General features: G+C 50.8%; 4 protein-coding genes and 1 long non-coding RNA gene across 8 annotated transcripts; all 5 read left to right on the forward strand.

The window, feature by feature from the left end:
* Positions 1-4204: 4204 nt before the first annotated feature.
* S100A3 (S100 calcium binding protein A3) lies at positions 4205-16533 on the forward strand (the record flags this gene model as incomplete). Of its 2 annotated transcripts, none has more annotated exons than XM_082661520.1 (4): positions 4205-4562; positions 15434-15576; positions 16057-16174; positions 16405-16533. In XM_082661520.1, the coding sequence occupies exons 2-4, from the start codon at positions 15439-15441 to the stop codon at positions 16464-16466; spliced, it is 318 nt and encodes a 105-aa protein (XP_082517646.1). In that variant the 5' UTR covers positions 4205-4562; positions 15434-15438. The 2 variants fall into 2 exon arrangements, with proteins under 2 accessions (XP_082517646.1, XP_082517647.1); XM_082661521.1 differs by lacking the exon at positions 16405-16533 and adding an exon at positions 6951-7112 and having other exon boundaries at positions 16057-16221.
* Positions 16534-18090: 1557 nt separating this feature from the next.
* LOC309836180 (protein S100-A4) lies at positions 18091-20624 on the forward strand. 2 transcript variants are annotated; one of them, XM_082676020.1, is made up of 3 exons: positions 18091-18154; positions 19094-19249; positions 20326-20624. In XM_082676020.1, the coding sequence occupies exons 2-3, from the start codon at positions 19109-19111 to the stop codon at positions 20488-20490; spliced, it is 306 nt and encodes a 101-aa protein (XP_082532146.1). In that variant the 5' UTR covers positions 18091-18154; positions 19094-19108; the 3' UTR covers positions 20491-20624. The 2 variants fall into 2 exon arrangements, with proteins under 2 accessions (XP_082532146.1, XP_082532147.1); XM_082676021.1 differs by having other exon boundaries at positions 18114-18154; positions 19069-19249.
* A 3300-nt stretch (positions 20625-23924) lies between these two features.
* S100A5 (S100 calcium binding protein A5) lies at positions 23925-26218 on the forward strand (the record flags this gene model as incomplete). The annotated part of the gene is made up of 3 exons (XM_082659375.1): positions 23925-24065; positions 25682-25759; positions 26153-26218. 3 exons carry the CDS (start codon positions 23925-23927, stop codon positions 26216-26218), a joined length of 285 nt encoding a protein of 94 aa, XP_082515501.1.
* Positions 26219-27377: 1159 nt separating this feature from the next.
* On the forward strand, positions 27378-28798 carry LOC309834862 (protein S100-A6). Its single transcript, XM_082674044.1, has 3 exons — positions 27378-27501; positions 28050-28208; positions 28574-28798. Exons 2-3 carry the CDS (start codon positions 28071-28073, stop codon positions 28706-28708), a joined length of 273 nt encoding a protein of 90 aa, XP_082530170.1. The 5' UTR covers positions 27378-27501; positions 28050-28070; the 3' UTR covers positions 28709-28798.
* Positions 28799-51878: 23080 nt separating this feature from the next.
* Positions 51879-57315, forward strand: LOC309831761. 2 transcript variants are annotated; one of them, XR_014297632.1, is made up of 3 exons: positions 51879-52125; positions 55332-55714; positions 57062-57315. It is a non-coding gene; the product is annotated as an uncharacterized lncRNA (long non-coding RNA). The 2 variants fall into 2 exon arrangements; XR_014297633.1 differs by lacking the exon at positions 51879-52125 and adding an exon at positions 53869-53968.
* Positions 57316-69189: the final 11874 nt, after the last annotated feature.

The following is a 69189-nucleotide window of genomic DNA, read 5'->3' on the forward strand; positions in this document are numbered from 1 at the left end:
TAGATTTAGTACTGCTCAGGATGGAGCCGCTTGTATCATGGCTATAGTCTGGTTACCATGTAGTTAGCTTTTTCCCTCTGGTGGTGGTTTTAGTAACTGCAAAACAACTCAGGAATGTGCATCAGACTCTGTTCTCTATGTCCTTCAGGGAGGAGTGAGCGATTCTGTGACTGCCGTGTGGCTGACCTGTTTAAATTGTTACCAGTTCTCCTGGTCAAACTGTTATCTTTTGTTACTATATGTTCCCATTCTTTCAGTCCTTGACTCTTGAGCCTGCATTTTGTGACTCATGGGAGGCCTTGGAGACCAAAGTTTTTCTACAAATAAGAGGCAGGAGGAGGACATGGTGGTGGGGGAGGTCTGTCCGGGGAAGTGTCCATAATGTCCTGCTCAGTAACATCACTTCTGTTTACTTCTCTAGGCCAGAGCTCAGTCATGTGGCTACTCCTAGATGCAAGGAAGGCTGGGGAGTGTGGCCTTTATTTGAACTTAAAAGTACAGGTTCTTTTGCTATGAGAGACAAGAGAATAGGTAATGGCGCAACCAGCAGTCTTTACTGCAAAGCTTATTTCGTATCTGCCACATAAAATAAGCTGGGCACTCTTTCCTTTTTTTCTAGAAATATAAGTTTGTATAAGATTTTTTTTCTTGGCTATTTGATAAACTTGCCTGCAAAAATCATTTGGATCGGTTTTATTTATTTATTTATTAATTGATTTTTTTGCGGTACGCGGGCCTCTCACTGTTGTGGCCTCTCCCATTGCGGAGCACAGGCTCCGGACGCGCAGGCTCAGCGGCCATGGCTCACGGGCCCAGCCACTCCGTGGCATGTGGGATCTTCCCGGACCGGGGCACGAACCCGTGTCCCCTGCATCGGCAGGCGGACTCTAAACCACTGCGCCACCAGGGAAGCCCGGATCTGTTTTATTTTTAATTTTTATCATTATTGTGTGGATTTATACTACGGATCAATTTCTTTAATAGTTATAGGTCTTCAGATTTCCTCTCTCTTAGTCAATTTTGGTGAATTATATATATATATATAATATATATATATAATATATATATTTTCCCCCTGCAAAGCTGCCTATTTTATGTAATTTTTCAAATTTCACTCTCAGTTTTTTTTTAAGACTGATTGATTGATTAGCTGTGTTGGGTCTTCTTTGCTGTGCGGGCTTCTCATTGCGGTGGCTTCTCTTGTTGCAGAGCACGGGCTCTAGGCGCACGGGCTCAGTAGTTGTGGCTCGCCGGCTCTAGAGTGCAGGCTCGGTAGTTGTGGCTCACAGGCTTAGTTGCTCCGTGGCATGTGGGATCCTCCCGGACCAGGGCTCGAACCCGTGTCCCCTGCATTGACAGGTGGATTCTTAACCACTGCGCCACCAGGGAAGCCCCTCTTGGAGATTCTTGGTGATTGGACATTATAGGGGAGGTTTACCATTGTGATCACCTATGTTTAAGTCATGCCTCATTCATTGTGTGAGCTTGGGGAAACTTCCCTGAACCTCATTTTTCTCCTTTATAAAGTGGGGTAAGACTGTACTAATTCCCTGGGATTGTTCTGTAAATTAAATGGGATGATATACGGACAGTTACCCAGCACACAGCAGGTGCCCCATAATGTCAGTCTGCACCCCTCCAGCAAAGGGAATGACAAATGCATTACACACGGCAGATCCAGAATGACCCACACCCAGTGTGATAATGCAGGTTCTCTCATGCTGAGCAGGCTGTCAGGGGACAGTAGATAAATTATTTCATAAAGTTTGTTAAGAGAAAATATTTAAAAGCATATTTGCGGGGGGCTGGGGGGAGAGAAGAAGAATAAAAGGGGTCCTTGTAGTGAAAAAGTTTAAGCTCAGAGGTTGGTGCAACTCCCCCAAAGTCACACGGTAAGTCAGGAGAAAGCCAGGGCTTAAATCTGGGGCCCCAATAGCAAGACCATTTCTCTTCCCGCCAAGTTGCCCCCCGGGATAGTGGGTGGGTTGGCAGAGCTTGGCAGTGTTCAGCCCCTCACTTCTGCCACCTAGTTCCCTCCTGACTCCTCCCTGTGGCTTTTAAACAGTTTACAGGCATACAGTTTCCATCTTAGAAGTCCACCTGGGCTGGAAAAACTTCATACATCAGGCAGGTGTGAGAAGTGTGGGTGTGGGAAGGCTCGCTGGAGATGAATCAGCACTGCCTACTCCTGCCTGAGTCAGGAGCAGGGCAGGGCAAGAACAGGCAGACCCCGATAGGAGGGAGGGAAAGGAGAGCCCAGAGACCAGCCTGCAATGCCACGTTGCAACCACCAGGAGGCATAAACAAGACAGGCAAAGCCCAGGAGCCACTGGTAGGAAACCTCTGGCACCTGGAGCTGGGGCGAGGGAATGGACGGAAAGCAGACACCCAGTTTCCCAGTCTGGGCATGGGCACAGTCACTGCCAGGATGTGCCCACTGCCTGCCTGTGTCCTGGCTTCTCTGCCTTCATGGAGAAGTGGAGAATGTAGAGCGGGATTGGAATCTAGGGGTCGGTCTATCTAACCCTCCTGTTCTGTCAAGAGGGGGAGGGAATTGCTCTAGATCACACAGCAAGTTAGTGGCAAATTATGTGATTTTCATCAGTCTCAGGAATATGGCCCCTTGATGGGCACTGTCCTGGCCTCAGTTCCTATTTAAGGACAGGTGTCCAGGTAGTGCCCCTAGCAATCAGTGGCACTCTTGCCCTCTCTCTCTCTCATCTTTATGGTCTTCTTCTCTTTTCCCTCACAGTCCCTTTGTTTCTGTGACTCTATTTTTCTCAGACCTTTTCTCCCAGTTTCCATCTGTCTGCCTCCCATCTCCATCCCTGCCCGTTGGGGAGTTTGCTCTGCTCCTTCCCTCACAGGGTCCACGGAGCGTGATGTTTCCTGCAGTCACTTCTCAGGGGTTCATAGCTCTCTGAAGCTCCATTTTCCAACCCAGTGTCTCAGTTCCACTCCTGGGATCCAGAGGAGAAGTTATGATTTGGTAGCATAATCAGTGATGTGATTTGGGGGGGTGGGAAGGCCCCCTGGCTCCTAAATACTGCCCCCAGCACGCCACCCCGCATTCGGTAACCATAAACTCCCGGTTAGCACCTGGTGTGGGCAAGACCCTTTGCTCATGCAGTCCCTGCCCTGTGGGGTCACCATGTGGGAGTGAGGGTGAGAGGAGACAAGCACACGAGTGATTCAGTGGAGAGCAGAATGCTCTGAGCACACAGGACAAAAGGAGTGCTTGGTGCGGGACAGAGCAGGTAGAGACAGAATTGGGGGCAGGCTCTGTGAGGTCGGGGGCGTTAAAACGACCTTTGAAGGATAGGTGGGATTTCAGCAGGAAGGGGTGTGGTGAGTGGGCACATTCTGAGCAGAAGGATGAACGTGAACAGAGTCTTGGCCACCCCAGGTGCACATACCCCCATGTGCTCAGGTACAGTGAGCAGGCAGTTAGCAGATATGCAGGGGAGGTTGGAATGCAGGTGGGGGTCAAAGCCTGAAGCACTTCACTGCCAGCAAGAGCCATGGGGACACCACTGCAGTTTCTGAGCAGAAGTGGCGTCTGTTGAAGTCCTCAGTTAAAATGGAAGAACTGCTGTCAAAAGCAATGCATTGCACCCCAGTGGTCTTTAACCTCAGGGTGAACAAATTTTATTCCGGGCTCGGCCTGAAGTAGGTTTTGATGGGGAAGAGCAGTAGCATGAGGGGTCCAAGTGCCTTGGGGAGGAGGGACACTGGGTGGTTTGCAAGGTGTAGGAGAGGATGCTGGGGGCCCCAAGGCCTGACTTCATGTGCGCCGCTCAGGTTGCCTCCTAGTCCCACAGTGGCCTGCAGGAAGACAGCAGCCTGGCTTGATGTCTGACCCTCTGTGGGTGCTCAGTCTGAGCTTCTCTGTGGTATCATGATCCAAAACTCCCCGGGTGGGCCTGATGCGGAGTGTCTGTGCCAGTGCTCTCTCCTCCCAAGCTGGGTTGGGATTTCTGCCTACTGCCCTGGGACTGCGGCTGCCCTGGCCCTGGGAGAGGAGGGCGGTGCCGCTGACTCATTGCCTGGGCATCTGGGCCTGGAACCACGGGTGAGTCACCTAGGACTAGCGGTGCTGGGGGAGGGGAAATAAGCTGGTGGACATCTGGAAGGGGGAGGGGAGCTGGTCCCACAGGAAGTGCGGTGCCGGGACTGGATTGGGGCAGTAGGCGACGGGGGCCTGGGAAGGGGCAGCGTGAAGCCAGCTCTCCTCTGAAAGCCCCTTCCCTGGGCTGGGTCCTGAAAGGCCTCAGTGTTTGCCTTTCTCTGGAGAGGGGCCTGGAGGAGTGGGGTGAGGGAGGCTGTGGCCTCACCCAGGCCTGGCCACCGGGCTTGGGGAGCTGTCCGGCCCCTCGTCACCTGCCCACGTCGCAATCTGCAGGAGGCCCGAGTTTTCTCCTCTCCCTTCAACCCTCCCGGGGCGTCCTTACACACCACAGACCGCTGCTCACCCCAGCTGACTATAACAGAGCCATCTCCACCTCTCACTGCCTTCCTGCCTCCTGCCAGACCCCCCTCCTACCCAAAGGGGGCCTTTCCAGGTATGTTCTGGTGCCGGCTATTAAAAGTAACTTTGGGGACTTCCCTGGTGGTCCAGTGGCTAAGACTCCGTGCTCCTAATGCAGGGGGCCCACGTTCGATCTCTGGTCAGGGAACTAGATCCCGTGTGCCGCAACTAAGACCCGGTGCAGCCAAATAAATAAATGAATGAATATTAAACCAAAACAGTGACTTTGTCTCCCTCATTCCCTGAGGTGACCCCTGCCCTCTTCTTCCTGATGACCCCCCAGCTGCCTCCTGGCTTCTCCAGCGCACATACACAGGCCTGTGCAGTCCCAGCGGGCACCTGCAGTCACTGACACACCAGTGAGCTGTGACTCGCAGGCGTGTGTTATGAGAGCAAGGCCTGGCCTGAGTCACCAGGCCCTGCAAACAGGGGCCCAGGCTACCCCTTCCCCATGACACCTCCCACTCCCCTCTGTGGCGTGGGTGGGGCTGGGGAAGGGGCTGCCCTTGGCCGGCCTAGAGCTCTCCCCGAGCTAAGCTGGCCAGCTGGCGGTGCCCCTGGCAGTCTCTGGGATGGACGGGGCTGGGAGTGGCAGGAGGCCAGGCTTTGGCAGGATCAGGTTAGGGCAGGTTTGGTCTTCTTAAAATACAGTGTTGGGGGCCAGTGGGGCTGACGTATAAATCCCCACTCTGGGCACCTGGCCCTTTGCTTTCCTTCCCAGGTGTCTCTCTGCTGTCAGGTCTGGTGAGTACCTCTGTCCTGCTGAGGGCTGGGTGGGGTCGACCCCCATGGGTCTCTACCTTTGTCCCTTGGTCTTTTTATTTTTTTAATTTTTATTTATTTATTTATTTATTTATTTATTTATTTTTTTGTGGTACGCGGGCCTCTCACTGTTGTGGCCTCTCCCGTTGCGGAGCACAGGCTCCGGACGCGCAAGCTCAGCGGCCATGGCTCACGGGCCCAGCCGCTCCGCGGCATGTGGGATCTTCCTGGACTGCGGCACGAACCTGCGTCCCCTGCATCAGCAGGCGGACTCTCAGCCACTGCGCCACCAGGGAAGCCCTGTCTTTTTTTAAAATTAATTTTTATTGGAGCGTAGTTGATTTACAATGTTGTGCTACTTTGTGCCGTCTGTCCCTTTGTCTTGATCTCTGTCTGCTGCTGGCTCCCTTGGTGGAAGAGGCCTGGGGCCTCTGTGGGTCTCTGCATCTGGGGGCGTCCTCCTGTGAAGTGTCAGACCGAGGCCTTTTCCGCGTTCCTCTGTGGTGTTTAGGGGTTACTCTGAGGCTCTCTTTTGGGTCTCGCAGTCCGGCTGTCAGTCTAGAGGCACTTCTTGGGGCTTTAGGCCCAGGAGTACGAAGCGTGCGTGGGGCGGGTGAGGGTGGGATGGGCGCTTTAAGGAGGATCCTGGGTTTGTTTGGGTTTTGTTTTTGTTGTTTTGCAAAGTCCTGGATTCCAGCAGGACTGAGGAACAAAAGCCAGGGATCTGGAGCATGCAGGCTGGGTTCCTGCCCACTGCTTCTTCCTGTCTTCTCCTACCTCCCGAAGGCAGGGCTGGCAGGATGGGCCCCGGGGCTCTTCTCGCTTCTGGTGCCAGCTCCTCTGGCCTCACCCTGGGACCCGCTTAACCCTCCTGGGGTGGTGTGACCATTCTCAGAGGCAGAGCCTTGGAAAAGATGACCTCTGAGGTCTGTCCTTGGTCTTAGACTCTGCCCTGATCCCAGGGTGCTGGGCTTTTAATTTCTTTAATTCCAGTCCCAATAGGACTCTTCCTGGTGGGGAGGGTGTTCGGTTGCCTCCACCCTACCCATGCCCAGTCTGCATAGAGCCAGCACCCCTGCTCAGGGGCCTCCAGTATGAGGGGACACACATTCCCTACCTGGTGAGAGCCCCTAGTCTGAGGGAGGATATGAGCCCACCCAAGGGAGCTTCCAGTTAGATGGGAGAGCGACACCCTCTGGCAGAGGAAGGAATTGACTCCTCAGGGAACCTCGTACCCCTGGGCCGTAGCCATGGCCACTGCCAGAGCCCAGCGAGCCCCGCTGACTACCCCATGGAGATGCCCGTCTCCGCAGTGCTGGCACAGAGCCCACTGGCCTGTGGAAGGAGCTGCACAGAGAGGATCCCAAATGGGACTCTGGCTACCCTGCCATTTCCTTTCCACAGATGCTCAAAGAGGGGAGCCCTGCACTCAGGGGTGGGCCCCAAGTGTGATGGGAGGAGACATGAGGCCCTTCCAAATACAGAGGAAGGTCTAGCATCTGCCCGCAGTGTGAGTTGGAGGTATGGCCCCTGCCCAGGGAGCCATAGGCCGAGCGGGAGATGCAGCCCTGTTTGCCCATTCAGAGAGGGGCTTGGAGAGGCAGTTTGGGGCAGAAGTGGGTCCTGCAGGCTGGGCTGAGGCGTCTCCATTACTTGCCAGCCCTGCAGCCCCAGATCTAAGATGTCCAGTCCTCTGGAGTAGGCGCTGGCTGTGATGGTCACCACCTTCCACAAGTACTCTGGCCAAGAGGGTGACAAGTTCAAGCTGAGTAAGGGGGAGATGAAGAAACTTCTGCACAAGGAGCTGCCCAGCTTTGTGGGGGTGAGTGGGACTGGCCTGGGACGGGGAGGGTCCTGGTGTGTGCGTGCAGGGGCACAGGTTGAATCTCTTCTCCCTTCCTCGAGGGTGCCTGCTGACACAGACACCAGGGTGGGATCGAGCCCTCCACGGCCTCACTGGAGTGAGAGTTGAGGCCCGTGTGTGAATGTGTGTGTGAGTGCTCTATTGCTGGCTCTTCCCCGCAGCTTTCCAGAGAATGGGTGTGCTGTCAGAGCCCAGAGAGGGGGAGAGACTGGCTCAAGATTACACAGCTCTCACGTGTGATCTTTCTCTCTCTCTCTCTCTCTTTCATTTTCCATATTTATATGCCAAACTAAGAAGGTGTGTAGGGAGAGAAAAGCCCAGCTAAGACACGCACCCTGAGATATTTTGCAGAGAAATGCCGTCAACTCTCAACTTGCCCCTCGCCCTTCCCTTGCCGACTCCTGGATAATCCCAAGGTCAGGTCTCAGGCTTTGAACGTATGAGGCATGTCCTTCTTTCTTTAAAAAAATTGTTTTGGTCACACTTTTCTAATTTGGTTTCATTTTTTCTGGTATAAAAAAGAGTCCGTCATTTTTGAATTCACTTTTCTGGTGATGGGGAGTGGTGGTGGCTTCAGAAAGCTTTAGTTTCCTCCTCAGCAAACTGGGGGTAATGCCCACCTTGCTGGGCTCCTGGGGGGAGTAGAGCTGATCCTGCACCTAGGGAATGCCTGGCCTGCTCCCCACTCCCAGCAGGGAGCGCCGGAGACTCCCACCGATGCACTTCTCTCTGTCCTCACTCACCGGGCCTCCTAGTGGCTCCCAGGGGCTCCCTGCCCACCACATACCTGGCTGCCCAGTGTGGAGGGAGAGCTGGGCTCTGACCCGTGAGAGCAGCCTGGTGATAACCCCCTTGTCTCTCACTTTTAGAAGAAGGTGGTTGAGGAGGGCCTGAAGAGGATGATGGGTGATCTGGATAAGAACAGAGACCAGGAGGTGGACTTCCAGGGGTATGCTCTCTCCCTCGCCCTCGACACTATCATGTGCAACGACTTCTTCCAGGGCTCCCCAGCACAGTCCTGATGTAGAGCTCGTGGTTCCCTCCATGGGTTTCTTGGGGCCAGGAGGACTCTCTATCTTTTTTAGTTTTATACTCAGTAAACTCTTTTGCTTGTTGACAATATTTTAATTACTCAGTGATGCCCTGTCACCTGGCTGGCTCAAAGACTCAAAGCTTCTTTCTTTTTTCTTTCTTTTTTTTTTTTTTTTTTTTTGCGGTACGCGGGCCTTTCACTGTTGTGGCCTCTCCCGTTGCGGAGCACAGGCTCCGGATGCACAGGCTCATGGGCCCAGCCGCTCCGCGGCATGTGGGATCTTCCCGGACCGGGGCACGAACCTGTGTCCCCTGCATCAGCAGGCAGACTCTCAACCACTGCGCCACCAGGGAAGCCCCCAATTCCACATTTTAGATTCTTTTGTTTGAGGACTCCGCTTTATGAATTTATTAAGCTTTGAGTTGCAGATCACCTGACTAACAGTGGCTTTAATTGTCTTACATAACAAGACATCTGAGACAGGCAGTTCAGGGTTAATTCAAGGTTGGTTCAGGGGCCCAGAGATGTCATATGACACCTAGTTTTTTGCTCTGTAATCTACAGCATGTATGCCTTTTCCCTCATGCATGTTGCTTCATGATCACAAGATGGCTGCTCTACCTCCAGGTCTCACTGTCCATGTTCCAGGCTAAGAGACAGAGGAAGTATAGGGTGCAGAAAGCTTTTCCTCAAGAGACTTTGCCTTTTTATTATACAAGAAATACTCTCTCCAAAGATTTCTACTTACGTCTCTTTGGCCTTAACTATGTAATATGGCTGTGACCAAGTATTTTTAGCTGGGCATGTTGACACTTTGAAAGAAAAGAAAAAAGGTTTTAATAATAAGGAAAGGGGGGGATGGATAGCAGACAAGCAATAGACAATATTTTTCTGAATTGTTTTTTTACTTTTCTTTCTTCCCTGGGAAGCTCTGATGCTTGGGAACTGCTTACAGAGTAGCTCAGAAAAGAGCTCCCCAAAGACAGAAAGGAGTGAGAAGGTTCTGGGACACACTGCTTATTCTCACTGTTCCAACTGCATGTCTGGGGCTGATGAGGCAAGGCTGGGCAGGCCCTAGCAATGAAAAGAGAGAGGCCCACTTTCCTAATATCCTATAGGAAAAGGAGCCGGTGAATACAGGTCAGGGACTCATCATAATGGTAATTAACGTTTCCACAGCAGTTCCCAAAGCTTCTTTCACGCTCACTGTCACTTCAGCCTCATGGTAACCCTCAGTAGAGCTATCATTAGGCCCTTTTTACGGATAAGGAAACCCAGAGGAAGCAGCATCTGCCATTCGTGGAGCATTCCCTCCGGCCAGGCTCTCTGCTAGGCCTGTTCTAGCATCATCTCATTGAATCCTCACAGCACTTGGATGAGGGATGTGTTATTAGTTTCTGCGTTTCACAGAGGAGGAAATAGGGGCTGGGAGAGGTTAAATGAGTAGTGTTGGGACTTGACCCAGGTTGTAAGAAAGGGCCTCACCCCTCTGGGACACGGGGGTGGCAGCTTGGGCCTTCCTCCCCTTCCTCCAAAGCCTTGGAGATGAAGGGGACCTGGCTGGGCAGAGTCCAGACGCTCTTGGTGTCTCAATCCTGAATCCGCGGGGAAGTGGGTCCACTTGCTGGTGATAGTGCGACTGTAGTCTGTTTGCTCACAGTGGATCCCGGCTTCCGCAGGGGCTCAGTTCCAGGTTCTGGGGCTGTTCTGGCTGGTAGATACTGGCATGGGCTGGCTGCCTCTGGAGTTTTCCCCGGCTGGCTAAGCACCCAATGGGACTAATTTCGTTCTGTATATTTGACAGACTAACAAACACGTGACTTTCTTAGCTGGTCTCAATAATCTTCCCTCATCCTGCCCCTTCCTGCAAATCTTCCTGCTGAGGCAGAGACGAGGAGGGTCCAGAAAATGGTGCTGTTCAAAGGCCCGCTGGCCGGATTCTCTCTCACTTCCCCCTGGAACTGCGGCAGGGAGGAGAGCCTCAGGGATCCATATGTCACCTCCCATAGTGTCCTACTGTCACTTTGCTCTTTGTTCTTTTGGGTCTATCCCTGCAATCTGTTGACCCTCCAAGAAAAGAGAGACTGAAGGCAAAGGTGGATTCTGAGGCAGGGGAGTGACTGAAATAGGGCTCCCCATGCTCCCATCTTTGCTCCCCTCTAACTCAGTGCTCCCATCCAGGAAATGGGCAGTCAGGCATTGACTTGGTCCTCAAAAGACCAAGGAGAGCCTGTAGGTCTAAGCCCCACAGGCTCTCCTTGATCCCAGTTCAGATCCTCTCCCCACCCCCATCCCCTAATTCTGTAGCAAAGGCCTCCCTGGCTCCAGCCTCAGTAATCAAATACCCCCTCCCACCCTCTCCCTACCTTGGGCTCAGATGATGAGAAAGGAGATGAATCAGTGTGACGAGGTTCATTGACCCCCATGGGGCTATGAGACTGGGGTGGTGTCACCCTGTCCCTCGAGTCCAGGTCCTTTTGGCACAAGCACATGAACGTCCAGACGCTCTAAGACACTTCATCTTATTTCTCCCTGAGGTGCAGAACCAGACACTGACTTTCATGGCGCAAGGTGGTTTCCCAGAGGCTCTTGTAAGGTGATGGCGGTGATAGTGGGGGACAGAGGCAGGGAGAGAGGACGGGAGAGAGAGGGACAGTCCTGCCGGGTCAGAGAGCATCTGCTCCCACCCTCCCTCCCTCATGCTGCTCCTGTTGGGGAGAGACCCTTACCTTCCACTTGGGGCACACTTCTCTGTAGTCAGCTCTCCATCTGCAGTGGAGCAGCACGAGTAAAAGGCCAAGGGTGTTGAGCTCCACTCCCAGGTAGAGAATCAAGTGGACAGTGTGGACAGCAGAGGGTGGGAAAGGAAGAGGATGCTCCCTGTCTGGGCCTCGGAGGGGCGGCTAGTGTCGTGTGCATTGGGGGGATTCAGGGTAGATGCTGGCGAAGAACTCCCAGCAGGGCAGGAAGATTCCAATCCCTGTAAGAACAACTTGGGAAAGCAAGATAAGAAAGGCTGCAGCTCTGCCTCTAGCCTGTGGGGATGCAGAAGGCTGGACAAAATGACCTGGGGGTTAGGCGGGGGAGGAGACTTGGTTCTCTCCCTGCTGCCCCCATCGAGGGGACTTAGCGTGTGGCTGTTGAGTTAGACTCCGAGACCTCTGCCCTGACACCGTCCACAGGACCAGCAAGTGATACAAAGCACTTTCACATCAGAGTCTCAGGGTAGGAATCTTCCAAATCCATTTTGGAGGCAAAAAATTAAGGCCCAAACAAGGTAAAGGACATGCTCGGGGTGGAGGCAAGAGGGTGGTGGATCTTGGAGTGAGGGTCCAGTAAGGGTTCTTCCCACGACGGTCCTCCAGCCCCAAAGCGCCTGCACCCAGACCTCTCCGTCCACCCACCCGCCCCTCAGCTGTTGCCTCCCTGGGGGAGCTCCTGCCTTCTCTGCACCCCACCTCAGTCGGAGCCTCTCCTAGTGGCAAACAAAGTGAGGCATCCCAGAGGGGCGTGGCCAGGCTTCGAAACAGCAAAGGCTGGGGGATAAGGACTCAGGCTGGGAACAGGCTGCCCAGCCCTTCCCTGACCATGCATATAAAGTACCCCAGGCCCCACCACCATTTTTCCCCCTTAGCCCTGCTTTATTGTTCTTCCTGGCATTTATGTCGCTGGTCTATCATACATTTATTTACTTGTTACCGTCTGTTGTGTGCATTAGATGGTCCTCTCTACAGAGCTTGGCTTTTGTCTGTTTTGTTTATGGCTGTACCTCCAATGCTTAGGACAGGCGCCTCTAAATCTTCACATGAAAAATGAATGGCTCTCACCCTGCCACAAATTAGTTGTGTGACTTGGGCAAGTTACCTACCTCTCAGTTAACATTTATGCCCTTACCATGTGCCGGCGCTATTTATCTATGAGCTTTGTACATAGAAAGCCCTTTAAGCCTCACGGCAATCCTATGAACCGATGACCATTATTCTCCTTGGTCATTGGCAGGTGAGGAAAATGAGGCCCAGAGAGGTGAGGTGACCTGCTTAAGGGAGGTGGCTGTTGGCAGAGATGGGATGTCACAGGTGGGAACAAGGGCTTGACCTAGAACTGAATGAATTGCTGGTCCACTCTGGCCTCTGCTTCTGTCCCCTACTCTCCATAATTCCTTGCCTAGAAAACAGGGTTAATCACAGCCCTCCCTTCCCTGCCCCCCCCACTGTTCGCTCCCGTCACCCACAGGGGCTGAGTCTTCGGGGAGGTGATGGCACAGTTGAGGTTCGGGGGCAGGGGGCCTGGGAAGAGGCCAAGGTGTCATGAGCTCTCTGGCTACCCCACAAGTATTAGGGCTTCTTCAGAGGCCTGGGGGTTGACTCCTCTTCCCCTTCCCACACTCTTCTGGTCTTGGGTTCCCTTTCTGTGAAGTGGGGAGGGGTCTCTCAGGCCCAGGGATGAGGGCGGGAGAAGTGATACGAAGAGATTTCCGTTTCTGGCAACATGGTGGTCTGTGTCAGCTCCGGCTAAAAAGAAGACAAAAAGTGCTGGATAGAATAAAAACATCTTTTTCAAAGCGTTGATGAGCTCACAAGGCATTAAGGAATGGGATCAAAATCTTAGCGGAAGCAGACTCCAGGAAGTGAGTGGGGCACTGGGGCCCCTCATGCCCTGAGGGCGTCGGCCAAACTGAGCCAAAGTGACCTTTGGCTTTGACAGAGTGTGGAGTGAGGAGGGGCTCGCTTGAGGAGGGGAGGCAAGGGGGACACCCCACATAACGCTGAGACCCCAGAGGGCTACACGCTTAAGCCAAAACCAGAGGAAATCTACCCCCACCCCACGGGAGTGCAGGGAACTTGGCCTTGGTGCTGAATGGAGCCACGGAGGACAGGAAACAGGCCTTAGGAGCTCGAGCTCCAGGCCACCCTGGTGTGAGTCTGAACTAGGGGAGGAGGAGGGGCACCAGGAGAACACAGCCTAGACTTCTGGAAGCGCCCCTAGGAGCAGCACACCTTCCTCCCGGGCCTCAAAGACATCCTACGGGTGACCTTCCCAGGGAAGCAAGCAGTTCTCTGCCCAAAGCATCCAAGGACCATCGATCTGGAGATCAGTCAGCGAGGGTGTCTCGCAGGCTCAGAGCTCTCACCGTAAATGAGGGGGCTTAGCCAGGGGCACGCCAAGATCCCCTCTGGCAGAGGGATTCTCCGGGGGTGAGGCGAAAGTGTGTCCCCACTTTGTCTTCTTCTGGGGTGCCTTTTCAGGGTGAAGACATAGGGGATGGCTGTGATATGAATGACCTGTCTTCTCTAACCAGGCTGGAAGGAGATGGGTAGGAGGCTGTGCCCGGATCCCAGCTCTGGGGGAGGGCAGAGGGAAAATGACGAGGTGGTGGTGTCTGCAGCCCAGACGGGGCCTTTGATGGATGCATGGCAAGGTGGGCGGGTGGGGTCTGTAATATGGGCTGCCAGGGAAGGAGGCAGGGGAGCCCCTGGGGGCATCCTCAGCTTGACCTACTTGGGCCCCCCATAACTGCTCCCTTCCTTCCTCGGGAGGCTACACGTAGGGATGCCCTGTCTCTAGGCTCCTCCAGCTGAAACGCCAACACCTGTGGTGAGTGCCGGCTGCTTAGGTCCTGTCCTGGGTGTCCGGCAGCTCCAGGTCTGTCTCCTGGCCCAGGGTCTGGGCTTTTGGGGGCAGAGGGATGACCACAGAAGGGACTGATGAGGTGAAGGAAGTCAGATACGATGGGTTCAGGGGTTCCCTTGTACAGTGAGGGGCTGCTGGGGAACCTGGGTTTAGGGGGTGTGCAGAGCTGAGGTCTGGCGGAGGGGTCGGGGCAATGGGCTTAGAATGCTGCTGTTGCCCTCAGTCAGCTCCCCCTTCGCCCACACCTTCCCTTCCTGCCAACGGGTTGAGATGGGCCAGGGCTGTGGGGAAGAGAGGATTCCCTCCAGTCTCCAGGCACCGAGCTTCTGACAAAGCAACAGTGGTGGCGCCAGGCAGGCTGGCAGGAGCCCAGAAGGGCAGCTCGGCCCCTCTGAGGTTCCCTATTCCTTGCGATCATGGCCCTTTCCTCTCCTGGGAACCCGGAACCCTACTCTAATCCTGGGCTGTCACAAAGCGTTAGACCCCAGGCAGCACTTAACCCCATTCTTCTTCCCTCTCAACCCTGACCATCTACAGGGCCTGGCAGAGAGTAAATCATTAGGGAGAGGGCCTTGGCCCAGGCTGCCTCGTGCTGCAGGACTCCTGTCCCCTGGGGGCACCAGGAGTGAGTCACTGGGCTCACATGGAAACAACACATGCCTTCCTGGCTGCCTTAGGATTTTTCCAGGCTGGAGGCGTCTCCCAGAAGGGCGGTGGGAGGGGCCCGTGGAATGGGGGTGAGTGAGCAATTCTGGGAAGCGCTTCCCCTCTAACAGAATGGGGTACCCCTCTGCAGAGCCTTCTGTCTCAAGAGCCCCAGAGGTCAGGGGGATGGCCTCAGGGAGAGCAGATTACAGATTGGTACATACCTGAGCTCGCTGTCTCCAGAGACCAACTGGTTCAGGTCCCTGACCAGGCCTGTGAGGGGGGAGTAACCCTATTTTACAGATAAGGCACCTGAGACCCAGACAGGGTAAATGGCTCATCTTCCGCTGCACAGCTAGTCAGAGGCATAGAGCGTCGCGGCAGATTTTCCTTTCGTTGCAGCTTCCCTGAGTTCAGCACAGGAGGGATGGTGATGGGGTCGTGGTGAGGCGGTGGAGGTTCTTCTGAGACCTGACTCTCCCTGAGAAGGTCCAGCTTCGCCAAGGGCCTGAGGCCGGGAGCATGGGGCAAGGGTGCTCCCTTGTGCAGGAGCTCTGGGGTCCTGAGGGCGATGAGGCTTCTAGGGCCAGGGGGCTGTGTCTCAGAGGGTGCTACAGAGCTGGACTGGGCGTCAGATGAGAAAAGTTGGAGAGAATCAGGGAGTCCTCAGGGACCCCCAGTGTGCGGTGTGCAGGTAAAGGGTGGGCACCTCTCCCTGAGGAGTTTGCAGTGAGGTTGGGCAAATGAGGCCTCTGTCCAGAAATAGGGGGGCAGTCGGGAAATAAATGAGGAGGGGCTGGTGTAGTCAGGGAGGGCTGCTCAGAGGAGGGGGAGCTTGTGGGGTGGGAAGGCTGCAGGGGATTAAGTCAGGTCTGGGTGCATTCCCTGGGACGACGCATGGAGGACAAAGTTGAGCAGGGGGTCTGACTCGGCCTCTGCCGTGAATCACACCCTTGTTCTTCCGTGACAGTAACGATGGCGCCTCTGGAGCAGGCCGTGGCTGCTGTTGTGTGCACCTTCCAGGAATATTCAGGGCCCTGTTGGAGACAAGTAAAACTCTGCCAGGCAGAGCTCAAGGAACTGCTAGAGAAGGAGCTGCCCACCTGGACCCCGGTGAGCACCTGGGGTGAGTCCCCATGGGAAGCACTGCTCGGATTCTGCAAAGAGACACCTGGAGACGAGCTCTGAGCATTGGACAGCAAGCGGGTGGAAGCTAGACTGTGGGGAGGGGATGCTGGGAGGGAGACGGGCACAGCAGGAATCTCAGTTTCCTCATCCGCAAAGTGGGAGGATGAACATGTCAAGGGCTACCTGGCCTGGCTGTTGGGAGGACTGAGCGAGGGCTCTGTGAAGAACCCCTGACACAGGGTTGGCACTCAGTAGCAAGTAGTAGGTGCTCTATAAATGATCTGAGAGAGAGGATTTGGGAGGGAGATTGATACCGGTGAATGGTCAGAGCAGGGAGGCTGAGGTTGGCCCCCAGAGGGGTGTGGGTTGGGAGGGCTGGGACCCCACAGGAGGGGAGGGAGGGAAGCGGGATGTGCGCACCAGGCTGTTCTGCACTCCTCACCCTGCCATCCCCGCCCTGCACAGACAGAGCTTCGGGAGTGTGACCACAATAAGTTCATGAGTGTCCTGGACACCAGCAAGGATTGCGAGGTGGACTTTGTGGAGTACACGTGCCTGCTTGCCTGCCCCTGCGCCTGCTGCCGTGAGTACTTCAAGAACTGCGCCCTGGCCCGCCACTGCTCCCAGTAATGGGCGGGGCTGCCATCGGAGGGTAGGGGTCTGGGTCTGCTCCGGACCTGCTCCATCTCTGCCCTGAGGTCATCCTGGGCATGTCAGCTCTCCCTCCTCCCCCTCCCCCCTCCTTTGTCCCCTCCCTCTAGAATCTCCCAGGTTTGCCCCTGGTATGTTAACCCCTTTTACCCATGAGTCTAGGAGACGTGAGGGGACCTTCCCTGGGACCACAGCCAGTGACCTGTAGAACAGCCAACCGCTGACTCCCCACTGTGGCCCATGATGGACGAAGGCTGTCAAGGCCCAGCAGAGTGTGTGAGGGAAGGAGACCACGGTGGGAAAGGGCCTATTTTGCTCCTAATAAAGAACTGGCATCCCTTGGCTCGGTTTGGTTCTTCTGAGAGGAACAGCCAGGGCCTGGGAACAGAGTCCCGCTGAGGCTTCACTCCCCTCTGGCCTTTTCCACTGGAGGACAGGAGGCTAAGGGCACTTTCAGACCTCGCAGAAATGAAATGGTCTTAACGTCCTGCAGGAGGGGGTGGGGTCAACACGGGAACAATGTCCATGGGAGGCTGGTGTGTGTGTGGGTCTCTCTCTTTCTCTGGGGTGTCTCTGAAGGAGAAGCTCCCTTGGGGACTTCCCTGGTGGTCCAGTGGTTAAGACTCCACACCCCCAATGCAGGGGCCCTAGGTTTGATCCCTGGTCAGGGAGCTAGATCCCGCGTGCCGCAACTAAGACCCGGCGCAGCCTAAATAAATAAATAAGTAAATAAATATCGTTTTTTAAAAAAAGAAGCTCCCTTGGGCTGTCTAGGAGGGTGAGAGGGTACGGAACTCAGTCCACTGGACAGGATGTTCTGAGGGGAGGGGAGAGCCGTAGTGGAGGGGGTGGCTCTGTTCCCTGCCTGGGGCTGTGGGAGCCCAGAGTGCAGTACTAATAGGATTAGGGTGTCTGAGGTCCAACTAGGGTGTTTCTCCCTGATGTCGGGGGTGCCCTACATTGGAGGGGGAAGGGGAGACCTGCAGGCCGACCCCCTCCCTGAAGCCACAGCCACCTGAGGGGCTTCACATCCCCTCTCCTGAACCTCTCTCAATCCCTGAGCTCATACCCTACTCTGAGAGGTTCCCCTGACCCCTGCCTCCCCCATTCTGTGCTGTATCACCTCTAACTTTCCACCGCAACCTGCCCTCTTCATTCCTGATGCCCATCCTAACTCTAAATCCCCCTTCTGACACCCTCCTCTTTCCCATGTGCTCGTGGTCAGTCGATCCCTGAGACCCGAGGCCTGACGCCCCCTCCCCATTCCATCACTCCGTCATCCAGGTCCTTTCTCCACAGATGTGTCTGTGGGGGTCCCGACGCCTCCTTTGGGTGTTAGCCTGTTCCCCCTCCCAGAGCCCCCAGCTCCTGTCCTGGGCCTCACTCAGCATGGTAGAAAGCCCCCTTGGGAGGGGAGAAGGGCAGTGTGAGCTGTCCCCAGCACTGAACCTGGGGTCCCCTCCCTGCCTTCCAGGGCAACCCCATTCCAGGACCACCTCCCACCTGTCACCCCCCACCCCTTAATCCCCTTTCCTTTATGCCGGCTGCCTAGTGGGACCACTCCCTCCCTGTCCCTCATGCCCCAGGCACAGCCTGCCCTTCCCCCAGCTCCCTAAAACTCAATCTGAGCTGCGTACACCCACCCACTGAGGCCCCTGCCTGTGCCCACTGGGGCTCTCCCATTGTCCATGTGTGCGTGCCCACAGCAGGAAGCTGGGTTTCCAGGCTGGCTGGTGGAGGGACCCGAAGCCGTTACCACATCGGCGCAGGATAGGAGGGCTGTCTCCCGCTCTTCTCCATCCCCCGACATGGGCAGGGCCTGGCCAGGGGTATAAATAGGTCAGACTGCAGGGCTTCCCCCACTCTTCCTCTCTCTCCAACCCTCTCTCTTCGGCACTTCTCTCTTGGCCTGGTGAGTTGCGGTCGCATGGCTGGCACGCAAGTGGTGTGCAAGGGGTGTCAGGCCGAGGCTGGGGCAGGAGAAGGGGAGGCTGGTGGGGGCCAGATGTGCTAAGTGGGTCCAGATGTGAGATTCCAATGTGGAGGCTCTGGGGAGGGATGTGTGTGTGTGCACGTGCACGTGTGTGTGCATGCAAGAGAGAAAAAACAAAAAGTGTGCAGGTGGCTGAGGGGGAGCTATCGGAGCCGTCCTGTGGTTCTGGGGCTTGCACGCGTTGTTGCTGTAGCATGTTTTGGGGTGCGTGTGACTGGGGGGTATGCATGTTGGCTTGTGTTTGCTGGGTTGCCCTAGCCTGTGCGTGCACACTCACGGGGTGTAGGAAGCACAGTGAAGGCAGAGGGCGACGGCGGGCTTTTGTCTGGTTGTGTCCTAGGAGACTCTGCCCTGCACGCAGCAGCCTGACCCAAGGGAGGGTGGCGTCCCCATCCCTCCTGCATCTGTGCCCCTGCCACCTCACCCTGCACCTCCCCATGCTAGGCGCTAGGCCACTGGTTTTTTCCGCTACAGGGCCCTGGGCAGGCTGCCAGCAGCCTCGCCCAGCCCAACGACCCAGCCCAACGCTTGGAGGGAGAAGAATGGGCTGGGGTGGGGCTGCTGTAGACTGAGCATGGGAGTGAATGGACTGCATGAGGGGTGAAGAAAGCGCTCTTGTGGAGCTGGCTGTCCAAAACGCAGAGCCTGTGCCCCGGGCCCTGCAGGGGTTCGCTGCCCCAAGCACGGATTTCCCATTGTGCACACCCATCCGCCAGGAGCCGAGCCCCACTTTTTGGGCTGCCTCTATGGTGGGAGCACCAAGTGCTCCCTGAGGGATGGGATTGGGGTGGGCATTCTGAATACATAGCCGGGTGTGGGGTGGGGAAAATTAGGGTGTCTCTGTGACCCTGCCCCCAGATCCTGGCTGCCGGCATGGCGTGCCCCCTGGAGAAGGCCCTCGATGTGATGGTGTCCACCTTCCACAAGTACTCAGGCAAGGAGGGTGACAAGTTCAAGCTCAACAAGTCTGAGCTGAAGGAGCTGTTGACCCGGGAGCTGCCCAGCTTCTTGGGGGTGAGTGATACAGCCTGGGAGGCACCTGTTTTCTGCGAAGCATTAGCTACAGCTGGCACCTATAGCTGTCGATCAGCCATCTTGCTGAGACGGGCAAGTCGGGGCAGAGAGCTTGCTCTGATTGCCTGGGGTGGAAGCACAGTGAGTACCCACTGCTCACTTCCTGGCTCTCTACAGAAAGATGGCTGAGAACAAGCCGGTAGGCTACGGGTCAGACTCTGCCAGGTGTTTGCACAACTTAACTGGAGGTAAACTGAAGCTCAGAGAGGCTACGTAACTTCCCAAGGTAGTCCGTGTATAAAGCCGAGATCCATGAGCCAGGGCGTTCCGACGCTTGCCATCACTACAGCAATGAACAATTTTTATTTTTTACGATTGTATGAAAATTGTGTGTCTTCTTTTTTTTTTTAAATTGAAGTATAGTTAATTTACAATGTTGTGTTAGTTTCAGGTGTACAGCAAAGTGATTCAGTTATATATACACATATATATTTTTTCAGATTCTTTTCCATTATAGGTTATTACAATATATTGAATATAGTTCCCTATGTTATACAGTAAATCCTTGTTGCTTATCTATTTTATATATAGTAGTGTGTATCTGTTAATCCCTTACTCCTAATTTATCCCCCCAACCCCAAACCATTTTTGAGTTTCTATTTGGCTTGTGGATGTGAAGACACAGTTGTGGAGACCCTCATACACCTACAGACTCCCCCTGAGCAATCGCAGATGCCATCCACATCATAAACTACTTTGTGTAGTTTATACATTGCTTTCATGACCATTGTCTAATTGGATTCTTAAAATGACCTTGGCAGAAGATGCTGTGGTCCCCTTTATCCAGTTGTACCCAGGTACTCAAGACTTCTTTGTCTGAGGGGTGGCCTTCCTCCAGCCCTAGCCTAGCCCCTAGGGCTAGAGGTCCAAAGCTGGGCCCCCCAAGGAGTGGCTAAGCCTTCTTGGGCTCCCATCTGGAGGTGCAAACCTGGTCTAGTCCTAGCTCTGGCCACTCCCACACCCGCCCTGCCCGGCCCCGACTTCTAGTTTCTACCTGCAGCCTCTTCTTCCTGCAGAAAAAGACAGATGAAGCTGCATTCCAGAAGCTGATGAGCAACCTAGACAGCAACAAGGACAACGAGGTGGACTTCCAGGAGTACTGCGTCTTCCTGTCCTGCATCGCCATGATGTGCAACGAGTTCTTCGAAGGCTGCCCTGATAAGCAACCCCGGAAGAAATGAAGTCTCCTCAGATGTGCGGGGTGGGGCCTGCCGGCTGGGGTCTTCCCTGTTGGCGGTGGGCACAGCGCCTCACACTGGCTCCTCCAGATGTGAGCATGATACTAAACAAGTTCAATAAAGATTCTTGAAAGCTATGAGGCTGATGGTCTGAGAGACTCTGGGGGCGCTGGGAGTTGAGCTGTGGTTTTGTGGCAAGTGGAGAGCAGACCAGAGAAGGTGGGAGATGGATGTGGGTGACTGTGCACATGTGTGGGGGACAGAGTTGACTGTGGATGGAGCGGAAGGCAGGGAAAGGGACCCCCAGAGGCTTGGAACGGTAGGATCTTAGCCAGGGCACTCAACCATCCCACCTCCCCAACATTGCCTCTGGCAGGACCTCTGAGTGAGGCTGGGATGGGATCGAAGATCACATCTGCTCCTGGTTGGGGTCCGGAATGGAGTGTGGGTGCCCTGGGGGTGGTGGGGGAAGGGCTGAGTCATGGGGAGGAAGTAGTGAGGCCAGAGTGGGATGGGGAGGAAGGCTCAGTCCTGACATTTACGGCCCAGGTGCTGCCTGCCACCCCTTCCAGTGCCCTGGCTTCAAAGCCCAGGGATGGATGAATCCTACCATTCCACAGTCACATCAGGGAGGTGATGTGGAGGAAGAGAAACCACAGCATGAGAATATCATCCTTCCCTAACTCCCATCTCTGTCCCAGGGGCCCTAGGACGGGATTCATTACCAGTTAGCTGTCATGCTCCAACAGAGGAGGACAAAGGATCTTGGGAGGGATGAGGGAAGGATAGTGGCTGGGGTGGGAGGGAGGGAGGTGGTGGGAGGTGACCATAGTTTTGGAGACAAAGTTCCAGGCATAGGAATCCGATAAATGAAGTTGAGATTTTTTTTCCCCCCAGAAAATATCAGGCATGGTATTAGTTCTCCTTAGGTTGAAGCCAACAGTTCTAGCCTGCAGTGGGTGGGATTGTGGTTAGTTTCCAGGTCATGCCTGGGTGGTACAGGGATCTTCAAGGAAGAGGTGAGTAGAGGGCAGGTCCAGAGGCAGGGAATGTCTGGTTCCCTTGACTTTTCTAGCTTTCCCCTTTCCTTCTCATCAGATTGTGTTTGTCTCAAGTTTCAGAGGAGTGGGGTGGGTGACTCAGATGTTCCCTCAGAGTGTGACTATAGAGACTTGGGTAGAATTTTGATCCAGGAAAGAGTTTGCCACTTCCCCCTTCTCCCTCCCCCCAGCCCCAGTCTGCCCATCTTCCACGGAGTGCCCTCCCCTGGGCCTCCTCCTGCATCACTCCCTACTTCGGAAACTCCTGTTGCTTAGTGACCAGTCCCTGCTGCCTCTCTACCTTGGCAGCTGGGGGTGGGAGCGGAGTGGGGGGCAGCGGGGACCACCCAGGCAGGCTAGGGTGGGGCTGCAGCAGTAATAGGTGCTAAGCCCCTAACTCCATTCTGTTCTCATACTTGGACTGGTTGGTGGTAGAACAATGTCTGAGTCTCTCCTAGGATACAAGCAACTCTCCCTGATCCCCACCCTGAACCAGTTCCCCACAGTCCACAGCCTCTACCCCATCACCCAGCCCTATCCTTCCCTGATCTCTGCCTTAGTCCCTGATTCTCAGTTCTCCACTCCAAGAGTCTCTGACAATTCTTTCCCATGGTGATGAGTGAGGTTTAGAAGAAATCATTCATTGAAAAGCCTTTTAAAAATCTTAGGCTCCATACTTGCTGATGACCTTGACTATGCCCTTGGCAGGAAACATCTTCCCCCACTGACTCCCATCTTGAGATGTCTGTTCTGCTTTTGGAGTGGGTGGGAGGGCCCCAATGCGGAGAGTGGCCTAGGGTATGGGTGGACACCCTGCATTTGTCCTGTACCTCCTGAATAGCCTTTCCAGGAAGCCTGGCTGTTGACCCATCAGATGGTGAGTTCTGGTTTTTGGTTGGGAAGACAAAGCTTCCAGGACTGAAGACGTGTGTGCCGTGGTAAACTCAGTGTGCCCCCCCCCCGCCGTCCCATCCTTGTTTGGAAACAAGGAAGGTGAGATTGGCAGAGGGGGTTTCTCCCCACCTGTGTCCCAGGAGGCTCTGACCTGGGCCTCCTTGTCTCCGGCCCCTTTTTATTGGCCCTCTCTCTTCCCTGGTTCCCTGGTGACTGGAGCAAGGGAATTAAAGTCAGAGACCAGTGGGAGGGAGTCTGCTTCTGCTGCGTGAGTTCTCTGGCTCTCTCCTTCCTTGGAGTCCTTCCTGCTCATTTATATGGTGGGGCAAGCTGGGCGATGAGGCCACAGGGTGACTAGCTCTGGTGACCTCCGCCAAGGAAGGCCGGGCCCGATGAGTGGGCACGTGTTTGGAGAGAAGAGGGCAGAGTATTTGGAATCGTGGCCCTGGGGGTGGAGGTGGGGATCAGAACCAGCCATGATGCTGCTGCAGATGCCCAGAGGCCTCGCCTTCCACTGTGGTCCTGGTTGAGTCTCCTGGCAGTGGGGAGAGGCTGAGGGTTTGGGGTGGTAAGAGATGAATTTCAGGTCCAGTTCAAGAATCGTCAGGTGGGCTTTGGTCTGTAGGTAAGAGGCAGCAGCTTCTTCCTCCTTTCCTTGCTCCGGACTCAACACAGATTTACCTGTAGCCCCCAGGTTCTTGGGTGTTGGCTCCTTCCTGCCTAAGAGGGAAGTGGTTTCCAAGCTGAGTCACGGGAGCTCCAGCTGCTTCTTCTCTTGGGCGGGTGTGGCTGTGCTGATGGACTGGGGGGCCCCATTCAGACCCAACCTCTGGATCCAGCTCTCAGAATGACCCTGGAGGTTTCAATAGGCCCACCCCCTTCGCTGCCTCGTGGCTGGTCTGTATGTATAGTTCTCTGGGCCAGAGGCTGGACCAGCTGGACAAGTCCTGGCACCCCTCCCCGACTTCCTGTTGAGATCTTACCTTCCAGTTCTAGCCCCAGCCTCCTCCAACCCCTGGACTCTCTCTTTGCCCTGTCCCCCACTTCTATAATGGGACACTCCCTGATATTAGGTGATTCAGGGACCCGGGCCAAGGAGGGTGACTTGGGTGAGGACGGCCTCTGGAAAATGAGTGCCCAAGATGGACCGGGCAGGGAGAAAATCCTGACCCTTCACTGGCTCCACCATCTGTCACCAGTTCTTCTTTTGGGGAGGCCATCCTTTCACCCCTCTGTCCCTAGACCCCTTTTTCAACATCTCCTAAGCGGGAGAGTGTGCAGTGTCCTTCCGGCCTGGTCAGTCTCACTGCTCCTTGGTTCTCACTACAACCTGTCCTGAGACACTGGGGTCCACTTGGGAGATTTTGATCTCATCGTGGGTTCCAGTAGCTGGTCCTTGAGGGAGAGGCTTGGAGGTGGGCTAGTGCTGGGGGGAAGCAGAAGGTCCAGCTTCCTGGGCAATGGGATCTTTTCCTTTCCCTTCAGCCCCCAGAACTGCACACCATGCTGGAGACATCTTTGGAGAAGGCCCTGACCACTGTGGTCACCACTTTCCATAAATATTCAGGGAGAGAGGGCAGCAAACTGACTCTGAGTAGGAAGGAGCTGAAGGAACTGATCGAGAAAGACCTGTGTCTTGGTGAGGTAGGTGTCGGTCCCTCCCCTGTACCCCAGAGTCCCAGTGCTCCGTGCTCCGTGGGCACCGTGGGGGAGGGGACGGAAAAAAAGAGGAAGCACTGATGCCACCCCCGAGGGCTTCCCAGCATGAGGTGGGAGGCCCAGCGTGAGGGGATACACACCTACCCGCAGGGTACACTAGTCTCAGCAAGGACAGGATGGCCAAAGGGTACAGACAGAGACCCAAGGAAGAGGGTGAACATCTTGGGCCGCGCCTGGGGATGAGTCAGGTCTCACTGGGAATGGAGATGGGCAGTGTCTGGAGGGTGGACCTCAGCGTGCACGAAGGTTTAGAGAAGGAGATCAAGGAAACTTCCATGTTGAGGCGCGGCTCTCACAGCTGTGGAGGCTGTGCAAGGGATGGAGTGGGGGTGGGCGAGGTGATTCAGGGGTCCAGGTCAGCTGTGCACAGCTCAAGGGCAGGGCCCCCGCCTGGCTCTCCTCCATGTACCCGGCACGTCTGGGGCTCTCAGCTGGTGCTGACACGGGAACCAAAAGGATCCTTCTACTAGTTTGTGAACACAGTTTGGAAGGGGGAAGAACAGATTCTTACCAGATGGAGATGGTGGGAGGGAAGCAACTGACAAAGGGAAAGGCTTATAAGGTATTCATTATGTTACTATTACAGTTAAAAAATAAATTGAGGCTCAGATATGTTATGTAACTGTCTGAGGACACCCAGCTAGTGAGAGGCTGGAATTCCAGCCCGGGCCCATGTATCAACCTCCCTCGTTCCTTTAAAATCGGCCTGTGGGCCTCTCCTGTCGCATCTTGAACCCTAGTGGGCCTCCCCAGAGAGAAGCTCCACCTAGTGTGTCCCTGTGGACAGGGAACCAAAGCAGGCGTGGGTGTCACCAGGCCTCCCCTCTGGCCTTCCTGACAAGCTCTCTGCATTCTGGAGTTAATGAGGACAGAGGGAGGGGCCATGGGTCCAGCAGGGTTAACTACAAGGGGACAGAGGCCCTGGGGAGGGCCTGGCTATAACAGGAGCCCAGACTGGGGACAAGGGTGGCGTCACAGAGACGCTGTTTCCATCTCTATGTCCCGAAGTCCTGTCTCCTGTGGAAAAGTTGGAGGTGAGGGCAGTGAAGGGGAGAGGGCTGGATGTGTCTGTATTTTCTTTCTGTTCCCCCTGAGGGTGCTGTCTCCATCCTCTTGGTGGAGCTGGGCTGGTTGGGCAGGGGACCAGACAAGGAAGAGGACTGGGTGCCAGGCACTCGCTCCATGCAGCTGTCCTGCAGGGGCGGGATAAGGCTTGGATCTCGCTTAGTGCCACACAGTCACCAAGCCGTCTCTATTAGGTGTTGTACGAAATCTAGCTTATTATTTCTCTGCGTGGTAGAAAGTGTCGAGGGGAAGGGGGCTGCCCTAGCCTTCCTCTTGTAATTTATTCCGATTCAGGAGTCAGGTCACTGAGCTCTGCCTGGTGGCACCCTGTGCTGGGTGTGGCCTGGGGGGAGACTCTGGGGGTTGAGATGCTCCGCTGCTGACTCACCTGGGGATCAGCCTGAGGCTGCCTTCCCAGGGGTCAGGGCAGGGCTGGGAGGGGTGGCTGACCTGTCTCTCTACCTGGGCCCTCGAAGAAGATGAAGGAGAGAAGCATCGATGACCTGATGAAGAGCTTGGACAAGAACAGCGACCAGGAGATCGACTTCAAGGAGTACTCGGGGACTTCCCTGGTGGCGCAGTGGTTAAGAATCCACCTGCCAATGCAGGGGACACGGGTTTGAACCATGGTCCTGGAAGATCCCACATGCCGCGGAGCAACTAAGCCTGGGCGCCACAACTACTGAGCCTGCGCTCTAGAGTCCACGAGCCACAACTACTGAGCCGTGTGCCACAACTACTGAAGCCCGCGTGCCTAGAGCCTGTGCTCTGCAACAAGAGAAGCCACCACAATGAGAAGCCCGCGCACCGCAATGAAGAGTAGCCCCCACTCGCCGCAACTAGAGAAAGCCTGTGCGCAGCAATGAAGACCCATCGCAGCCAAAAATAAATAAATGAATAAACAAATTTATTAAAAAAAACAACAAAAAAGCAAACAAAAAAAGGAGTACTCGGTGTTCCCGATCACGTTGTGCGTGGCCTACAACGACTTCTTCCTAGCGGACAACCAATGACTGGGCCCTGGCCCCTGACCCCTGCAGCTCCTCTCACAGACCCTCCGTGGCCCCTTGCCTTCCTCTCCCTCCCAGATGGACCCTGCTTCAGCCTTCCCCTTCAGCAGAGGAAATAAAGGTTTTTGATTCCAGGTGTCCAGGGCTGGTTTGGAACATTCTTGTCCACCTTGGCTGGGGGTGGGGTGGGACCAGGCAGAGCTTCTCCTTAAGTGGGTGGGCAGCCTCTGGGTGTTCACGTTCTGGGTTTCCACCCCACTTCCTGTTCTTCAGTGCAGACGTGACTAATCTTATCCAGGCTTAGTTTGGCCCTCCAGGAAAATGAGGAAGTGGGGCCAGGCTTTTGCTTGCCTCCAGGGAATGCTGCAAATATGCAGAGAAAGCTAAGGGGGAAAGTGCTCTGAGAGTGAGGACACTGGGGGTGGCTGGGATGCGGTCCCTGAGGGCAGTGGTGGACAGGCCACTCTGACTTGCCACCAGCTCACAGGAGGCCCCCACTGAGGACACTGGTAAGAAGGGGGAGTCTGGCCTTGACCTCCACACCGGCCCCCTTTCCTTCTCCTCTGTTTCCCCCCCAGCAACAAGCCCTACCATCATCTCTGGGATCCAGGGCTTTCTGCTCTCCCCACCTCCCTCCCCGTATCAAAATCCTTTCTTGGGAGAGGATCTGACAGACTTTGCATTGGAGGGTAAATCACTAATGACACTTACAGGGCTTGACTCAGGTGTGTGTGTGTGCACTTTAATGGGCAAGAGGCTGCGGGTGGAATTCAGGTGGGGGGATGGGGGAAGGGATCGAGGGTGGTGGTATTTTTCCCTGGGGGGATGTGTGTTCTAGGTGTCCTTTAAATCGTATCCTGTAGACCACTGGCTGCTCCCCGTCCTTCATCTAGGGTTCGCCCCCGTTTCCCCCGGCGCCGGGGAGCGGCACCCTTCTCCCCGCCCTTCCCCCCCCCACACACACTCTGACACTGCCCGGCTCTCCGCCTCCTCCTCTTGTCACATCGCGACGGGGGGCAAACTGAGTTTTGGAGATTAGGTGGGAGCTCGAGGTCACTGGGCTGGCCGCGATCTCCCCTCGGCGCCCCCGCCCCGCGGAGCCCCGAACAGCCCAGGGGCAGGAGGCGTGGAAAGTTTTGGGGCGAGGATGTTGTGTAAAGGGCGGGCAGGGTGGGGCGCGGGCGGGCAGTGGGCGGCCGGCCTCCCGGAAGCGCCGCTATAAGGCTGGCGGGCTGGCCACACGGCCATACCCCTCGGCCGCTCCTTCTCGCTTCGCTGCAGCCGCGGTGAGTCCTCGCTAGGCAGGGCAGCCCCCGTCCTTCGGGGCCAGCCCGCCCCGGGTTAGTCCGCCTGCATCCAGACTGGGGCCGGCAGGGAGAGGCGGGAGCGGCCGGGCCGGCCCCGGGCTAAGGCACAGTGGGGTGGCTCCCCACTGTGGCCCTTCTGGGGTTGGGAGAGTGAGTCCCAGGGTGTGTCCGTGCCGCAGTGTGTGGTCCTGTGAGGCTGTGTATGTGTAGGGCTGGGTGTGCAGCCTCCACCCTGACTCACAACATATTCCCCAACTTTTCTTGGAACCCCTGGAAGACAGTTCTCCGCTGTGGTTCTATTTGTTCCTTAGAATTCTTGAACAACCTCTGCTCTGGTCCTCTGTAGGGCACTCACCTCTTGGCCTTAGACTCTGCCCTCTCCCTCCTCTACAAGCCCTGGGCTGTCTCCTGATGTCACCTGACACTTAGTGGTTTGGCACGGGTAGTCAAAGGGAGTTGGGGGCGGGGGTGTGGGTGAGTGAGAAGGCCCTGCTGCCCAGGGCGCTGAGCAGCCTCTCTGCCCTCAGCTCTGAGCCCAGCCTTCAGCCATGGCGTGCCCCCTGGATCAGGCTATTGGCCTCCTGGTGACCATCTTCCACAAGTACTCCAGTCAGGAAGGTGACAAGAACACCCTGAGCAAGAGTGAACTGAAGGAGCTGATCCAGAAGGAGCTCACCATTGGTGCGGTGAGTGACCCTCCCCAGGCCCCTTCTCCCCACCTCTCGCCCTTTAGAAGCAGGATTCGGAGAGGGTGAGGTGCCAGGTACATGGCTCAGGCTTACCCACATTCTGGGGCCCTAGACCATGTGCCTAACTGGACCACTGGTCCACACCCCTGAGGGGCTGGGGAAACTGGTAGCCTGGTATTCACTCCTCCTGAGTGAGGAACAGAGGAGAAGTAAAGCCAAGTGAACCCAAAGTGGGCTTGGATCTTTGGTGACAAGTGAGCACAGAGCCATTTGTATGAGAGGGGGCTGCCTGGGAGGGGGAAAGGCAGAGAACCCAAGGTCTCAAAACCACTGAGTCTGGATTTCCCATTCTAACACGTTAGAAGCTGCAGGATGCTGAAATTGCAAAGCTGATGGACGACCTGGACCGGAACAAGGACCAGGTGGTGAACTTCCAAGAATATGTCACCTTCCTGGGGGCCTTGGCCATGATCTACAATGACATCCTCCGGGGCTGAAAATAAATTGGGAAGGTGGAGACACCCTCCAGCTGGCCTGTCTAGTGGTGGGTAATTGTACAATAAATTTTTTTTTTTTGGTTAAATCTATCCCTGTGTCCTGGCTTCCCAATGATTTCCGTTTCCTCCTCTGCTTGGTGCTACATCGCCACCAGAGGGTTTTCTCACAGTGACCTCTGGGAGTGACTCAGTGACTCACCAGGCCAGGGGAGCTGGTGGGAGGGTCCACAAAATGGCGGATGCACCCTAACAAAGCGGTTGTGAGCTCATTAAGTTGCCTTTATGTGAATTAGAAAAAGATGCCCACTCTGGGTGAAGCCATCTTAAGGAAAGGCTCAAGTGGTCCCCCGTGAAAGGGGTTCTGAGATGGGCTTGGAGAAGGAAATGGTGCTTGAGCCAGGATGTGATGAGTCCAGAGTGTGGCAGAGATAGTCCTATCAGGATCTCTGAAGACAAAGACGTGTTTTTCCTCTGGGCGTGGTGAGAGGGGAAGGGCCAGAAGGGCCTTGGGTCGGGGCCGGTCCACTTTCTCACCACAGTGAAATGGGGGCAGAGAAGGCATATCTGGCATTCCCAGAGCCTGGCCGGGGAGTGTTCTGCTATTCCGTCAGAGACCACTGCGGACGGACGCTGTATGGTTGAGTTCGATTCTGCTGTCTATGCCCTGGTTGGTCAAAGGTGGGAGGCACGCTTTAAGAGTCTGTCCCTGCATTCAGGGACAGGGTCCTTTGTGCCAGGGGTGGTGGTCTGAGAAGCTGGCAGCTGTGCGAATAAATGACTCATGGGGTGTTCATGAAAGGGGTGGGCTGAGGGTCCTCGGGGTGGAGTGGGGGGGTCTCCAGGGCTGGGCAACTGCGCCTTCAAGCCTTTCTGTCAATATTGAGCCAGCCCATCCCTACAGCCTCAGCAGAAAGAATCACCCCAGGTATTCCACCGGAGCCAAGCCTGGCTCTCAGCCCCCATCAGGGAAAATGACTAATTGTCTGAATTATTGTCTGAGTTCACTGTTTGCATTAGCGTTTTCAGGCGGGCGGGTAGGGGAAGGGGGTAAATTGTGTTTCAGGGCCATGGGGCAGTTCTGTCCCCTCCAGGCCTAAAGTATGCCAGGCAAGTTCCTCTGTATACTCTGAGGACCCCAGAGGGAGACCATATCCTCCTTCCCTTCTTACTCACCTCCCCACTTCCCAGGGGGCTCAACTCCGCTGAATTGAGTCTTCTTCCTCCAGGGGGTGGGGATGAGCCAACAGTCCCAAGAGGGCTGGAAGCCTCACCTCTTGGCGTCCCTCTAGTGGCCTCTCCTTCCCCGCAGGGACTAGGGACTGGCACAGCTGGGAACCAGGAAGGGACCCAGGTTGAGCTCCCGGTCTGCACAGCCGTGTCCAAGCCTTGGCTCTATCCGCCCCCGCAAAGATACCTTCCCGGCGTCGCAGCGGCCAGCATAATGGGGCGTGGAGCGAGCGCCCTCGTGTGGACAGAGAGCAGGACGCCGCGGGGCCGCTGTGGTTGGTTTTCTCGAACCCCTAGGGAGCGGCCAGTGGCGGAGGGAGCCAAGGTGGAGCACTTCCAGTGAAGAGGAAAACACCACTTGGTGCTATGGGAATGTCAGCCGGGGGATCTTTTGGCTCCCAGCAATTAACCCCCCAATAAAGCAACTCGCAGCTCAGCCTTTACCTAAGACGCACGTGCCACGAGCAAGTCCATGAAAGGAAGGCGGTTTGCAAAGACAAACAATCTGAACCCTGTCCCCCGCCCCTCCCGCTTTCAGGGCCTAGAAGACCTGCGTACAAAGAGGGAGGAGGGGTCATTTCAGTGGGTGAAGACCTACTGCCCTGCCCAGGGAGGGGCTGCTCAGACAAGGCCTTCGGTCATACATCTGCAGGGAGCTCTGGTGGGTGGGCAGGCCGAGAGCTTTAGGAGAATCGGTAAACGTGCACGGTTCACCTGCTAAATAAACAGGCGTGTCCTTTAGCGGCTGCCTTTCCGTAATAGTGGAGGGGAACAGGAACACGGATTTAAAAGATAAAACAAACCCCCAAACATGTAGCAAATCTTTTGTTTGCTTTGAGGGTGTGGTCTTTAAGGCTTTTTTGAGGGATGGTGGGAGGAAGCAGTATTTACAACGGAACCTGGTGGGTGCTCTACTCAAAGGGTGGGACTGTGTGTGGAGGGGGCACAGACTGGTCACTTTTTATTGCATTTGCCTCCAACGGATGTAATGGAAATGAAGCCTTTAGTTCACTCTGTGGAACAGGGGCCTGGGCTTAGGGTAGAGGGAGACGTTCAGATGTGAGCTGGGGGCTTCACATCCTGTCCCTTTGCTGAGGCTGATCCAGGCCTCTGGTGGAAGTGGCTCTGCGTTCCCCTATGCCCCTCGCTGAGGCTCCTTTTTCCTTCGCTGTGCATAAATGGGCATTAATCCTACAACCTAGTCAGCCCGTCACCCAGGAAGCTGAAACAGCGGCACCACAGCCCATGTCTGTAAGCTGGGGCGGGCCCCAGTGGGAGGGGTTTTGGACTGAGTCACCGTATGTAGCTCTTTGTTCACTGCCAAGCATATCTGATACTGTTGGGAATAAAGCCACTGTACGTTTGTATAGCGCTTTTATTTTTACAAGTCACTTTCATATCCATTCTTTTGTGATGCTCAGAAGGTTTATGTGTAGTACGTATTATTAACCCTGTTGAACAAGTGAAAACACCAATAGAGGACTAAGTGCTTCCACCCAGGGCAAACTGTAAATTCAGAACTGGGCCCTCTCCATTCCCTTTGCCAGTTCATTAGTGCTTATCACATCATGACGTAGTTTGGCCATTTCTTTTTCATGTTTTTCTCTTAAATGTTTTAATCACATGTTGAGAGTGTACAAAATGACTTATAGAAATAATCAGTGAGTCAGGGCTGCCTTGGCCTGGGTCTTATCTTGGGCTAGGTCTCATTCAAGGACCAGACATTCAAAGGCAAGTGACAAGGAAAGGTGGTTTTTCACTACTTATAAAGGGGGAAAGGGAACCGGTTCTCCTCTCCTTCTGAAAGGGTCTCCTTGGGAATGTTGCGGTGCTAAATCCTAACACCACTCTCTGGAATGTAAATAAAATTTCTCTAGGAACCAGATAGCTCCAGGAGTCTCCAGTTTTTAGGTCCTAGAGATCTCTAAATTCTGAGTCTTCATCTCTTTTGAAGTATAAATACCTAGAGAGGAGCTTTCCGGTCTCCTGAGCTCCTTGGGGCTTAACCTTGGGACGTACTGCAGGTGGTAAGCATTTGACTCTCTCTCTTTGGGAAACAAGAGAAGTTTCATTATCCTTTTGGATCAAGCAATTAACGACACAAATGGCTGTGAGTCTAATCCTCAAGGTCTGTGAAGAGTCCCAGGAGGCTAGGGTTTGCACTGGGGCACTGAGAAATTCACTGACAAGTTTTATTTTCTTGCACTCAAATAACCAGTGTTAATAAACTAGGATACCTTATTCCATAGCTTTCTAAAAAACTGTATATAGTTCCACATATAAGACATGTGTATGATGTAACTGCGTTATAAAAATGGAATCATGATATATATATATATATTTCTCTCATTTTATGTTTTCTCCATTTAACAATATATCACGAAAATCCCTTCAAGTCAACTGGTAGAGGTCTAAATCCTTCTTTTTTTTTTTTTTTTGCAATACGCGGGCGTCTCACTGCTGTGGCCTTTCCTGTTGCGGAGCACAGGCTCCGGACGCGCAGGCTCAGTGGCCATGGCTCACGGGCCCAGCTGTTCTGTGGCATGTGGGATCTTCCCGGATCGGGGCACGAACCCGTGTCTCCTGCATCGGCAGGCGGACTCTCAACCACTGTGCCACAGGGAAGCCCTAAATCCTTTTTTTTTTTTTTTGCGGTACGCGGGCCTCTCACTGTTGCGGCCTTTCCCGTTGCGGAGCACAGGCTCTGGACGCGCAGGCTCAGCGGCCATGGTTCACGGGCCCAGCCGCTCCGCGGCATGTGGGATCTTCCCGGACCGGGGCACGAACCCGTGTCGCCTGCATCGGCAGGCGGACTCTCAACCACTGCGCCACCAGGGAAGCCCCCCTAAATCCTTCTTTTTAATGGCTGTAGGTTATTCCACGGTACAGAAGCACCATAATTTATCTGATCATTTCCTATTTCCTATTTCCTAGTGGTGGGCATTTCCTACCCCCAATTTTTTCACTACAAGCAATAATAATATTGCCGAATAAACATCTCTGTATACACATTCTTAAGGACTGATGGTTTTATTTATTTAGTACAGAATCCCAGGAGTGAAACTGCTGGCTTGAAGGGCATATACATACTTAGTTTAAATAGCTATTGCTATATTACTTTCCACAACAGCAGTAACAATTCACACTTCCCATTAGTGGTAAATGATCCAGCATCCTGGACAGCCTTAGGCAGTATCATCTGAAAAAGTTTTAGCCAGTCTGATAGGATCTAGTTGATTTTGAACTACAAGAGCTCTAGTGGGTTCTCGGAGGTAGCTTAGGGGCTTGCCCATGGTGGCGTGGTGGCTCAGACAGGGCAGCTTCTGGCCACTCACCCTGTTTTAGCCAGAGCTCTGTATTTTTCGTGGACCAGCCTCCTGCATTATGTTTTCTTTTAAGAAAGGGTTCCGGGGAATGTTTAAAAGCCCTGCCTCTAAGCTATGGGTGTGCGGTGGGTATTGAAGGTTTTGAATAGAGTGGTGATTTGTTAAAGGCCTGGACTTCAAAGAGAGCTGGACCCTGAGGAACAGGCCAGGAAGCTGCTGGCCACTGCAGGTGGGACAGTGAGGATCTGACCTGGAGTGCAGCGGGGTGGCAGGAAGAGGGCAGGCAGGTGCCCAAAGATGAACAGGTAGGGTCTGCTGGATGTGTGGCGGGGGTGGAGTCGTAGAGGCTAGCAGGCCCCAGGTTGGCACCTGGGTGGGTGTCCAGGAGGCCTGTGATGGCACTCTTGGAGCAAGCACCCCAGTCTTCCTGGCACTTTGGGACTTAACCTGCGGACCTAGTCCAGGTGGTGAACAGGGACAGACCCAGAGGAGCCTGAAAAGGGAGATGGGTAAAGGGAGGTGGGGTGTGTGTAGGGTCAGCCACTGGCCATTGCTCAGTGGGATGCCCAAGCAGACCCTTTTCCCTGTCTTCTGAGTGCCCTGCCTGTGTCCTCCCAGAATCTAGGGGAGAGCAACCCAGCCCTCTGTCCAGAGGGAAGGGGAAAGGTGGGGAGGGTCCTGAGGCACCCCCTTACGCCTCTCTTCAAGAAGGCTACACTCACAGCATCAGAAGGTTCTCCTGCTTCCAGGTCAGTGTAGGGCTTTCAGGTGGGGAGACCTGCAGGATGCTCCCTCCGTGGAGGTCTCCCCCACCCACAGTTCTTCAAGCCTCCAAAAGCTAAGTTGCCACGCCCATCCCTTAGGACACCCCACTGCTCTTCTTAGATAAGGATGTCCCAGCGTTTAGGCCCTTGGTGCTTTGGAAGCTAATGAAGCTTTCCTATGCCAGGCTCTGCCTGCTCTGGGGGGTTCTGGGTTGGGGGGGCAGTTCTAGACCTAGGAGTGGGGATGCTGATTAGTGTCCCAATCCCGGTTCTTTCTCTGCAGCGTGTGACAGCTGTGACCGATTTCCTGACAAATTACCTAGGAACAAGGCTGCCTTTGACTTCCATGGGCTCTAGGTACTTTTGCCTCTGTGGATCCTCCATAGGAAAATATTAAAAACTGTATTTTATGACTGTGTTGGTATAAAGATAAATGTGAACCAAGATGGAATCATTATTATATAGTCATTATTAGTATCTTCAGGTTTCTTGTACTTTTAAACGAAATGAAAAATGTTTTCGGGGCCCTGGGCACAGTGCCTTCCGTGTATAATGGGTGCCCCGTGCCCAGAGGCCAGCATCTCACCCAGAGAGTATTTTCATTACAAGAAAAATATAGCCTAGGGACTTCCCTGGTGGTCCAGTGGTTAAAACTCTGCTCTCCCAATGGAGGGGGCACTGATTCGATCCCTGATCGGGGAACTAAGATCCCCGCATGACGAAAGGCATGGGCAAGAAAACAAAAAGCCCAAGAAAAAATAGCCTTGTCTCTCTCTCTTTTTTTTGTGGGGTGGGGTATGCGGGTCTCTCACCACTGTGGTCTCTCCCGTTGCGGAGCACAGGCTCCGGATGCACAGGCTTAGCGGCCATGGCTCACGGGCCCAGCCGCTCCGCGGCATGTGGGATCTTCCCGGACCGGGGCACGAACCCGTGTCGCCTGCATCGGCAGGCGGACTCTCAACCACTGCGCCACCAGGGAAGCCCCCCTAAATCCTTCTTTTTAATGGCTGTAGGTTATTCCACGGTACAGAAGCACCATAATTTATCTGATCATTTCCTATTTCCTATTTCCTAGTGGTGGGCATTTCCTACCCCCAATTTTTTCACTACAAGCAATAATAATATTGCCGAATAAACATCTCTGTATACACATTCTTAAGGACTGATGGTTTTATTTATTTAGTACAGAATCCCAGGAGTGAAACTGCTGGCTTGAAGGGCATATACATACTTAGTTTAAATAGCTATTGCTATATTACTTTCCACAACAGCAGTAACAATTCACACTTCCCATTAGTGGTAAATGATCCAGCATCCTGGACAGCCTTAGGCAGTATCATCTGAAAAAGTTTTAGCCAGTCTGATAGGATCTAGTTGATTTTGAACTACAAGAGCTCTAGTGGGTTCTCGGAGGTAGCTTAGGGGCTTGCCCATGGTGGCGTGGTGGCTCAGACAGGGCAGCTTCTGGCCACTCACCCTGTTTTAGCCAGAGCTCTGTATTTTTCGTGGACCAGCCTCCTGCATTATGTTTTCTTTTAAGAAAGGGTTCCGGGGAATGTTTAAAAGCCCTGCCTCTAAGCTATGGGTGTGCGGTGGGTATTGAAGGTTTTGAATAGAGTGGTGATTTGTTAAAGGTCTGGACTTCAAAGAGAGCTGGACCCTGAGGAACAGGCCAGGAAGCTGCTGGCCACTGCAGGTGGGACAGTGAGGATCTGACCTGGAGTGCAGCGGGGTGGCAGGAAGAGGGCAGGCAGGTGCCCAAAGATGAACAGGTAGGGTCTGCTGGATGTGTGGCGGGGGTGGAGTCGTAGAGGCTAGCAGGCCCCAGGTTGGCACCTGGGTGGGTGTCCAGGAGGCCTGTGATGGCACTCTTGGAGCAAGCACCCCAGTCTTCCTGGCACTTTGGGACTTAACCTGCGGACCTAGTCCAGGTGGTGAACAGGGACAGACCCAGAGGAGCCTGAAAAGGGAGATGGGTAAAGGGAGGTGGGGTGTGTGTAGGGTCAGCCACTGGCCATTGCTCAGTGGGATGCCCAAGCAGACCCTTTTCCCTGTCTTCTGAGTGCCCTGCCTGTGTCCTCCCAGAATCTAGGGGAGAGCAACCCAGCCCTCTGTCCAGAGGGAAGGGGAAAGGTGGGGAGGGTCCTGAGGCACCCCCTTACGCCTCTCTTCAAGAAGGCTACACTCACAGCATCAGAAGGTTCTCCTGCTTCCAGGTCAGTGTAGGGCTTTCAGGTGGGGAGACCTGCAGGATGCTCCCTCCGTGGAGGTCTCCCCCACCCACAGTTCTTCAAGCCTCCAAAAGCTAAGCTGCCACGCCCATCCCTTAGGACACCCCACTGCTCTTCTTAGATAAGGATGTCCCAGCGTTTAGGCCCTTGGTGCTTTGGAAGCTAATGAAGCTTTCCTATGCCAGGCTCTGCCTGCTCTGGGGGGTTCTGGGTTGGGGGGGCAGTTCTAGACCTAGGAGTGGGGATGCTGATTAGTGTCCCAATCCCGGTTCTTTCTCTGCAGCGTGTGACAGCTGTGACCGATTTCCTGACAAATTACCTAGGAACAAGGCTGCCTTTGACTTCCATGGGCTCTAGGTACTTTTGCCTCTGTGGATCCTCCATAGGAAAATATTAAAAACTGTATTTTATGACTGTGTTGGTATAAAGATAAATGTGAACCAAGATGGAATCATTATTATATAGTCATTATTAGTATCTTCAGGTTTCTTGTACTTTTAAACGAAATGAAAAATGTTTTCGGGGCCCTGGGCACAGTGCCTTCCGTGTATAATGGGTGCCCCGTGCCCAGAGGCCAGCATCTCACCCAGAGAGTATTTTCATTACAAGAAAAATATAGCCTAGGGACTTCCCTGGTGGTCCAGTGGTTAAAACTCTGCTCTCCCAATGGAGGGGGCACTGATTCGATCCCTGATCGGGGAACTAAGATCCCCGCATGACGAAAGGCATGGGCAAGAAAACAAAAAGCCCAAGAAAAAATAGCCTTGTCTCTCTCTCTTTTTTTTGTGGGGTGGGGTATGCGGGTCTCTCACCACTGTGGTCTCTCCCGTTGCGGAGCACAGGCTCCGGATGCACAGGCTTAGCGGCCATGGCTCACGGGCCCAGCCGCTCCGCAGCATGTGGGATCTTCCCGGACCGGGGCACGAACCCGTGTCGCCTGCATCGGCAGGCGGACTCTCAACCACTGCGCCACCAGGGAAGCCCCCCTAAATCCTTCTTTTTAATGGCTGTAGGTTATTCCACGGTACAGAAGCACCATAATTTATCTGATCATTTCCTATTTCCTATTTCCTAGTGGTGGGCATTTCCTACCCCCAATTTTTTCACTACAAGCAATAATAATATTGCCGAATAAACATCTCTGTATACACATTCTTAAGGACTGATGGTTTTATTTATTTAGTACAGAATCCCAGGAGTGAAACTGCTGGCTTGAAGGGCATATACATACTTAGTTTAAATAGCTATTGCTATATTACTTTCCACAACAGCAGTAACAATTCACACTTCCCATTAGTGGTAAATGATCCAGCATCCTGGACAGCCTTAGGCAGTATCATCTGAAAAAGTTTTAGCCAGTCTGATAGGATCTAGTTGATTTTGAACTACAAGAGCTCTAGTGGGTTCTCGGAGGTAGCTTAGGGGCTTGCCCATGGTGGCGTGGTGGCTCAGACAGGGCAGCTTCTGGCCACTCACCCTGTTTTAGCCAGAGCTCTGTATTTTTCGTGGACCAGCCTCCTGCATTATGTTTTCTTTTAAGAAAGGGTTCCGGGGAATGTTTAAAAGCCCTGCCTCTAAGCTATGGGTGTGCGGTGGGTATTGAAGGTTTTGAATAGAGTGGTGATTTGTTAAAGGCCTGGACTTCAAAGAGAGCTGGACCCTGAGGAACAGGCCAGGAAGCTGCTGGCCACTGCAGGTGGGACAGTGAGGATCTGACCTGGAGTGCAGCGGGGTGGCAGGAAGAGGGCAGGCAGGTGCCCAAAGATGAACAGGTAGGGTCTGCTGGATGTGTGGCGGGGGTGGAGTCGTAGAGGCTAGCAGGCCCCAGGTTGGCACCTGGGTGGGTGTCCAGGAGGCCTGTGATGGCACTCTTGGAGCAAGCACCCCAGTCTTCCTGGCACTTTGGGACTTAACCTGCGGACCTAGTCCAGGTGGTGAACAGGGACAGACCCAGAGGAGCCTGAAAAGGGAGATGGGTAAAGGGAGGTGGGGTGTGTGTAGGGTCAGCCACTGGCCATTGCTCAGTGGGATGCCCAAGCAGACCCTTTTCCCTGTCTTCTGAGTGCCCTGCCTGTGTCCTCCCAGAATCTAGGGGAGAGCAACCCAGCCCTCTGTCCAGAGGGAAGGGGAAAGGTGGGGAGGGTCCTGAGGCACCCCCTTACGCCTCTCTTCAAGAAGGCTACACTCACAGCATCAGAAGGTTCTCCTGCTTCCAGGTCAGTGTAGGGCTTTCAGGTGGGGAGACCTGCAGGATGCTCCCTCCGTGGAGGTCTCCCCCACCCACAGTTCTTCAAGCCTCCAAAAGCTAAGTTGCCACGCCCATCCCTTAGGACACCCCACTGCTCTTCTTAGATAAGGATGTCCCAGCGTTTAGGCCCTTGGTGCTTTGGAAGCTAATGAAGCTTTCCTATGCCAGGCTCTGCCTGCTCTGGGGGGTTCTGGGTTGGGGGGGCAGTTCTAGACCTAGGAGTGGGGATGCTGATTAGTGTCCCAATCCCGGTTCTTTCTCTGCAGCGTGTGACAGCTGTGACCGATTTCCTGACAAATTACCTAGGAACAAGGCTGCCTTTGACTTCCATGGGCTCTAGGTACTTTTGCCTCTGTGGATCCTCCATAGGAAAATATTAAAAACTGTATTTTATGACTGTGTTGGTATAAAGATAAATGTGAACCAAGATGGAATCATTATTATATAGTCATTATTAGTATCTTCAGGTTTCTTGTACTTTTAAACGAAATGAAAAATGTTTTCGGGGCCCTGGGCACAGTGCCTTCCGTGTATAATGGGTGCCCCGTGCCCAGAGGCCAGCATCTCACCCAGAGAGTATTTTCATTACAAGAAAAATATAGCCTAGGGACTTCCCTGGTGGTCCAGTGGTTAAAACTCTGCTCTCCCAATGGAGGGGGCACTGATTCGATCCCTGATCGGGGAACTAAGATCCCCGCATGACGAAAGGCATGGGCAAGAAAACAAAAAGCCCAAGAAAAAATAGCCTTGTCTCTCTCTCTTTTTTTTGTGGGGTGGGGTATGCGGGTCTCTCACCACTGTGGTCTCTCCCGTTGCGGAGCACAGGCTCCGGATGCACAGGCTTAGCGGCCATGGCTCACGGGCCCAGCCGCTCCGCAGCATGTGGGATCTTCCTGGACCGGGGCACGAACCCGTGTCGCCTGCATCGGCAGGCGGACTCTCAACCACTGCACCACTAGGGAAACTCGTCCCTCCCTCTCTCTCTTTTAAACAGCTTTATTGAGGTGTTTCTCTGTGAGAAATTAGGATCTCACAGAGACATCTGGCCTCCCATGTTCATTGCATCATTACACACAATAGCCAAGGTCTGGAAACAATCTAAGGGACGTTCAATGGATATATACTCAATGGAGTATTATTCCTTCATGAGAGAAAAGGAAACCTTGCCATTTGTGACAGCATGGATGGACCTTGAGGACATTATGTTAAGTGAGATGTCAGACAGAGAAAGGCAAGCCCAGTATGTTCTCACTCATATGTAGAATCTAGCAAAGTCGAATTCAGAGAAACAGAGAATAGAGTGGTGGTTACCAGGGGTTGGGGGTTGGGGGAAATGGGGAGATGTTAGGCAAAGGGTCAAAAGGATCTAAACTTAGAGTTGTAAGTTTAAGTTCTGGGGCTCTAATGTCTAGCATGATGATTATAGCTAACAGTACTGTGTTATTAAGTACTTGAATGTTCTAAGAAAGTAGATCTTAAATGCTCTCACCAAAAAAAGAAAGGGTGACTATGTGATGGCATGCAGGTGGTAGCTATGCTATGGCAGTCATCATTTTGCCATATAAACATTTATCAAATCAACACTTTGTACACCTTGAACTTACACAATGTTATAAGTCAATTATGTCTCATAAAGCTGGGGAAAAAAACAAACCAAACCAAATAAAGCCAACACACACACACAAACAAAAGCTTTATTGCGATATAATTCATGCATCATAAAATTGACCCTTTTAAAGTGTACAATCCAGTGGGGATTTGGAGGGAGGTTAAAATAACAGGAATTTATTCTTTCACAGTCCTGTAGGCCAGACGTCTGAAATCAAGGGATTGTGGGTAGGGCCACACTCCCTCCAAAGGCTCTAGGGGAAAATTGGTTTGTTGTCCCTTTCGGCATCTGATGGCTGCTGGCGTTGCTTGACCTGAGTCTGCACCACTTGTGTCTGCAGTCTTTGCCTCTGTGGTCGCACTGCCTCCTCTGTGTCAAATCTCTCCTGGCCTCACTTTTTTTTCCCAATTGAAAAAAATTATAGCAAAATACAGGCATACCTTGGAGATAAGGCAGGTTTGGTTCCAGACCATTGCAAAAAAGCGAATATAACAATAAAGTGAGTCACACAAATTTTTTGGTTTTCCAGTGCATGTAAAAGTTACGTTTGCACTATTACTCTATTAGTACAGTATTATGCTTAAAAAATGTACATACCTTAATTTAAAAATCCTTTATTGCTAAAAAATGCTAACCATCATCTGAGTCTTTGGCGAGTCATAATCGTTTTGCAAGCTTACCATCAAATATCACTGATCACAGATCACCATAACAAATATAATAATAATGAAAAAGTTTGAAATATTGTGAGAAATACCAAAATGTGACACAGAGACAGGATGTGAGCAAATGCTCTTGGAAAAATTGGGCCTATAGACTTGCTTGACACAATGTGGCCACAAGTCTTCAGTCTGTAATAACCACAATATCTGTGAAGTGCAATAAAGTGAAGCCCAATAAAATGAGGTATGCTGTACACACAACATAAAATGAACCTTTGAAAGGTGTACATTCTGTGGTATTAAATACATTCACACTGTTGCACAGCCATCTCTACCATCCATCTCCGTAGTTCTTTTCATCTTTTGTAAAATCGAAACTCTGTATCTATTAAAGAGTAATTCCCAATCCCCCCCTCTTTCCCCAGCTCTGCTTTCTATCTCTATGAATTTGACTAAGTGTTTTGTACAAGTGGAATCATGCAGTATTTGTACTTTTAGGACTGGCTTTATTTCACTTAGCATAATGTCCTCAGATTTCATCCATGTGGTAGCATCTGTCAGAATTTCCTTCCTTTTTAAGGTGGAATAATGTTCCATTATTTGAATATACCACATTTTGCTTATCTATTCCTTTGTTGCTGGACACTTGGGTTGCTACTGCATTTTAGCAATTGTGAATAATGCTACTATGAACATGGGTGTACATATAACCCTTTGGGACTCTGCTTTCAATTCTTTATTCTTCCAGGTGTAGCAGAGATAGCTCCTCTCCACTACCCCACTAGGTGTCCTGGGGTGCTCTTTGGTTGTACAGTTGTCCTAGAGGTGCTATGGAAATCTGTTCTCCTAGTGTGTGAGTGTGTTTGAGTGTGTGAGTGTGTTTGAGTGTGTGTGTGTGTACAGCTGTGGCGGAGTGATGACTGTCACTGGCCAGGCATTCCTCACTGGGTGGTCAGCTGGTAGGGTGCTTGGTGCAGAGAAGGAAGTTTTCACTCACAGGAAGACTTGAACCTTGGGTGCTGATGGTGTGAATACTGAAGGGTTAGCCAGCAGGGGCTAGGTTCCACCCCATCTCATGGAAGGCCCTTCGCATGGTCCCTTCCATCAGCCCTGTTACCCAGCACCCCCTGGACAATGAATGGCTGACTCCCTGACAATTCTTTCAGTTCTGCTCTCCCCAGGTACCCACACTGCAGACTCCACTTTCCTTCTCTCATTTTTCCCTGGCTCCGCCAAGCTCCCTCCCACCATTTTCATTCCTTTACCCCAGAAACTCTGTTCTAACTGTACCTTAAATTCATAGCAACAGAAAAACCAGATGAGCCAGGAAAGCTCATTCTTAGTGATTGTTATATGAGAGCAAAATATCAATACCTGTGTTTTGGTTTTTATTGTGCACATTATTAAAATATGGGGTTGAATACTTGTATTCTATGTAAAAGTTTTCAGAATTTATAACATTAAAAACACTGGAATTACGTATTAAAATATTTCAAAAAATTAGAAACACATGACAAAGTGTCAAATAAAAGCAAAAACTTCAAATATAAACATAAACATAAAGATGCATTATTCTTCCAATCTAAATTAGTAGGTAAAATTAATAAAATATTATTCAAAAAGTAAACCAAACACTATATAAATATAAAGAAAACTTAACTTTGAAAAAAGGAAGATGAAATGATATCTTTAAAAAAACACAATCTTATTACTATGAAAAATTATATGTGAATAAAATGGACAACTGAGAAAAAGTGGATAAATTTCTTGAAATGTACAATTTCCCAAGACTGAATCAGGAAGAAATAGAAAATGTGAACAGACTTATTTCCAGTAATTAAATTCAATCAATAATTTTAAAACTCCCAACAAGCAAAAGTGTAGGACTGGATGGCTTCACAGGTGAATTCTACCAAACATTTAAAAAAGAATCAGGGCTTCCCTGGTGACGCAGTGATTAAGAGTCCACCTGCCGATGCAGGGGACACGGGTTCGTGCCCTGGTCCGGGAAGATCCCACATGTCGCGGGGCGGCTGGGCCCGTGAGCCATGGCCGCTCAGCCTGTGCATCTGGAGCCTGTGCTCTGCAACAGGAGAGGCCACAGCAGTGAGAGGCCCACGTACTGCAAAAAAAAAAAAAATAAATAAATAAAAAAATAAAAAAATAAAAAAATAAAAAAGAATTAACACTTATTCTTCTCAAATTATTCCAAAAAAATTGAAGAATATGGAACACTTCTGAACTCATTCTATAAGGCCAGCATTGCTGATACGAAAACCAGATAAAGGCACCATAAAAAAAAGAAAATTATAGGCCAATATCACTGATGAGCAACATAGGTGCAAAAATCCTCAACAAAATATTAGCAAACTGAATTCAACAATATGTTAAAAGATCATACACCATGATCAAGTGAGATTTATCCCAGGGATGCAAGGATGGTCCAATATCCACAAATCAATCAACATGATTCACCATATTAATAAATGGAAGAATAAAAATGATATATTCATCTCAATAGATGTAGGAAAAGCTTTTGACAGAATTCAACATCTATTTATGATAAAACCCCAGCAAAGTGGGCAATAAAGTCCCCTGCGTTTGCAGGCAGATTCTTAACCACTGCGCCACGAGGGAAGTCCCTCTGATAACTTCTAGATAACACCACTGAACTAGGTAAGAAATTACAGAACTCTAATGAAAAAGCTGATGGCTTCATAAAAATACTAACAAAAGATCAAGATCAGTAAACTAGACTGGATTCTGAATTCTTCTAGTTTCCTCAAATATTTGGCTCCAGCTCTCCAAACTAATGTTTCCACTTTTTCTCCCACTTTGACTTGGAATCATTGAGAACTAAAGTGGCCCTTTTCCTGAAGTCCTGCAAATGGAAACTGAACAACCTGATATCAGCTTAAGGGAGACCCCTGCAATAGCCCATGTTTAGACAATCTTTGTGCCTGCTGCTGTGTAAGCCACTCAGAAAGTTTACCTGAGTACCTGATGACATCACCAGAGATATTTCAAACTGCAAAAGATGCTTCAGCCCTGACATCTAGAAATCTTCGACTGGCAACTCTCAGGACTCAGAAAATTTGCTCCAATCATTAACGTTTGTTTTTCTTTTTCTGCATAGAAATGCCTCTTTTTAAATACCTGATTGCTTGGACTCTAAAGCCCTAACCTTGAGAGCCCACCTGCATTACAGCCTCTTGAAATGAGAAACTGAACTGACCTACTGTCAGGACTAAGAGACCGGTTCAATGAGATGTAAAGCAACTGATCAACTCAACTTCTGGTCTATGAAACTTCTTAAAAGAGATTTCAAAGGTGGGACTGGAGGGGAGCAAGATTTGCCCCCTAAAATGTATCTCTTTGGCATGAGGATTAGATTAGGATGATCATTTTTAAGAATCAGAAGTCTCAGGAAACCTCCTCCTTAGCTGCCTAAAGAATCTAGAATAGAGCTATCACCAGAGATTTGTGCAAAGAATATGGGCTAGGTGTGGTGGGGGAAGCTCCACTGGGCCTGGATATCAGAGTCCACTCTGTCGCTTTGTCTGCAAGGCCCAGCGAACATTTGTTTACCAAACATCTGCTTTTCCATCTCCTTGTGAAATGCCTTCCTCCTAACTGAAGTCCCAAATCACTACTCCCAGCTCCTCTTTTGTCTTTAGCTCAAGATGGTATTTAAGGGCACCATTCACCTATTTTGGTGAGTTCCTCAGTTTTCTTGGGTTTCTCCTATGTATATATGTTATTAACCTTTCGTTTGATTTTTTTCCTGTTAATCTGTCTCATGTCAGTTTAATTTCTTAGATCAGCCAGAAGAACCTAGAAGGGCAGAGGAAAATTTCTTCCTCTCTGACAGCATAAACTAGTGATTGCTAGGGGAGGGAGATGGGGGGAGAATGAATGAAATAGGTGAGGGAGATTAAGAGGCACAAACTTCCAGTTATAAAATAAATAAGTCATGGGGATGTAACGTACAGCATGGGAATATAGTCAATAATATTGTAATAACTCTGTATGGTGACGGATGGTAATTAGACTAATTGTGGTGGTCATTTTGTAATGTATAGAAAAATTGAGTCACTATGTTGTACACCTGAAACTAATATAATGTAATAAGCCAATTATACTTCAATTAAAAAATAGCACAATTTTAAAAAGGAATCATCATCAGTGGTGCCGTCCTTGAGCTGTGAATGTAATTTTGTGGACGGTTTGCCAGCTACTGAAAGCACTGTCATCTTCATCTAGATTGATAGGGGTGAGGGACAGCCGATTCCATCTTCTAATAACCTCATTTCTTGTTTAGTAACTTTGAGATGCTTTGGAATATTTTTCAGGGCCTGCGGTCTTTGTTGTTAACTGTAAGCCAGTTTCTATTTTAAAGATCATATGTTCAATTTGCTTTGCCTTCCTTAATTACTTCATTTATGGACAGGGATGACAACGCAGAGGAACTGGTATCAATTTCAGTACTGAAACGTCCAACATCCTTTGCTCAGGGATAATGAGAATTATTTTTTACTTTGTTGATTGCCACTTTCTGTCGCCTTTTGCAGATTATGGAGGTATAGAAGAATGCTTTCTAATAGCGTTAACATTTGTTTGATTTGAAATTTTAATGTAACCTATAGGTTACATTATGTACATCTCAAATTCTTAGGTACATCTCAATACATAAATGGTTAAGAGTTCAGGTTTTGAAAAATACTGAATTAATGTTGCTATATGGACAAAAATGCTAATATTTTGGTACCTAAAAGTTACACAATATACCAGAATACGGAAATATAGAAAACAGGCATTGTAATCACTTATTCTTTAAAACAAGTGAGCAAGCAAATTCCCAACCAAGCGGGAAGCTCCTCTGCCTGCCCTCACTCTCTCAGCGGGAGGGGAAGACTAGGTTTGCCTCCAGGAATGAGTCAAAACTATTTTTAATGCATCCCCCTTCCCCCGCAAAAAGAAGAGACAAGCATTTCTACTTTTTTTTCTTAAAAAATTTGTTTATTTATTTATTTCAGCTGCTCTGGGTCTTAGTTGCAGCATGCGGGATGTGGGATGTGGGATCTAGTTCCCTGACTAGGAATGAACCCGGGCCCCCTGCATTGGGAGCGCAGAGTCTTAGCCACTGGACCACTGGGGAAGTCCCCATTTCTACTTTCTTACCGAATTTTCCTACAAGTGTATAATTTCCATTTTAATGATGACACACTGTTCCTTCCTGCTGATGTTCAACATTTGGTAATGTCCCCTCATTTTGGACATTTAGATGGTTTCTGGGTGTCCTTTCCTCCTCCCAGCTGCAGGTCACCTGTGGTAACTATATTACTAAATACAGTTTTTAGCTTGTGAGTTACTCTCAAGAGTGCGGAATTATTACCAGATCAGAATCAGTTCCGGGGCTCTCGTCCAGCTCTGGCTTGTGATTTTATGTTCTGAGAAGCGTCCTTGTTCATAGCCCAGAGCCACGGTGTTAGTTTAGGAATACACAAAAGTATGATCCAAAACTTGATCAGGAAATTGCTGAGTTTGGTGAGTAAAAACTTCTCTAAGAAACTGGGAAGAGCCTTAAAAAAAAGTATGTGTGTGTGTTTGCCCTTAATTTGGGGGGAAAAAAACCACCTCCTTCCTTTTCTGACCTCCTATTTGAGGTCAGGGTATGGATGGGAGCGGGGGCGAGGGGAGGAGGAGGCTGGGAATGATGGAGCCCAGGGGATCAGGCTGTGCCAGGGTCTGGAACCTGGAAGGCTTCCCTTTTCACCACGTGGCAGGAAGGCTCTGACCAGCCCTGTGACTGTCCAATCACCAGTCCTTTGGTGCCCCCTGCTGACCATTCAGTCCCCACTCAGTGTGGTCCTGCCTAGGAGAGATGCCCGAGAGCCTGGGGTGGTGAGATTTTGCCAAGGGATTGCCTGGGAAAATCTGATGGCCAGATGTTTGGACCAGAAGCCAGACCCTTCTGCTCCTCTTTAGGGTTGAGTCACACAGCCCTGTTAATGCGCAGCCCCACAGTGTAAGGAAAAATTGAGTTAGACCCAGTTTGTCTTCCACATTGCTGTCAAATTTGTCTTTCTGGCAAATAAAGCTGGTTCAGTAGCTTAAAATCCTATATTGACCTCTGCTATGGACTGAATGTTTGTTTCCCCCCAATTCATATGTTAGTCCCCAATATGATGGTATTGATATTTGGAGGTTGGGGCCTCTGGGAAATAATTGGGTTTGGATGAAGTCATGGGAGTCGAGCCCTCAGGATGGGATTGGTACCCTTGTAAGGATACCCTCTGCTGGTAGAAAGGAGCACTGCACACATGCCGGACACTTGCCTTGGTCTGATCTTGCCACGTCCATTCCATGATTTGTTCATGCAATTTCTTCTGTCCCCTGGGAAACCCACTTCAGGTTCAAATGTCACCTCCTTTGTGATATCTCAGGTCCCTACTCTTATCTCCCACAGCAGCCCCTACACACCTCTATACTAGTCCTATTACATAGTAGTATTGATATGAACATCTGTTTACAAGTCTGTCCCCCTCTGCTTCTCCTTCCTTCCATCCCTTCTCCTGATACTCACACTGGGAGCTACTCAGAGTGAGGGACCGTGTCATCCTCATCTTTATTTTATTTTTTATTGTTAAAAATTTGTTTATTTATTTATTTATTTTTGGCTGCATTGGGTCTTCATTCCTGCACACCAACTCTCTCTAGTTGTGGTGAGCGGGGGCTACTCTTCATTGTCGTGTGTGGGCTTCTCATTGTGGTGGCTTCTCTTGTTGTGGAGCACAGGCTCTAGGCATGCGGGCTTCAGTAGTTGTGGTACTCTGGCTCAGTAGCTGTGGCCCACAGGCTCAGTAGTTGTGGCTCAGGGGCTTAGTTGCTCTGCAGCATGTGGGATCTTCCCAGACCAGGGCTCAAACCCGTGTCCTCTTCACTGGCAGGCAGATTCACCATGGCGCCACCAGGGAAGTCCCCTCATCTTTATTTAGCACAGGGCCTGCCACATAATAGGTGTCCCATAAATCTTTGTTGCGTGGATGAACACACTTCCACACAGTGGAAGGTTGTGGGATAAAGGGCTGGGGGTGGGGACCTGCAGAAGAATTTTTGATGTAGGACTCGGATCCGCACAAATCCTGGAGCTGGAGGACACGTTCAACTCTGAGGCAGGGGGAGGGATGCATTGATTATTTGAGATCAAGCCCAACACGTGGGTTCCGCGTCTGTACATGCCAAGCAGAGGGTATCCATGAGTCACCTGCTCAGGAATACGGCAAGGGCTCAGTCCTGCTGCTCGGGGGTGCTGGGGAAGTTAATAGTCTCGGTCAGGCTTCAGAGGCAGTAATAGGCCTTTGACCAGACAAAGACCCTGAAGGTGCTAAACTGCCGGACTATGTGTAAGTCAGTAGAAACGACCTAGCAAGCCCGAGAACCAACAGATAAGGGAGGGAGTAAGTCACGAAGCTTCCTGGGCCTTGGGAATCTGGCCACTTCCCAGGATCAGCGAACATTTGGAGACGTACGACTGGAGAGCAAAGCATTTCTGATAACAGCCAGAGCTGCATATTTGCACATAAGCTGGTGATTATCAGCTTGCGGCTTGGCGTTAAAAAGACTCCTTTGAGCAGTACTCTGAAGTCTCACCCGTGGGGTGGACACACCGCTTGGGACCTTCCAACTGGGACTCCGGACTGCCGTTTCAGGGACTTGCCAGCGCTGCTTGGATCCGGAAGGAGGTGTTTCCCCAATTTGGTGATTGTACATACATTTATTTCTTACCATTTTGCTTATCTTTGTGCTACAATTTATAATTAACCTAATAAAATTTCTTATCTCTTACTTATTAAGTGTAAAGTGGTTATTTTGCTGATGAATCCTTTGAACTTAAACCCGAGAGTAAGTCTCTCGGCAAGACAGGGGGTGGTGGGGAGACACAGCTGTGGGTGGACACAGACCCAGAATTCCACTCTCACGTGAACTCCGGCAGGGCACGAGGAACCCTGGATGTGTTCATTGCTGTGTCGCTCATTCCCAGCACCTTGCGGGGCATAGAGCAGGTGCTTTGCGAAACACAACCAGCGTAGGGAATGCACAGCCCTCAGTGAAGCGCAGACGGAAACAGATCTCTATTCTCTCCAAATGCTCTCCAATAAACCTGCTTTCTACCATTACTCTTCTCTATCCTTGGATGAAATCTTGCAGGTCCTACAGCCTTTCTAGTCACTCAGCTCTTGATTTCCAGGAAATTAAAAGTTCAGTCCGAAGTCTCTTATCCCAGTGCAAGTGCCCGGCCTGCCCCTTGGGGGCCTGGATGTCGGCCTGCCTCTTTACTGGTCCCACCGGCCCTTTCACCCTCCTTCCCTGCTCACCGTGTCTCCTCTGGCCCTTCTCGGGGGCAGAGACAGGAGAGACAGGGGGTCATCATCTGGCCTTGGAGTCCTCATGGGCGGGGGTTCAAATGTTGACTGTCTCGGGGGGGGGAGGTAATTTTGTGGGTTCATCAGAGCGCCCCCCTTCAGCTGATCCTTTACAGCATCCCACCTCCACTCGGCCCTGACTTCCAGCGGAAGTCTCCATGCAGACTCTCCATTGGGGTCCCTCTGTCCTGGAGGTCGGCCCCCTTTGGTGGAGTCCACTTCTAGCCACAGGACCTTGACAATTGCCCCGCCACTGGGGGGAGGGCAACCTCATCCCTTCACAGGCATCTTTTCATACCTGCTTTGGGGCAGCCAGCCTCTTCCCTTGAGAGTTTAAGTGTCCACAGGACACGGCCCATGTCCTGAGTGGTTCTCACTTGGGTTAAGGTGAAGGCGAAGCGCCTTGCCCTCTACCTCTTTGGGGGATGTGGTGGGAAACCGATAGCAGCCCTGCCAACACCCTGCTTCCCTCCTGCCTCTGACCAACCCCGGCCTCTCCTGATAGGTAAAGACATTGTGTTTCTGGTTCACCTCCTTCCTAGAAAGTCCTCCATAGCTGGTCAAGAGCCTCTCTTTAGAATGTGTAGAAACTTAACCCTTTGTCCTCAGCATTGGGGCCACAGTAAAAAAGGATTCAGTTGAAAACGTTCTTTTTTGAACATCCTGTTTCGTTGGGGCTGTCGGATGACCATCAGTATCAAGGCCTGAAAGAACAAAGAACATTATTTGGGCTCTTAAGAATTGTAGTTTGGGAGACACAGATCTAGGTCAACCAGAAACAGTGTTCTGAGGAAGAGACAGTCAGGGGCTCACAAGGACGAAAGCCACAAGTCTGTCCTCTGACACAAGGAAGGAAATATTTGTTGTTAAGGGATAGGCTGCCATGAGTCATTTTAGGGTAAGGGTCTGATAAGTGTCTTGAGGTCTGGAACATTGGACAGATGTTCTAGATGTCTTTGTGAAGGCAGTGAGTGGTCAAAAGGTCAGCTTATATCTGGGTTGAGACACGCATATGTCTCACTTCCTCAGTGGCCTCCCGGCTCCATTTTAGGGAGCTCTCTTAGCAATACCGACTCCAGGGTTTGTGGGGTGAATAAAGGGGGCTTCTTGGGTGAGCCATGAAGCGGCAGGAGAGCAGCCATGGGGGGCCCAGCTAGGGATCCCCAGAGCAGACTTGGACTGGAACGCTGGCTCTCTCATTTCTTGGTTGTGTGTTTTTGGGAAAGCTACGTATTCTCTCTACAATTGGCTCGTCCCTAAAATAGGGATCATTATAGAATCCACCACATACAGGGTTAGGATGAATGAGATGACGTAGCCTCGAGTTTGGCTGCAGGAGAGCCTTCACTCTGGTAGTAATATCGCTTGGGGGTTATTGTTCCTCAGAGGCCAGCGGCAGCTGTACCAGCAGGGTGGGGTAGGGTCTGACCTCAGGCTTGGCCGGAAGCAGCAGGAGGGGAACGGGAGGGAGGTGGGAGACGGGGAGTGAGGAATTCAGTGCAGAGTGGAAGCCAGTTTCTGGCTCCTGGGTTGAGCAGCTGTCAGAGGAGAAAGCCAGAGACGATCCCCCTCCCCAGGCACCCCCCACCCCCACCTCCTGCCATCCCCCAGCCCCCCAGCTGAGTTGCTGGCAACCTGCACTGTCAGACTTCTCACTCCCTCTGCGGGGAGGACAAGCTCAGTCCTGAGCCTGGTCCCTGGAGAGTAGCCCTGGTGGGTGGGAGAGAGGGTCCTGTGCCTTCTCCCCTCCCCCTCCTCTCTGCAGGTCCAGGTTCTCCCCTCCCCCTCCTCTCTGCAGTGTCAGCCCCTCCTCCCTGGCTGACCTGCCCCAGGACCTGGGCCTTGGCCCAGACAGCTGACTCATAAGTTCTCCCAGTTCTCTGGCAAACAATTCCACAGCCTCCCCTCTCTGGTCTTGGAAATGGAAACTCTTCTTCATGGAGCCAGTGAAGGAAACCAGCTGCACAGAGCTGGCGAGTCAAACTGGACTAGATGACTGGTGAGAAAGGGCTCAGTAAGGTCAGATGCCCTGCGAAGGCCCGTGGAGGCCAGTCAGCCCTTGGTGTCCTTGCAGCGTTCATTTTCATGCACACAGGTCTGACCACTATCTCTTCCCCTTTTGAGGAACTTTCCTTCCCCACTTTCATTTCATTCTGGTGGTGCTCCCAATTACTCTGCCTTACTCCTGCGTGCCCCAGTGTGGGTGTGTGACTGCAGGCAGGCCGGTTTGACATCCCTGTCCGCTGACGTTGTGGGTCCTGGCCAGCCTGCTGTGCTCAGTCCCTCCTGGACCTGGAAGAGTGGAGACACCTGATGGATGGTGGTCAACCAGCCATCCTGACCTGGCTGCAATGTGGCTCTGCATACATGAGTGATACAGCAAGATGGGGCTTGTAGCCAAGAAGAAATTGTGCCTGGAGCCTGGAGGTTGGATCTAGGTGAGGTGGTTTCCTGAAGGCCGGTTTTGAAACCATGTCAGGCTGGAGTTTCAGTATGACAAGGTTGAGAGCCTGAGGGGGAATTAGAAAACTGTTCAGAGAACACCTTGCAGCCTGACATCCTGTGGAATGTCCTGTGGGATGGAATTTCCTGGGTCTTTCGCAATAAACACAAACCACATAAATGAAGTGTCAGAACGCTCTTTTCTCCAAGCCTCAAATCCAGCTCTTGTGGGTGATGTCAGTCTGGCCACAGGGATTGTTGAAGGGGTGGTCGTGTGACCTAAACTGGGCCAATCAGGGTCCTTTCCTGGGGGAAGGATGCTAGAGGAAGAAAGCCCTCTCTGCCTTGTGATTGCCATATGTGGATGATGAAAGCCGGGAGCCGTCTGTCTCCTCGTGGATGAAGGTCTCCTAAGGCAGGGGAGAAGGCGATCTCTTAAGAGAGAGACAGGGCATCGGTGGATCCATCCATCTAGAAACCAGGTGACATCATTTGAGTCTTGGCATTTATCCGTGTTCTCCAGTGATATGATTCTTTTTTTTTTCCTGACGCTACTTTTAGTTTTGTTCTTTTCAGCCCAAAGAGTCCTGCCTAAGACGTCCCTTCAGGAGCCCCCGCATTCACACTCTGTCACAGCAGCTTACATCCTTGGTGACTCCTCGACCCTCCCCGCACACTCCTTGGGACATTGTCCTTTGCCCACGTCCCCTCCCCCACATACACATACAATGGGGGATAATTAAGAGATTACTACTGTACTGATATCCTCTTCTCCCACCTGGCTCTCTAAATGACTGTGAGGCAGGTGGGCCGGGCAGGTCAGGTGTACCCCTACCTTATAGGTGAGGAGACCGAGGCTCAGACATGTGAAGTTCTGTGCCCATGGCTCAGGGCTGGTGGCAGGGCTGAGACACACACTCGGGTATTCTGGTGCTGGACGGCATTGCAGAAGGGAGGGAGTTGAACTCAGACTTAGAAAAAGGCAGCTAACTTCTTTGAAACTTAGTTTCTTCAGCTGGAAAGTGGGGATAACATGACCCATCCCACAAAGCTGCCGTGAGATTGCAAAGAGAGCTTCCGGCTGAAAAGGGGTTTAGGCTGCAGCCCCTGACACCACCATGTTCTCATGGAATGATTCACGAAGATCGCGAGAAAGACAAATCTCTACATTAGCCAGCCCCGCAGACACCAAATCCGTGGAAGTACGAGGACTGAGAAAATCTGGCAGCACTCTCTCTTCTGTCTTCTCTCGGGAGAGTTTCTTCCGCCTGTGAAAACGTGGGAAGACATTTGGTATCTGAGCCATGGTTCCCAAAATCCAGCATGCATCAGAGTCGCCTGAGGTGCTTGTTAATACACAGATGGCAGGACCATCTGAGTTTCTAACACAGCAGGTCGGCTGGGGCTGAGAATTTGCATTTCCAGCTGGTGCTGCTGTTCCGTGGACTGCACTTTGAGAACCACTGTCCTCAAGGGTCTGCTCTGCAAGGGCTCAGAGATGGGGTTGGGGGCCCTTTGTGTTCTTCCCTCCTCTGGCTTCACTGAGTGATACCCCTGAGCCCTCTCACTACTTAGGCTGCTGGACCAGAGTCATTGTGGCTTTAAGGATGTGGTTAGCGGAGAACCTGAAAAAACATAGGCGTCACATTTTTGGTGCTTGCATTTTAAAAAGCTGGGGTAGAGTAGCAAGATAATAAAGATTTGGATGTGTAGGTAATCCTTCCCTGAGACCCCTCCCCTGCTCCCCCCAAGGAGCCAGGGCAATGACAAAGTGGGGTGGAGGAGAAGAGAGAGATCACTGAGTCTACAGAACAAGCTCTGGCCCTGAGATGGTGCCTCTTGGAGCTGATCAGGGCCAGCACCTCCTGGTTCAGTAGGAAGGTGACCCTGGGCCTGGAGACTTGGTTGAACCTCCCATCTCACCCTCCAATGACCCACATGGACGGTGGGGGCCTGGATACCTAGAAGAATGGTGGTGCTTAGAAAGGGTAGAGCATCCCCTCCCGCCACATCAGCAAGGAGGGAAGCTCCTGGTTACACAGGATTATCATCAACAGACGAGTCTCTTGCAGGGTTTACTTTATTTTATGCGTGTGTTTGCAATCCTATCTTTCTCTCTACCCATAGGAGGCAGCCAGAGACCTGAATTCCTTCCTGATCTTCCCAGTCTTTCAATATAAGAACCATAGGGCAGGAAGAAGGTGTAAAAGAGAAAAAGAGGAGACCGAAAGTGGTCTGTGACATTCTAACAATAATGGTAACCGCTAAGAGTGTCCAATAGAATTGCAGGTTGTCACTCATGGAAGGCGTGGGCCATCAACACAGGTGAGGTCAGTATGGCAAATCAACAGCAACAACAAATCCCAAACTTTCTTTAGAGCTGTAGCATTTGCCACATGGATTAGCTTTTTATATTATTAAATGTAATAATTAATATCAATGCTTGAATATCTTCATTGCACACAGATAAATTAGAGGGTGAAATCATTCACGTTACAAAAAAATTATTGGGTTATATAAAAGGGTTACAACAATTCTACTTCACTTTGCTGTACGGTAGAAATAAATACAACATTGTAAAACAACTATACTCCAATAAAAAAAATTAAAAAAAAAAAGGGTTACAACATCTTAACACTCTTAACAGAGGGAAAAATTAAAAACACAGTTATTCCAAGCACTGTGGATTAAGTATCAAGCACAAATTAAGATGAAGCAAATCTGAAATTGTAATCATAAAGAAGTTTTTTCCCTTGTTCTTCCTTTCTTTCTACTTGATTTTGAACAAGAAGATAAAATGTCAGGTACCTTGCAACCTGATATTCTCAGGTATCAGTCACTGTGCTAATCCATTTATAAGCATCATATTTACTCCTTGCAAAGTATTATTACTCCATTTTCACACATGAGGAAACAGCTTTAGGAAGATTAATAAACATGCCCAAGATCACAGAGCTTGTTGGATGGCAACTGGAGTGTGACCCCAGGTGGGCCAGTTTTCGCACCTGGACATTTAATCTCAGCACCGTCCTGTGTGGTTATGGTTGTTCCTGAGAAAGAGGGCAGGATAAATAGAGCAGAAGTAATTATTTACAATACAAAGAAAGAAAACCTTCCTGAGATGAAAAAGATACAAGAATGTGTAGGAGGAGGGCTTACTGCAATCCATGTAAAATTTATAAAGACAGAGATGCCTAGACACGCTCTGGAAGAAGTATTGGATTATAAGGGGGAAAAAGGTTATCTAGGAAGGAACAACTCAAGTATCTGGTATTTCTTAGAATTTACTCATAAGGATCACAAGTGAACAAAATCTTCAGTTTTGTGGGGAAAAAAAAGTTTGTGACTCAGAATTTTATAACTAAGTTGTTGGCTATCTGTAAAGACACCAGAAAAATATTCTCAGATATGCCAAGGTCCATAAAATGTTCTAATTATATTCTCTTCTGGAAGTAAATATACTGATTATATTTTCTTCTTGCAGTAAATTACTGGAAGTACTACCCCTCATCGAAAGATGAAACAAAATTAAGGACTCGAGCACGGTGACTTAGAATTCTTGATAATAAACCAATAAAGCCACTTAAATTATAGTCAGTCCAAATTACCAAAACATAATAATAAAATATATTATTAATTTACTATTATACTAAACTTTAAAAGTAAGTTTTAAAAATAACTCTTTCAGGGACTTCCCTGGTGGTCCAGTGGTAAAGAATCCGCCTTCCAATGCAGGGGACCCAGGTTCGATCCCTGGTCGGAGCTAAGATCCTACATGCCACTACTACTGAGCCCGAGCACCTCAATGAGAGAGCCTGCGTGCTGCAAACTACAGAGCCCGCTCACTCTGGAGCCCGCGCACCACAACTAGGGAGAGAAAACCTATACGCCGCAACTAGAGAGAAGCCCACGCCACAATGAAAGATCCCGCATGCCTCAACTAAGACCCAACGCAGCCAAAAAAATAAAGAAAATTAAAAAAAAAACCCCAAAACTGTTTCAAGAAAAAATGCAATGTAAACACAATAATTTATTGGCAACAATGGGAATTTAAATTGCAAATCATTGACCGTAAGTAGGAAGTGGGTTTGGAAAGAGTAAAATTGTATTCATTTCTTTATTTCATATGAGGAAAATGAAAGGATATAACTTTATTCTTGACTTTCAAGATTAGAATAATATTTGTAAAAAGTTTTTTGAAAATCTTTAAAGTACCCACAGGAAAAATGAAGAGTGAAGTATATGTTTTGCAAGTAACTGGAGAAGATATGTTGAAATAAACATAATCCTTATAACAAAAGTAGAAAACAAAGGAAAGAGCAAGGAGGTATAAAAAAGGAAAGCATTAAGAAAGCAGAAACAAGGAAAGCGTGTTAATTATGCCCTCTTAACTTATATACTGTTGCACATTAAGCAATACAAAATTACATGTACAGTATGATTCCAGTTTTGCATAACAATGATATTACTCTAGTATATGTAACAGCATCTCACATATTACTTTCTGTAGAGCACTATTTTTTGTGAGATGTTAATAATTGTTCTAGAAAAAGGCTGTGGTAAAATAAGATGGGGAAAGCCTAAGTGAAACCTTATCAGACAGGATTTATTTTTGCGAGTCTTCTCAGAGCCTTGCTGGATATGGGAAGTGGGTATTTTTTCATTTTGGCTGCCCAGTTCCTGGATTCCCATCCTATATGTGGGGAATATCTCATCTTGTGAGGCAGACTCCATCTCCCATTGCAGAAGCTGAAAATTCTAGTTATGTACTTTATTCCTCTCTTTCTTGGCAGCTGCACCAACCAGAGAGATGCACCTGCCTGGAAGTTTGGATCTGGGCTGGTTTCCCCAAGAAGCAGAGGTGGTGGAGAATCTTTCCTGACAGTGGGCAGCAGCTTTGCCAGTGCCCATGCTGGCCAGTGCCCAGGGTGACCACATAGGGTCCCTGCCAGACTGCTGTGCTTCTGTCTGCGTATCTTTTTTTTTTTTTTTTTTGCCGTACACGGGCCTCTCACTGCCGTGGCCTCTCCCCTTGCGGAGCACAGGCTCCGGACGCGCAGACTCAGCGGCCATGGCTCATGGGCCCAGCCGCTCCGCGGCATGTGGGACCTCCCGGACCAGGGCACGAACTCGCGTCCGCTGCATTGGCAGGCGGACTCCCAAGCACTGCGCCACCAGGGAAGCCCAGTTTGCGTATCTTTTGTTTATTCTTGCCCATTTTCTAAGCCCTCATTCTCTAGTCTTCTTGGTGAATCTGTCAAATATCTAATATCATTCAACTAAGATCTTTTCCTATTCAAATCAGTTTGAGGCAGCTCCTGTTGCTTGCATTTCTGAATACTGACTGATACATTATGTTAATGTGTTACTATAAATTTCTAAGAGGGAAAAATTTTCCAAAGTTTCTTTTCTTTTCAGAAAACTTAATCTCCTGTGAAATTAATATGCTGTGGAACATACACTGGAAACTTAAGGCCAGAAAAAAAATCTGGAAGAAAATATAGCAAATGACTCATAATGGATATTTGGCTCCAAATAATGGGTTGAGGATTTGTGTTTGTGTCTCCCTTCAGAGATCCCATTAAAAAGGGGATAGGGGCTTCCCTGGTGGCGCAGTGGTTGAGAGTCCGCCTGCCGATGCAGGGGACACGGGTTCGTGCCCCGGTCCGGGAAGATCCCACATGCCGCAGAGCGGCTGGGCCTGTGAGCCATGGCCCCTGAGCCTGCGCGTCCGGAGCCTGTGCTCCGCAACGGGAAAGGCCACAGCAGTGAGAGGCCCGCGTACCGCAAAAAAAAAAAAAAAAAAAAAAAAGGGGATACAAGCTCATAGCAGCAAAGGTGATATGAGATGGATCAGACAGTGAGTAAGAGATTCAAACATTTATAGAAGATGAAAAATTGAAGGAGGTGTCTCAGTAGATGAAACAGAGTGAGGAAGACTCAGACAGAATATGACGTCTGGAAAAGAATGGAGTGAAGGCGCGAACTGATGTACATTTCGGAGTCCCAGAGAGACTTCAGGATGAGTTGGCTGTGGAGGATGGGAATGAGAAGGGGGTCTAGCGTTGTTAGGGTTGGCTGCAAGTCTGTCTGCCTGTGGACCAGCCAGGGCAGCCACACCCCTCTCCCCTCTTCCCGTATCTGCTTGCAGAGCAATAGCTGCCTGGACCCAGCTCTCCCCTAAAGAAAATGAACAAACTCTCTGGAACTTCTTTGCTGGCATCCCAGAATAAAGCCTTCCTGCTTCTGGCATAAGTGGTGGGTTGCCTGTCAGTTCACTCAAGTGCAGCTTGCCGTGCCACATAAACGGTACTGCTAAGTGCCTTCCTATGCAGGAGACAAACCAGTTGGGGAAATAGATAAATGTTCATAATAGTGAGGAAAGCCTGCATCAGCTATAAGCTACTTGGAATAAGTAATTCACTCTTTCATTCCTAAGAATATAAAATCGCCAAATTGTGAAGAATGCTGGCAGCACGAAAGAGAAAGGATAAAATATCAAGCAGAATAACCAGTGGCGCTAGAAGAAGATGCAGAAAAAATACAGGAGCCAGAAGAAAACCGCATCCTCGAAGAGATTCACAAAGTGGATTTCCAGAAAAATGACTTTAGTGGAAAAATTTCATGTAATAGAAGCTAGACGACAGTAGTGTTATAATGTAATAAGCATAGGTTCCTTTTCTTAACAAGCGGAAAAAAAAAAAAAACCCTACCAAAAACAAATCCAAAGCAGAGACTTGAGATAAAATAGAAAACAATAAGAAAGTCACGGTCCAGAAACAAAGCATCCTAAAATGTCGCATGATTTTGAGCAATGTACAGGGTGAAAGAAAAGACGTTGTGACTTTGGTGATATGTCTGTCCTGTAAGAAACCGGGAGTGTGACGCTGGACCATTAGATAAAGCAGAGTCATCTTAGCAACTTCTGACTATGGAGTAAATAATCATGTTGCCATAACAATGTAAGCCCTGTGTTTGGTTTCAGTTATTTATACTAAACCTATAAACAAAGACTGAAGATTTAATTATGATCCAGAATGGAATGTGAATGTTTTGCACAACAATGTAAAAGACAGAAGGTGGGAGGAGAAGGGAGGGGGCGGTTCGAGGCACTGGCTGAAAGGAAACAAAGGGAGCCTTCAGTTTCTTAAAGGCAAGTTAGGGACTTCCTTGGCAGTGCAGTGGTTGACTCAGTGCTTCCACTGCAGGGGCACGGGTTAGGTCCCTAGATGGGGAACTAAGATCCCACATGCCGTGCGTTGCTGCGGAAAAAACAAAACAAAACAAAACAAAAAAAACAAAACCAGGCAAGTTAATCTTTATTGTTCATTGTAGGCATTCAGTAGATAATGTCTAAAGTCAGTGCCTGGAGTAATAGAAGCATAAACCACACTATTAAAATGATGGTGGTAAACAGAATGAGCACAGAATAAGTGAAAGAGAAATGGTTAAAATGATTGCATTTGAGGGGAGGAGCTGCTGGAGGGGCAGGGAATGTTCTTTTTTTTTTATTATTATAAGCTTTTCTGAACGATTTAACTTTTAAAAAGCTAGGCGCATGCATTAATTGGATGAATATATAAAAAAGGAGGAAGCATTAGAAAATAAAAAAGTAAAACTCACTTGTAACATGAATGGTTCTTATTTTCTATTTTATGTGCTTTTGTATAATCCAAGTTTTCTGTAATGAGGATGGATTATTTTTTATAATTAATAAAAGAGAAAAGACAGGAAAAATAAAGAATGACTGCTTGAATCTCAGACTTCGAACTCTGGGAGGGCAAGGATCCTGCTTGTTTTGATTGTTTCTCCAGAGCCCAGGGCAGCCTGGCCCCCAGCACGTGCTAAGTGAATTGAATGCAGGAAGACAGACCTGGGAGAGGAGGCATTTGGGAGAGAAGGGAGGCAGTGATGCGTCTCAACTCTGATCTGCGTTGGCTGGAGACTTAGGCCTTTCCCTACTGGCCTCTCAGAACCTACCCATCCCACACCACTTTGAGGTCTCTGGATCCTCCGAGCTGGATTTGGAATGTTGGCTCTTACCCTCTAAGACCCCCAGTATCTGTGTCTGCCATAGCCTGTGTGGCTGGTCCATGATGTTGTCTGGGGAGCCCAGAAGGATACAGGAGGAGGTGATGGAAGGCAGATAGGGGTGAAGCACCGGCTATGGGGGCAATAAAGGCCCTGGGTCCTGAGGAAAGGTGAGCTCATTGCTTGCTCTCATGGGAGGCCGGTGGGAGAGCCACACCAGCGGTCAGGTAGGAGCTTACGTGTTCTGCACTATAATAATGGGATTAATCTCTGAGAAAAAAAATCCACACACCTTGGGAGTGGATCTTCTTTGTCTCAGCAAAGCTCAGAGCAGGGGTGACCCCAGCCTGTCCTCACCAGCTGGGAGTTCACCTGCCATGTTCACCCTGGCTTGTAGCTAGAGGCCTGGCCTGCTGCCACTCTGTTCCTTATCTTGTCCTCAGCTGCCTGAGGAAGCCAGGAGAAGGAGGGGTTATGCCATAACCATAGAGTGACCCCCAGGAACCTCCCAGTTTAAGGGGGTGAGGCCCAAGTCCTGTTCTGAGGGGGAGACAGACCCTGCCCACTGGAGTTGCTGGTCTAATGGTAAGGATAGGGCTTCTCTCTGTGTGGGTCAGAACAGGCCCATCAATCCCTCCCTTGCCCCTCCAGTCTGATGCCCAGAAGGTCAGGATGTATCCTTGCGTCCTGGGAGGAGTAGCTGTGGGGTGGGGTATATGTGAGGGCTGGGGACATCCGCCCTCTCAATTCAGAGAAGCAGGCAGGACAACGGGAGCTGGCTGCAGAACTGTCCAGGGCCATTACCAAGATTGGCCAGGAGGGGGCAGCAGTGTTACTTTAGTAAGAGGGAGGGAGGGGCTGGGGCGGAGGGAAAAAGGGAAGCTGTTTCCTATTTAGGGGGCTCTCAGCAAGAGGGTGGGGAGTGGTTTGCTGGGAGCTGGTAGGCGCAGAGGTTAGGGGAGCTAGGAAGGGCCCATCCTACTTCACATCTTGGCTTTGGGAGGGGAGGTTTGCATGTTCTTCTGGGCTGCGCATGGAAGGGCTCTGATCACTAGAAGTTCACAGCCTCTGTTTTATCTGATTCTGGGTGAGGGAGGTTGACTTTTTCTCCGCCTCCACCCACTTCTAGTAACACCTAGTTCTGATGAAAAATACCCTCTTCTAGCATATTCTGAGTTTTCTCTAATGTCAGGAAAGGCTGTTGGCTTTTCTTTCTTAATAAGACCCTACTCTGAGACTCTCCCTTCGAAATATTTTGCAAAGTCATTTACTTTCACAGGCACTTTGTATGTCTTTCATTTGTTGTGTTTTGTTTTGGGTGGAAACTGAGGAAAAGGTTGAATTTCACATTAACTCATGATATAGGACAGATATTTCAGAAAACAGGCTCCAGAGCAGAGAAGAGCATGAGAATGCAAAGTCTCCTGTAACTTGTAGGCATCTTGGGGAGGGCTTTTGGACATACATGGCGGGTATGGAGTCAGGGCAGGGGTGGTGGTAGCAATGGACAGGGAGACCCCTGTTGACATTCAGGCAACAAATGCAACTTAGATGTTTTATTTTATTTATTTCTTTTTTTAAAAATGCACAACTTTCCTTTTTTTTTTTTTTAAATTTTATTTTTTGGCCATGCTGCATGGCATGTGGGACCTTAATTCCCCGACCAGGGATCGAACCCACGCCCCCTGCAGTGGAAGAGTAGAGTCTTAACCACTGGACGGCCAGGGAAGTCCCAGATATTTTAATTTACAGATTCTGGTTGAGATGAATATATAAAGGCCTAAAATATTTTGGACGTAGGTGCTGGAAAAATTTGAAATGATCAGAGTTGGTATTTGTGGTGTTTCGGATGACATTGTAAGACCTGTGAACAGCAAACACCAGAAGCTGCCCCTCTTTGTTGATATGGGATGTGCTCTTTGGACAATGGCATGTTGGGCCTGTGTTGGGATGGTTCTGGAGAACATGTTGTTCACATGTGAACCTGTCCTTCTTGGAGTCAGAACTGAGGGAGGTACAGCCTGCTCCCACTGGGCTGGAGAATTTACAAGCCAGGGTGGCCTTTATATTCCCTGTCCTCTGGGGTCAAGACTTAGGCAGTAGGGTCTTGGCTCTTGCCATAGGCAGTGATGTTCATGGCAGTTAAATGATGATGCCTGTGAAATTACAGGCTGAATGATGTGCTGGAGGAAGTACAATATCAAGCCTTTGAAGGAAGAGGTCAGCGGGGTTGCTGTAGTTGGGGAGGCTTCACGGAGCAAGTGGGACTTGATCTGACCTTCGCAAGTGGAGGCCCACGGGTGGGTGAGAGAAGGAGGGCATTTTTGGCGGGGGGTGCAGCCTGAAGGATGGTGTGGGGTGGAACTGTGAGACCCGTCCTACCAGAGCAGAGCCGTGGACTGTGGAAGGCCTCGAGTGCACGGGTAGGAGGGCTTGGAACTGATACGGCGAGAAACAGTGATCTAGTAAGAAGGAGGAAGGTCACATTTAGATGAGAGTAGAAATATCTTTATATTACTTAGAAGATAGCAGAAATAACACACCAAGCTGCATCAGTGGCAAAAGCCAAACTGGATAACTAGGGCATCATTTCTCTCTTCCTTATCACTCTCGACCTCCCTTTGGGACCTGATGATCTGGTGCCAGGCTCAGGTTTCCATGTATTTGCTCAACCTCTTCTTCCCTTAGTGATATAAACAGGAGGCAGGAGTTCAGCCCAAGTGGGCCCTGTGGCTGGACAGTGTCTGGTTGGGACTTCTGATTTCTATTTTTGTTTTTTTGCGGTACACGGGCCTCTCACTGTTGTGGCCTCTCCCATTGCAGAGCACAGGCTCCGGACGCGCGGGCTCAGCGGCCATGGCTCACGGGCCCTGCCGCTCCGTGGCATGTGGGATCTTCCTGGACCGGGGCACGAACCCGTGTCCCCTGCATCGGCAGGTGGACTCTCAACCACTGCGCCACCAGGGAAGCCCGGGACTTCTGATTTCTGAAGTCTGATTTCTGGGTGGCCGCAAGGAGGGAGCTGGAGATTGAGTGTCCCTCTATAATTAGTCTTAGGAAGAGGAACTTTGTACCTGTTGGGATCCTTTAGGTTGCAAAAAAAAGAATAATTGATTTAAAGTGGATTATAAATAGAGGCTGCTTATCTCATAACAAGAAACCTGGCTGTCAGGGGTTCTTGTTTTGGTTAATTCTGCAGCTCGACCATGAGAATTTCTCTGCAATTCTTTTTGCTCCCCTCAGGAAGATGCTCCAGCAGCAATAAGTATAGCTCCCTCAATAACAACAATTAAAGTAAGAAGAGAGAGCAGGGGACACTTTTTTCTAGATCTTTTTCTTACCAAGGCAGAAAATCTTTCTCCTAAGCTCTCCAAGACTTCTCCTTCATAGCACTGGTCAGAACCAGGTCCCAGTGGCCACTTCTAGGTGCAAAGGAAGCTTTGAAATGTCTTTGGCATTTTCAGCTTTCGTCATGGAAGGCGGGGTCTGCCAACAAGAAGGAAGGACAGGGAGGGGACTGGTAGATGGGTGGTGATCAACAGTGACTGCTGCAAACCCAAAGGATGAAGGTGGGGGTGGAATTGCTGCAGAGGAGATGCAAGAAGACCAAGTCCTGGGGGCTTGCAGGAGGAAGAGGAGGAGCGTTCTTGGGGTTAAAGATGGCCTGCGTGTTGGGGTCCAAAGCATAACTGTGGGTTGTACATTTGATATGAGGGGTACTTCACCCACGCCAGGGCTGGGGTGTACTTAAATCTCACATCAGAGTTGCCTCAGTCTCTGTTTTTCCTCCTGCCGGTTTCAGCCACGATGACTTACTTGCCTTGAGCCCACAGGGTGGAGGCTGGCGTTGCATCGTTGGCAATAGAATTCCTTCTTCCTCTATTGGGAAAAACTTCTGGGCAGCCAGGCACTCCTGGACGTGAGTGGAAATGAAGAACTGGGACCGGAACACATTTCTTTCTCTTGAATTTCCGGGTCCAAACATCTTGCCCTTAGCAGTAGGAGGACAGTGGTGCAGATAGACCAAATAGCAGATGCCCGTCTGATGGGGAAGAAACAGCCCGGCCCTTGGGCAATTCCCCACTCTGTAAGGGGTGATGGGGCCCAGGGCTCTGATAAGACCTGGCCTGGAAGTTGGGAGGTCTCACTGTGGGGAGCCTTTGGGGGGATGTAGATCTGGATGGGGGTGCTAGAAGGAGGGGTGGGATCAGGAGTGCTCAGCAGGTGAAAGACCAGGGAGGGGGATTCAAGGAATTGACCCAAAGGGCTAGAGTGAGAGTTTAGACAGCAAAGTAGAAGCTTCCAGAAGTCAGCCCATCTTGCCTCCCCAGGAGTTTCCAGAGCCCTTGTAGGGCCAGCAGGTGTGAGTGTTGGCCTTGTCCTCATTCAGTACCCAGAACACTGTTCTGGGCAGGGTTGTGCCCCACGGCCTGGGCTGGGCACAGAGTGGATGCAGTTGAGCTGACTCACCCTAGGTTTAAGCTGGGGCTCTCTAAACATGCTGAGCGGTGATGGTGAGCTTTCCCACAGCACCCAACCCCCATACACCAGGACCTCCCACCCCAAGAGAACTGAGGAGGCTTCCCTCTCCCATCTTGTGCGTCAGCAAACTCCTTGGCTTGCCAACTAAGTGGTCGGCAAATTGCGTAGGTGTTGCCCCCCTTGGGAGTAAATAGAACGCCCCCCGCCCCCAGTACCCCCAAAGAAGGCATGAGTGCCTGGGTTAAGGTTCAGGAGCTCTGAGTTAAGGCCTCACCGGCAGTGTGGCCTTGGGCGAGCCACTTGACCTCTCCCAGGCTGGGTCTTGCTGTCTGTAAACCAGCGGCACTGTCCAGGGGGCTGGGCTAGACGGGTTCCAGTGGGATCCACAGCTCAGCTTCTGTGGCTGTGTGGCTTCACACAGGCTAACCTCTTTCTATCCTTGGTTTCCTCATTCAGAGATGGACAATGGATTGTTTAGAGAGTTAAAGCTGTGCCTAGCACCTCACTGGCACTCAGTGAATGTTAACTTCCCCCCTTTGGTTCCTGAGTTTTTCTTTTTGTTCCAGGTTTTCAGCCTTTCACCTCCGGATGCAGGGAGGCACTATTATGCATCATGTGCTAACTCCTGCCAGGACAGGGTAAAGGGCAGCAACAGTGAAGCACCAAAACAAACGGGGTCATGACTTTTTTTTTTTTTTTTTTTTTTTTGCGGTATGTGGGCCTCTCACTGTTGTGGCACCTCCCGTTGTGGAGCACAGGCTCCGGACGCGCAGGCCCAGAGGCCACGGCTCACGGGCCCAGCCGCTCCGCGGCATGTGGGATCCTCCTGGACTGGGGCACGAACCCGTGTCCCCTGCATCGGCAGGCGGACTCCCAACCACTGCGCCACCAGGGAAGCTCTTTTTTAGCTTATTAGTCATTAAGAATGTTAGACTGTGGGGCTGGCTGGGACCCAGAGTCAAGTCGCCATCCTGACTACGGTGAGAACTAAATGGGATAAAGCCAGTTTTGTACCCTGTGAAGGGCGACCAGGACAGATGTAAGGAATTAGTCCCCAGGACTGAGTGGTGGGTTTTCAGACATGGGGACAGGTGGGTGAGGGGCCTCCCACATGGTCCCCAGCCCTCAGGGTGGAAGTCCTGGCCGGGGCCTGTCCAGGTCCAGGACCAGATAGACCTAGGAGAGCATTTCTTCCAGGGGAAGAAATCAGCATTTCTCTGGAGTTCCCAAAAATGGCAGGGGAAGGCTCAGTGTCTGATTAGCTCCCCTTCCTGGTTGAGGTGCAGGAGGAATGTCAGTGGGTGAGGAAACGGGGGGAGCAGCTTTCAGCCCCTCTTTTATTTAGTTAGTTGTTTTTATTGAAGTATGGTTGATTTACAATGTTGTGTTAGTTTCAGCTATACAGCAAAGCGATTCAGTTATATACATATATATATATTATTTTTCATATTCTTTTTCATTATGGTTTATGACAGGATATTGAATATAGTTTCCTGTGCTATACAGTAGGGCCTTGTTGTTTATTTTATAGATAGTAGTGTGTATCTGCTAATCCCAAACTACTAAGTTATCCCTCCCCGCTCTTCCCCTTTGGTAACCAGAAGTTTGTTTTCTATGTCTGTGAGCCTGTTTCTGTTTTGTAAATAAGTTCATTTGTGTCATATTTTAGATTCCACATATAAGTGACATCATATGATATTTGTCTTTCTCTGTCTGGCTCACTTCACTTAGTATGATAATCTCTAGGTCCATCCACGTTGCTGTAAATGGCATTCTTTCATTCTTTTTATGGCTGAGTAATATTCCATTGTATATATGTACCACATCTTCTTTATTCATTGATCTGTTGATGGGCATTTAGGTTGCTTCCATGTCTTGGCTACTGTAAATCGTGCTGCTATGAACATTGGAGTGCAGGCATCTTTTTGAATTAGAGTTTTGTCCAGATATATGCCCAGGAGTGGCACGTGTTGGCCCCTCTTTTAGCTGTGCTCTCAACCCAACTGCACTTGTACAACAGGGTTCTGTACCTCTGCACCTCTGGGCCCAGAAGGAAAAGCACAGCTCTACTTTTAGGATTAAGGTATAACTTTAATGAATTCCAACTGTCAATTGTAGAGCTATCAAGTTTTTCCATTTCACTCCAGTGGTTGAATGTCCCCATTCATACTCTTGAACTCTCTGATTATGATTTACGCTATTGCCACCCTCCTCCCCAACCCTACTGCTACAACCACTGCCACCCACTGCCACTTCTACTGTAGCGTCACGGCTCATAAAATGGATAGCGTAAGACTACCCATAAAAATAAGCGCATTAAAAATGGATAGGGCTTCCCTGGTGGCGCAGTGGTTGGGAGTCCGCCAGCCGATGCAGGGGGAGCGGGTTCGTGCCCCGGTCCGAGAGGGTCCCGCATGCCGCGAAGCGGCTGGGCGCGTGAGCCGTGGCCGCTGGGCCTGTGCGTCCGGAGCCTGTGCTCCGCAGCGGGAGGGGCCGCAGCGGTAAGAGGCCCGCGTACCGCAAAAAAAAAAAAAGTGCATAGCAGAGTCCAGCAATTAAGAACATGGACTCTAGAGCTAGGCTGCCCAAGTTAAAATCCAGCCTCTGCCATTTACTACCTGCAAGGTCTTGGGCAAATTACTTAACCTCACTGTGACTCTATTTCCATATCTGTTAAGTGGGGTTGACAGTAATGGTTCCTATCTCTTAAATTTGTTGTGGGGATTAAATGAATTCATGTATGTAAAGGCTTTAGAACAGTGCCTGGCACAAGGTAAACCTGATATAAGTATTAACTATTTGTATGTTTGAAAATCCTCCAGGATACTCTTCCACTGGAGACTGGTTTAGTGTTTCTCAACAAGTTTAACACAGTTCAGTTGTTGGGAAGGGTGGCTGTTTCCTCAGATAAGCCCCAGATAAGGCACTTGGCTTGGGTTGAGGTGCCGTGTTGTATGATGAAGGTGTTTCTTTAGCACTAATGTCATCCTCAGTTCACTGAGATGATCCTGGATGGGACCCAAGACAGCCCAAGGAGCTGTGGTTTCTTCTTTCCCATTTCACACCTGGACAGAATCTCTAGGACCATTGTAATTGTCTCTCCTCTGCTGATTAAATGGGGGTGGAATTGACTGCCAATCTGATGGCATCACACCATTCTGCTGCTTCAGTTGCTAATACTACTTCTACCACCCTTCAAACCATCTATGGATGGCTCCCTCGATGACAGGCACCATGCTGACCACTTTATAAGTACTGTATTATTTAATCCTTAACAACCCTGTGAAGTGCATATTATTATCCCCATTTTATAGGCGAGGAAACTGAAATTCAGAGAAATAACTTGGCAGACTCACACAGCTAGAAAGTAAAGGAACCAGAATTCAAACCTGTCTTTTTGGCCCCAAGGCTAGTACTGTTCACGAGATTGCACACATCAACCTCCTCAATTTCTTTAGCCCAAGGACAGCGTCTCCCATGTTTTTCTATCACACAAAGAAAGACCTTGCATCACAAGCCTGGCATTTGGTACATCTGATTTTTTAAAAAAATAAATATATTCATTTTTTCTTGTGGCTGTGTTGGGTCTTTGTTGCTGAGCGTGGGCTTTCTCTAGTTGCGGTGAGTGGGAGCTACTCTTCGTTGTGGTGCGTGGGCTTCTCATTGCGGTGGCTTCTCTTGTTGCAGAGCCCGGGCTCTAAGCATGCGTGCTTAGTAGTTGTGGCACATGGGCTCAGTAGTTGTGGCTCGCGGGCTCTAGAGTGCAGGCTCCGTATTTGTGGCGCATGGGCTTAGTTGCTCCGCGGCATGTGGGATCTTCCCGGACCGGGGATCGAACCCATGTCCCCTGCATTGGCAGACGGATTCTTAACCATGGCACCACCAGGGAAGTCCTCCTACGTGTATTGAATACAATGTGTTCATCTCCATCAGTTCTTGCTGTTCATGGACCTGAGACTTGGCTGTCCTGGATCTCACAGATATTTGCCAGTGGAGCTGGGACCAGAGGACCTAGTACTCTTGACTCTTGGGTCAGTTCTTTCACTGAGATTATTTCACCCTGTGATTCATTATTTTTTTGGGGGGTGGCGTGACTTCTCTGTGTTGGGAACTGTGTCTAGTTGTTCAAAGAGAATGATACCTGACTTGCCTTCAGGGAGCTCACTGCAATGCTGTGTTGGTGAGAGAAAGATGTAAACCCTGACATTCAGTATAATAGGGGGTTTGAGAAATAGGGATGCAGGCACTGGGGAGTCTGGCAGGAATGAAAACTCTGTCGGGTGAAGCTGGAAGGTTCACAGAGCAGTCGGAGAACTGGGGGAAGGGAACTGCGTGCACTGCTGAAAGTGTGGACAGAGGCAAGGAGTCCTAGAAGGGGTGGTGTGTACAGGAACCCCAGGGGCTCAGTGTAGTTGGGGGTGGAGGGAGGTGAGGCTGCAGTCTGACCCAGGCTCCTCCTGCAGGTTCTGTTCCCTGTGGAGAGTAGCCCCCTTGAAGAGACAGCCTTTGTCTCTGGTTCCTTTGCACGTCCCTGAGGTGGGTGAGTTGTGGACGTGCCCATGCTGATTATGCCACAAAGATCCTGATCCCTGCCCCTGGGGAGCTTATACTCTAATCAGTGGTTCTCAGACTCTCTCCAGGATTCAAACCCCAAAAACCCCAAATGAAGACAAAGCAAACCGGAAGAACCTGGGACACGTTTAAATGTAGGTTCTTGGATTTCACCTCGGATAACTGGAGTCAGAAAACCAAGAATGGGACACAGGATCTGCATTTTCACAGTACCTGGGAGATTCTGACCCAGGTGGTCCCCAAAGCACACACTGAGGATTGCTGGTCTAGGCAGAGGTGGTGATGCTACCGAGCTGAGCCAGATCTTGACAATGAGACAAGCATTTGTGTTAAGTCAGCAGCTCAGGTAATGCAGCTGCCCTTGATCCGGGAAGGAGTAACATAAAGGCAGAGCAATCTTCCAGAGCTTCCTTCACTATCTTTGGAGCAGAAAACATTCTTTATTTCCTCTGGCTGCTGCT

This window comes from Grampus griseus (assembly GCF_964374135.1).
Source record: "Grampus griseus genome assembly, chromosome: 1".
Classification (NCBI taxonomy): Eukaryota; Metazoa; Chordata; class Mammalia; order Artiodactyla; family Delphinidae; genus Grampus; species Grampus griseus.

Coding starts and splice junctions, on each gene's coding strand:
- LOC309836180 (XM_082676020.1), top strand. CDS start 19,109: ATGGCGTGCCCCCTGGAGAAGGCCCTCGATGTGATGGTGTCCACCTTC. Junction 19,250..20,325: donor AGCTGCCCAGCTTCTTGGGG/GTGAGTGATACA, acceptor TTCTTCCTGCAG/AAAAAGACAGATGAAGCTGC.
- LOC309834862 (XM_082674044.1), top strand. CDS start 28,071: ATGGCGTGCCCCCTGGATCAGGCTATTGGCCTCCTGGTGACCATCTTC. Junction 28,209..28,573: donor AGGAGCTCACCATTGGTGCG/GTGAGTGACCCT, acceptor CTAACACGTTAG/AAGCTGCAGGATGCTGAAAT.